At 46.7% G+C, this 52,562-nt stretch overlaps 1 protein-coding gene across 1 annotated transcript; it reads right to left on the minus strand.

Annotated features, from left to right (window-relative positions):
* Positions 1 to 6,667: 6,667 nt before the first annotated feature.
* LOC132387612 (NACHT, LRR and PYD domains-containing protein 3-like) lies at positions 6,668 to 40,157 on the minus strand. Its single transcript, XM_059959984.1, has 14 exons — positions 40,038 to 40,157; positions 23,431 to 23,523; positions 22,626 to 22,792; positions 21,534 to 21,705; positions 21,384 to 21,434; positions 17,360 to 17,452; positions 15,968 to 16,134; positions 14,885 to 15,056; positions 14,720 to 14,788; positions 9,005 to 10,742; positions 8,070 to 8,156; positions 7,744 to 7,914; positions 7,454 to 7,621; positions 6,668 to 7,289 (listed from the first exon to the last, which is right to left on the minus strand). The coding sequence occupies exons 2-14, from the start codon at positions 23,489 to 23,491 to the stop codon at positions 7,202 to 7,204; spliced, it is 3,204 nt and encodes a 1,067-aa protein (XP_059815967.1). The 5' UTR covers positions 23,492 to 23,523; positions 40,038 to 40,157; the 3' UTR covers positions 6,668 to 7,201.
* Between the last annotated feature and the right edge of the window lie 12,405 nt (positions 40,158 to 52,562).

A 52,562-nucleotide genomic window follows, 5' to 3' on the forward strand; every position in this document is an offset into this window, starting at 1 on the left:
GTGTGTATGTGTGTGTGTGTGTGTGTGTGTGTGTGTGTGTGTATGTTGCCTTGGATTTTCAGCATCTGCTGAATTAGTTGTGTAATAAAATTTGAAAAGGATGGAGACGCACACGAGCGAATTATTCAGAAATAATTCACGCGGTTCGTGTTTTCGGAGAAAATGTGAAAAGAAGAAAATCATCTCAACTCACAATCTCAGCAGGAATAAAATTCAGCAAAAACATAAACAGAAATGTGTTACGTGTTCTGCTCCTAATAGTGATGTTCTTTACACGAACGACAAAATACCCTGTAATAACGCAATACCTCACAACGGTGGTGCACCTCAAAATAAAACAGCAGCTGTCACACTATACCAGTCCAGGTTATTTCAGCTTCCGGAGTGGTAAAGGAATATCGTAAGTGGCGTGCGAGGAAGCGGAGGCGAGGCGAGAGGGCAGGAGTCCATGCCAGGAAAAAAAAAACAAGCCCTAGCATTCCGGCTCTCCCGTCCATTCCGCTCTCAAATAGACAGTAAATTAACTACACCCGTGACTCCGCGGGAGTACAGAAGCGGACCGATTCCGGGCGCCACCATTCAACTGGATTTTTTCTGTAACAGATTTGCCCCCAAGCCATCCGACTACCAACCTACTGACCTCTGCTCTGCCTATTGTCTTGTTTATATTTATTGTAATGTCTACAATGTTCTAAGTACTTTATGCAGTCCTGGGTAAGTCTGTAGTCTGGTGTAGTTTTCATGTCGGTTTCCGTATTTCAGTGTAGTTTTTGTATTGTTCATGCAGCACCATGGTCCCAAAAAACGTTGTCTCGTTTTTACTCTGTACTGTACCTGCAGTTATGGTCGAAACGACAATAGAAAGCAACTTGAACTTGATCTTGAAATCGACAAATTTATAATCACAGAGCAGGGTAATCGGATCCGAATGCAAACAGCTGGAAACAAGATCAAAGGCGAATCAGCAACACATCCCAGCAAAGAAACAGCGCCCAGACAGAGCAATGCGGAACATGCTTTTGGCATCTTAGGCTCCAGCACCGCGGGACGATAAAGCGTCTGCGGTTATGGAGCATTTGAGTCTGGCTTGGCCACGACAATAATAAAGCATCATGGAACCGGAAACAGGAATGTGTTGTGTTGAAGTGCCAACGCATCTGAGTGTTCCTCATTCATCCCCGTGCCGCTGAGAACCTGGATCAGATTCCCACATGGCGGATGGTTCTCTCCCGGCCACTGGCGAGAGTAGTGCAGCGCTCAATTCGGATGGCCCATTTAGAAAATAAATCATTTCGAAAGTGATACCTGGAGTATGCGGGAGTGTTTTCCACAACTAGAACTTTCAGCCAATTTTCCAGAGCACGGGGAAATATTTTGCAACAGTAAATGTAAATTATGGGTAAATCTCCCTGAGGTTCGCATGTACAAGTTAAAATAATTTGCATTCGAGGTTAAAATTTGCAAATCACTGGACTAGTAACTTGGGCAAACAACCAATCTGGATTGTAATCCAGATTAAACCGTGTCACGAATACAGTTAATTTAACCACTTCCGCTGTAACGACGAAAGATACATGAAACAGGGAGCAAATGAAAGGGTTGCATTGGAACCAGTTGGACACTAACATAATACCTCAATGTCCAGGCCAAGGGAGCCGTATTTTCATTATACTAAATAGTCAATCAGATATAGGTTTGAGTGGGAATCTCTTCACTGTGTTGCACTAACGGGAGCACCATATTTCATACAGTATTCCTCACAAGGGGTCCAGAGATTTCTGTTTTGCCCGATTAGTTGCGAGGGTTGAATTGTCCGCCCTCCGAACACCAATCACACTAGTTTTATCACGTGATGCCCGAACTCAGGCGCCCGATTCAATCACTGAGTGGAACAGCACGGCTTCCCCCATGTCTACACATTTCAGAAGGTCGACTGTTCCTCTGTGGCTTTACTGTACTTTCACATTCCGCAATCCCGTCTCCGAAATGGACAGGATTTCCTGAACCACTGGATCTGCCGGTCGATTCCTTGTTTTCCTGGTCACAGCCTGTAATTCAGACAGTATCCTGGTAAAACCCTCTTTCAAAAGCTGCCGCATACTCATTTGCCATAGGAGTCGAACCAGACGACTGCAGGTTGGCAAATGTGATTCCTCTGTTCAGGGAATGGGAAGAAGATAGTACTGAGAATTACAGACCACAGTCTTACTTCAGCGGTGGCTGAATTATTGGTCAGAAAGGGTTTACTAGTATTTGGGGAAACTTAGTCTGATTGAGGATAGTCAACTTGGCTTTCTGAGGATCAAGTCATGAATCACGAGCCGAACAAATTCTGTGACGATGTGACCAAGCACACTGATGAAGGTAGAACAGTGGGTGTGTTGCAGATGGACTTTAGTAAGGCGTTTGATAGGGTTCTCCATTGTAGGATCATCCATAAATTCTGGGGGCATACGAGCCGGAAAATGTGGCTGTGTGAATACAGAATTAGCTTTCACAGAGGATGGTAGTATTTGGCGAGTATTCCGCTTGGAGGTCTATGACCATTGGTGTCTTCAGGGAAGTCTGTTCCGAAACCACTCTTGCTTGCGACTTTTAAAAATGGTTTGTTTGAGGCCTTGGGGGCGGGATTGAAAGTTTTCAGACGATGCGACAGTTAACTAAGAGGTCGTTAGAGTGCAGGATTTTTATTTAGTTGGACCAGAACATTGCTGATCGGTAAGAGCATCTACGGATATGGGGAGGAGTCAGGCGAATGGGGTTGAGTGGGATCTGGGATCAGCCATGATGGAATGGCAGGGTTCACGCACTGAGTTGAATGACTTGATTCTGCTCCCATGTCTTATGGTCTGATGGTCTATTCGAGTTTGTTGGAGGCACGGTCGTTGTACAGAGAATGGTGGGTGTATGGAATGCTCCGATAGAGGCGGATACACTGGGGGCATTCACAAACTCTTATTTAGGCACATTGGTGATATAAATAGCAGGCTGTGTTGTAGCGGATGTTTAGATTTATCTTAGGGTAGATTAAAAGGTCGGTACAACGTCATCGGCCGATGCGCCTGTATTGTGCAGTGATGTTCAATGTCCTATCCTCCCGGTAACTGTCATTGAATTCAAAACTGTAACTGAAATACTACCGGAGGTTTATATGAATTACTGACTATTCCTCTCACTCGTCTTCCCACTGAAGGCAAACATGCCACATACGCTTATAACACCCTGCCAGCTTGCATACACACTGTCAGTGAACTCTGTATTTCGGCGGACAGATTACTCTGTCAAGCAATAGTGGACAATTCTGTTAACCGTCTGTCATTGATCGCATACCTTCACTTACAGTAGAACTCCAAGGACAGCCCCCGCACTTCCCTGGACTCAACTCCATCAGGCACGTCCATCACTGATCTTTATTGTCCAAATGCCACGGCAACTGGTTTAGCATTTTGTTACCCCTGTTCTCCCCCACACAACATTTATTAGCTAAGTTTTTCTTTCATTTCAGAAATATCTGCTGACCTTATTTTTTTTAATCCATTTGATGTAATTCACATGTTCTGTGTGCTCCTGTATATCAGCTCCCCGCTTTCTTCAGTGATTACGAAAGGAAAGGAGAGGCAGGCAGAACCGAAGAAGAGTGCATGAGCAGTGTCTCAAAAGGCATCACATGCCTACGTTAGCATTCGTTTCAGTAATGACTGTTCATTGCCGGCATGCATAGTCTTTCAATGCCAGATCCGAAAAGCTCGCTATAGTTCTAATTTCAAGCTCCTTTTTTTTCAATGTGCACGGGCTATTTCTAACGATCTGCCTTTCAGAGAACGCGGTGTCAGTGCAATTCAATTAAAAGCAGATGTTAGTCAAAATGTCCTTTGTTCATGAGTGGCAGACAATTGAAAACATTCAACATATTTTCTGCTCAATTCAAACCTACATTTTGAAAAATATCGCCCTGACTCTTCAAAACCCAAGCAAATTACAGGTATAAAGGGATTGTCCTTGAAAATGAAGAACTCACAGATTGCGGTATCAATTAAATTAGCAAGGTGGTTGTGTTCTGCAAGGGAATAGTCAACGTTTCGGGCCTAGACACTTCATCAGGAGTGAAGAAGGAGGGTGCAGGGGCCCTATAAAGAAGGTGGGGGGAGGGTGGAATGTGCCAGGTGAAAAACCAATCAGAGGAAAGATCAAGGGGTGGGGGAGTGGAAGCAGTGAGGGGATCGGCAGGAGAGGTGCAGAACATATCTAAAGCAAAAGCACTATGAGTAGTAGAATAAGGCAGAATCATGAGAGAGGTGATGGGCAGCTAGAAGAGGAGACAGAGTGAACATGGGATTGAGGAAGGGAATTACCGGAAGTTGGAGAGTTCGATGTTCATAACAAGGGGCTCGAGGCTACCCAGACGGTATATGAGATGTTGCTCCTCCAGCCTGAGTTTGACCTCAACATGGCAGTAGAGGAGGCCATGTATGGCCATATCCAAATGGAAATGTGAAGCAGATTGAAGTGAGTGGGAACCGGCAGATCCTGTCTCGACTAAGCGGTCCCCAATCTGCGTCGGGTCTCACTGATGTAGAGTTGGCCGCACCGGGAGAAACGGATGCAATAGATTACCTCAACAGACTCACCAGTGAAGTGTTGCCTCACCTGGGAAGACTGTTTGGGGCCCTGAATGGTGGTGAGAGAGGAGGTGCAGGGACAGCTGTAGCACTTACACTTGCAAGGATAAGTACCAGGTGGGAGATCTGTGGGGAGGGACGTGTGGACCAGGCAGTCGTGGAGGGAATGATCCTTGCGAAAAGCAGAGGGGTAGAGAGGGAAAGATGCCCTTAGTGGTGGGCTCCTGTTGAATGTGGCAGAAGTTGCGGAGGATAATATACTGGATCCGGAGGCTGGTGGGGTGGTAGATGACGACAAGGAGACTCAGACCCTGTTATAGTGACGGGAGGATGGGGTGAGGGCCAAAGTGCAGGAAATGGAGGATATGCGGGTAAGGGCATCATTGATGACGGCAGAAGGCAAACCACAATTCTTAAAGAAAGAGGACATTTGAGATCACCTGGAATGGAAAGCTTCATCCTGGAAGCAGATGCGGTGGAGACGGAGGAACTGGGAATAGGGAATAGAATTTTTGCATTTGGCAGGGTAGGAAGAGGTATAATCTAGGTAGTTATGGGAGTCAGTGGGTTTATAGAAGATGTCAGTTTTCAGTCTATCTCCAGAGATGGAGACCGAGAGATCGAGAAAGGGGAGAGAAGTGCCCAAGATGGACCGAGTGAATTTGCGGGCTGGGTGCAAGTTAAAGGCAAAGTCAATGAAATTGACAAGCTCATTATGGGTGCAGGAAGCAGCACCAATGTAGTCGTCAATGTATCGAAGGAAAAGTTGGGGAGCAGTACCAGTATAGATTTGCAGCATAAATTGTTGCACATAACCCACGAAGAGGCAGGCATAACTGGGGCCCATGCGAGTTCCCATAGATACACCCTTGGTCTGAAGAAAGTGGGAAGAGCCGAAAGAGAAGTTATTAAGTGTGAGTACCAGTTCCGCCAATCTGAGGAGAGTAGTGCTGTTGGGGAACTGGTGAGGTCTATTGTACAGAAAGTAGCGGAGGGCTTTGAGGCCTTCTTGATGGGGAATGAAGTGTATAAGGAATGGACATCCATGGTGAAAATGAATTGGTCAGGACCGGGGCACTGGAAGTTATTGAAGAGGTGGCGGACATGGGATGTATCCCGGATGTAGGTAGGGAGGGACTGAACAATGGGTGACAAAATGGAGTCAAGGGAGGCAGATACAAGTTCGATGGGACATGAGCGGGCTGAAACTATAGGCCTACCAGGACAGTCAGTCTTATGGATCTTGGGGAGGAGGTCAAAGCGAGCGGAGTGTGTGAATTATGAGTTTTTTGGCTGAGGATGGAACGTCTCCGTAGTTGATAAGGGCAGTGATGGTATGGGAAACAATGGTTTGATAATTTTTGGTGGGGTTCTGTTCCACCATTCAGGGCCCCAAACAGTCCTTCCAGGTGAGGCAACACTTCACTTGTGGGTCTGTTGGGGTCATCTATTGCATCCGGTGCTCCCGGTGCGGCCTCCCCTACATCGGCAAGACCCGATGCAGATTGGGGGACCGCTACGTCCGCCACAACAGACAGGACCTCCCGGTTGCCACTCACTTCAGCTCTCCTTCACATTCCCATTCGAATATGTCCATACATGGCCACCTCTACTGCCATGATGAGGTCAAACTTCGGTTGGAGGAACAACACCTCATCTACAGTCTGGGTAGTCTCCAGCCCCTTGGTATGTACATTGAATTCTCTAACTTGCGGTAATTCCCTCCTTATCCCTTCCACCATCCCACCTTCACTCTGTCTCCTCTTCTAGCTGCCTGTCACCTCTGTCACGATTCTGCCTTCTACTACCCATAGTGTTTTCCCCTTAGATTCCTCCTTCACCTTTTCTGCCTATCCCCACCTTGCTTCCCCTCCCCCAGCCCTTGATCTTTCCTCTCATTGGTTTTTCACCTGGCACATTCCACCCTCCCCCCACCTTCTTTATAGGGCCCGTGACCTCTCCTTCTTTAGTACTGACGGAGGGTTTCGGCTCGAAACGTTGACTGCTCCTTTCAACGGATACTGCCCGACCTGCTGAGTTTCTCCAGCTTTTTTGTACGTCAGTGATTTTATTGACTTCATCTTGACAAATGTTCAAAGCTACATTAAACAATGTGTAAGCTGCTGACGTGCGGGAATAAATAAGCTGCTCCCGACTCACTCACAGTCACACACAATTAACTGACCGGCGACAACGCGTGACAGTTTAAATAATCAGTCCCGTTTCTCACATTCACTCTGCATCGGGGAACCGATGATTATAAAATCACACTTCAGGGCCCCGTCCGAGATCGCTGCAGATCCAGGGTCATTGCCGAGGGATTTGTCTATTTAACATCATTATATTGGCCAGGATGTTCTCAGCTCAAGGTGAGGAAAAGGATTCTCTCCCAGGGACACTGGTTTCCCAGATCTAACCCAGCCCCCTGGGCTCTTCCTCTCTGTGTAATTCCCCGGCACGCCATTTGGAGCAGCTGTTGAATCCGGACACGTGCAGCTGGATAGGATGCGGAATTGCGTCACTACTGGATCGCTTTGGACGTCACAGAGTGTGAGACTGGAGCTAGTTCACCATTCAGATGTTCACAGATCAACTGTCAGTCCGGGTCTGGGTTCCTGCAGAGATCTCAGTTCCTTCCCACCAGTCTGACTGAACTGATTCCTCCACAAGCTAAAACAGATGGGAGAATAAAGATGAAATAAACAGATTACACAACAGTGTCAGTAACAGGGGACCGGGGTTAACGTTTCAACAACACTCACAGACAAATATCACCAGTAAACCCGCGGATCCGCTGATATTTTATTACATTGAACATTAACACAAATACTCACTCGATCAGCTTCAGACTCGGGAGGGCCAATATGAGGCGGCGGAGAGCGGGGACAGATCGGTCCGTGAGCGAGTTGAATCCCAGCTCCAGCTCCGTCAGTGATATGTTTGTACTGAGAGCAGAGGCAAGATCCTCGGCACCAGAATCTGTGAGACCGATATCCCTCAGCCTGGAGGTGAGGATGAAGGACACAGAGAGACAGGAGACTGTAACACAAGTACTGATCACATTAATGTTCAGTGTCAGACACCCAGTGACTGTAAACACAATCTCCCAGAGTCTGGTACTTACCCCAGTTTCTCTATTCCACACTTGGGGTTTGTCAGAGCCACAGACACCAGCTTTATTCCTGAATCTCCCAGTTCATTATAACCCAGGCCCAGCTCCGTCAGTGATGGGTTTGTTCTGAGTGCGGAGGCGAGATCCTCAGCACCACAATATGTGAGACCGACATCCCAGAGCCTGGAGATGAGAGAGACTGAGGGTGAAGGACACAGAGAGACAGGAGATGGTACAAATCCCTAGTGCTTATCAGTTATACAATTACTGATCACATTAATGTTCAATATCAGACACCCAGTGACTGTAAACACAATCTCTCACAGTCTGGTACTTACCACAGTTTCTGTATTTTACACTCCGGGTTCCTCAGAGCCGCAGACACCAGTTTCACTCCTGAATCTCCCAGTTCATTTCCCCCAAGGCTAAACACAAACAGACAAATTGATGAACAAATTGATTCAAGCCGTGGGTCTGGGGGAAATTTCTCTCACTCGGATATTTCAGGAAATATTAACCACTTCAGCAAATCACTGAACGGAGTACCCATCACTGCCCAGCTCCAGGGTATTCACTGAATATCAGTAATGTAGTCTGTCGGTGTGACCCTGTAAACTCCACATAATCTCATTCCCCGATGGCTAGAAAAATGTTCCTGATATGAGAGCGTTGGGAGTATCAGGGATGAAGGATGATAGAAAGTCCCACAGTGAAGAAAATTTGTGAAAGGGAATGTGTCGATGGGAGATGGTGGAAGAGACCCCACCTGAGGGAAAGAGGTGGGAAGAGAAAACCTGCAGGAGAAAGAGAGGAAATAGTAAACATCCCGTAGGAGGAATGAGGATGAGGATGAGAGATTCCGCAGGAGTAAGGGATATGGGTAAAAGGAGATCCCGAAGGGAAAAAATGGGAATGGGGAAGAGATCCCACGGGGGGAAAGGGGATGGGAAATACAGATCCCTCGGGAGGATACCAAAGGGAAGAGATAACTGCAGAAGATTAGAGGATGCAGAAATAGATTTTACGGGATGGGTCTTTCTGAATTGAGGACCACAATCGGGAGGAGATGCCCAATGATCTGATGAAGTCTCCAAAATCTCTTCACAAGGAAACACAGAACCCTCCCGTCTTTGGAGAATTACTGACCGATCCCCTGGGTATTTGTCAATATTCTTCACAATCTGATTTACGACTGTTTAACCCAAATTGTTTTACTTTGAAACAACACAACGGAACTGTTTCACAGTTCAGAGTGAAAGATAAATCAAGTTACCTCAACTCCTGGCACTTGTGCAGCCCGGGTCCCAGCCGCTGGATTCCTTCACACTGAATGTGACAGCCCTGCAGGTCGAGGTGTTTTATTGTATCACAGAGTCCGATGACATGAGACAGGACCGCGCAGTCAATCGGGGTCAGTGCCATTCCACTGAATGAGAGTTTGTTCACAGATCCCAGTGCGACCTGAGCCAGTCCACGATTCTGAGACTCAAACAGGTAGTGCAGTGTGTTCAGGAGGCTCCTTTTACGAGATGCAATCCTCGTGTTTCCACTCTGGCGTTTAACCTCCTCCTTCACCCAGTCAATCACCCGGCAGGTTGTTTGATGAGGAAATGGACCCAGAAACTCCTCCAGGCCCCGAGCTGTCATTGGGGAGGAGAGACCAGCCACAAAACGGAGGAATACCTCAAACCGCCCATCTGTCATGTTGTGGGTTTCAGTGAGGAATTTCAGGATATCCTTGGGATGTAGGGTCAGGAATTGTGCGACTGCAGCTACAAACTCTTGGATGGTGAGGTGTGGGAATGTGTACACCACGCTCTGGGCAGAATCCTCTCTCTCCAAAAGCTCCATCAGGAACCCGGACAGGAACTGGGAAGGCTGCAGATTGTAACTGATCAAATCTCCATATGTAAATATGATCTTCCTCTCGGACACACCTCTGAAGGCCATCTGACCAACCCTGAGTAACACATCACGGGGTTTCTCAATCTCACGGCTGTGGTTCTTCAGGATGTTGTAAATATAGTAGGAGTACAGTTGGGTGATGGTCTTGGGAACTAGCTGCGGGTCCCTGACTCTTCGTGTGAAGAAGGGGCCCAGTGCCAGAGCGAGGATCCAGCAGTAGGAGGGGTTGTAGCTCATGGTGTACAGGATCTCGTTCTCCTCCACGTGTTTGAAAACAGCTTCTGCCACCATCTGATCTTCAAAATACCTGATGAAATATTCCTTCCGTTCCTCACCAACAAATCCCAGGATTTCAGCCCAGACGCTGATCTTGGCTTTATCCAATAAATGTAACGCAGTGGGACGGGTGGTCACCAGCACTGAACACCCTGGGAGCAGCTTGCCCTGGATTAAACTGTACAAAATGTCAGACACTTCACACCACCACTCGGGATCTGGGCATTGGTGCTTGGGTTCTGTATCTCTTTGACTGTCAGCAAAATCAATTCTGTGCTCGAATTCATCCAGACCATCAAATATAAACAGCAATCCCTCTGGATTCTTCCAAACATCTCTCAGGATATTCCCAAAGTAAGGATATTGATCCTGAATTAGTTGCCTCAGGTTTTTTCTGCAGTTAATAGAGTTTAAATCCCGGAATTTGAAACTGAAGACAAACTGGAATTGTTGGTATATTTTCCCCATGGCCCAATCATAAACAATCTTTTGTACCATTGTTGTTTTCCCGATCCCCGGGACTCCAGCCACTGCTGCTGAACTCCCAGATTTGGATTTACTCCGGGAAAAGCTGCTCTGGAACAACTGATCAGTCCGGATTTTTTCCAGCTTTCTGCGGAGATGTTTCTCTCTCCACTCCTCGTGGTCTCTGCCTCTTGCCAGCAGCTCATGTTCCACCAGTCTCCGATCTCGAACAGTAGAAATGACCGTGAGCTCAGCGTATCGATCAACCAGCTGGAAAACCTTCACCTTCTCCCTCATCAGGATCGTGTTCACTCTCAGATTTTCAGTTTGTGCCCGTAGAGTCTCCTTGTGTTTCTGTTGAGCATCTTCCATGGAAACAGAGATAAAATGTTAAACGCTTCAACTCAGAACTCACTATTTAAGTAGACAAGGATTAGCTCAAAGGTTTTGCATTATTTGAACTTATCACTGGATTTTCTTACACTGAATTAAGTTTGATTAACAGACCCCAAAGTGGACGGAGAGGCATGGGCCAGATAATCATCAGATCATCACATTTCCACATTGATTGTTCAGTGAAGTTGAGTTTTCCCTGGTAGTTTACTGAGCCCCGACTAGACAAACTCCCACTACTGCCACTTCTATCATTGTTCTGTGGAAAAACTTTCAAAGCCCGGTGTTGATGTGGACTTTGGAGATAGAGAAAATGATCGTGGGCATTCTGTCAACGGAATAGGTAACGGGAATCACAGCTCCCCCTCCCCTCTCACCATCACTGATTCAAAATAAAAAGGAATACATTTGTGGATCTGTGGTGTGGTAGAAGATTAGAAACTTGGAAAACCTACAGCACAATACAAGTCCTTCGGCCCACAAAGCTGTGCCGAACACGTGCTTACCTTACAGTTTACCTGGGTTTACCCATAGCCCTCTATTTTTCTAAGCTCCATGTAGCCATCCAGAGGAGCCTTAACCAATCCTATCGTATCCTCATCCACCACCGCCGCCAGCCACCCGTTCCATGTACTCACCACTCTCTGAGCCCCTGACATCTCCTCTGTACCTGCTTCCAAGCAACATAAAACTATGTCCTCTCGTGCTAGCCATTTCAGCACTGGGAAAAAGCCTCTGACTATCCACACGATCAACAGCTTTCATCACTTTATACACCTCTATCAGGTCACCTCTCATCCTCCCTCACCCCAAGGAGAAATGGCCAGTTTCACTCAACCTATTCTCATAGGGCATGCATCCAATACAGTTAACATCCTTGTAAATCTCCACTGCACCCTTTCTATAGTTTCCATATCCTTCCCATAGTGAGGTGACCAGAACTGAGCACAGTACTCCAAGTGGTGTCTGACCAGGGTCCTATATAACTGCCACTTTACCTCTCGGCTCTTGAACTCAATCCCACGGTTGATGAAGGCCAATGCGCTGTATGCCTTCTTAACCACAGAGTCAAACTCCACAGCAGCATTGAGTGTCCTATGTCAACCAATTCCTCTATCCTGTAACGCCATCGGATTTTATCTTGTTAAGTAGACTCATGAGTTAACTTATAATATGCCTTATGAAAATATAATGACATGCACTGCATCTCCTTTGTCCACCCTGTTTGGAATGTCCTCAATGAACTCTAGCAGATCTATCAGGCAAGATTTCCCTTCATATTAACTATGTTGACTTTGACATTTTATAATTAGGCTGTAAATACCTCAATCTTAATAATAGACTCTCACACTTCCCCAACCACTGAGGTTGGGCAAACTGGTCTATAATTTCACAATCAAGAGAGAATCTGTAGATGCTGAAAACGCAGCAACACACACAAAATGCTGGAGGAACTCGGAAGGCCAGGCTGCATGTATGGAAAAAAAGTATAGTTGACGTTCCGGGCTTAAACACTTAAGTAGGTCTGGAAACAAAACGCTGGGGAGTAGAATTGAAAAGTGTGGTGGGGGGGAGGGGGGAGGTGTGGGGAGGAGAGGGGAGAGAGAATTACCAGGCGATGGGTGAAACTTGGAGGGGGAGGGTTGAAGTTGATTGGTTAAAGAGACAGAAGGCCATGAAAGAAAGAGAAAATAAAACAACTTTTTTTTTTAAATCTTATTCCTTGGCTTTTAACCAGTCACTAACTGTCTCCTAACGTTCCCTTTACATTAGGCTCCCTGATAAGATCTGGGTCTCACAATGTATCTGAAACCTGCCAGGGGTATGTGGCTTCTCTTAGTGTGTCAGGACCCAATCAGGGTTGTGTGGGGTCTCACAGTGTGTCAGGACCCTGCCAGGAGTGTGTGGGGTCTCACAGTGCGGCAGGACACTGTCAGGTACGTTTGGGGTCTCAATTCAATCTATTCAGATGTGATAGGCAACGTAGGAAAACATTGATGTTGCACACATTTAATTTAGAGAATGTGACACTGGTAGAAATGATGTTCAATAATCAGGGAGTATATCTGTTTCCTGTTCAGAAATGGGTGTGGTAATTTCACTGTTGGCCCTGTTCCTTCTGTAAACCAGATGAAGGACAATGAGGAACAAGTTTGTAGTGATTTACTGAACCCGTGTTCAGGGACACTGAGGGGTTTCTTTGACTGCATGTGGACTGGAACAGCATTAACAGAGGTGACAGAGACGTGAGTAGTTTGTAAACTTCCTGATTGGTCTATCTCTGGTACCAAATTCAAATTATCATCTTTGGGAATTGTTCCTGTAAGTGTGAGAGACTGAACCAGGGTTCTGGCTGAGATTCCCTATATTTATTTTAAGAGCTTCGAATAATCAAATAAAACATGGTCTGATGCAATATTAATAAGTTTTGCGATATTTGTCCTTCCTATGCTCTGTCCTCTGTTCAATGTGTAGTTGACTGATCCAACTCAGTCTGCGATGGTGAACCCTTACAATCTGTTTAGCCCATGCACTGCCATGGGCTCCATTTTCACAGGCATGATGGGCTTATGGATGTAGTAAGCTTCTCATCCAGATGGTCACAATTTAACTAATTGCAATATTATTTATAGATATTTTCAGTCCTTTCCACATTCCGTTCCGCAATCCAAAAACCTTCAGTTTCTCTGTCCTAATTCTCATCTCTTCACCTTCCACAGTGTCCAGCACACAAACCGGCACACATCAATTTCAGCTTCTGTGAACTGAGCTGAAGAATTTGTCTCCGATCTCACCCTCAGTAATCCTGTCTCACTGCTAGAATTCCCAGGATTATTGAGTTGGAAATTAAACTGGATACCTTTAGCAATGTTTGCACTAAGTGAGTGCAGATGTGAAGAGATCAGGGTTCATATGCTGCTTTGCTGATTAAAGTGACGTTATTATTACTATTCTATGAATAGAACTTCAATGGATGAGCAACTCGAAAAAACAAAAATAATCTAAAGAAACTGAAGTCGTTTAGAAAATGGTTAAGGATGAGGCTATCCTGGAGCGGATAGTCGCTGGCAAGAGAAGGATTTGACTTTTTGATATGAAGAAATATTATTTTTTTTGTCATTCTCCAAATTGCCCCCTTTTCCACTCAAACTCCGCTGGGGATCTGTAGTTGCAGGCCCCAGAGCAGTGTGAGCACTTTCCTCAAACTCGCCAGCTCTCTGCCTCTTTCCTCAAAATGTCCTGTGAAAACTCTCCCTCTGGCAAACACGTTTCCCTGTGTCTCACTGTGTTCTCTGTCACAGTGCCAATATTTACCTGGTCAGACCCTCGTGGCTCAACAACTGAACCGCCCGACGCAAATTACAACCGTTGGTGGAAACGGAGGTCAAATTTCAACTTGATGAACTCCGCCTCAGCCTCATCGGGGTCATTGCGTACCGTTCCGATTGCCCCACTACCGGAGGGATGTTGAGGCTTTAGAGAGGGAGCAGAAGAGGTTTACCACGATGCTCTCTGGTTTAGAGGGCATGTGCTATCATGAGAGGCAGGATAAAATTAGATTGTCATCTCTGGATCATCGGAGGCTGAGGGGAGCTCTGACAAATGTTTGCCACATTAAGAGAGGCATAAATAGAGTGAACAGAGAGAATCGTTTTCTGAATGTCTCAAATGCTATTGAAGGTGAGAGGGTGTAGAGTGAAGGGGGAAGTGTCATCGATGCCTGGAAAGCACTGACTGGAAAGGTGGTAGACGTAAATTTTTTGAAGCTTCTAAGAGATGTTTGGTTAGGTACATGGATAAAGGAAGATGGAGGCATATGGAGATGGAGTCGGAAGGGGAGATTAGAGTTTGGGTTTGATTTACTTGTTAGCTGTTTCGGCACAATATTATTTGCCTAATGGCCTATTCCTCTGTTATACTCTTGAATTTTCAACACATGTTCACTCACCTTTCAATTCACTGAGAATCTTGAGTAAACCTTGAGTGGGATTTGATCGATGGGATGGATCAGAACCTGCTTGAATTTAAACACATTAAGGGGATAATTTATGGAAAATTGTGAAGTGTAATGTTTTGCAACTCAAATTTGAATTAATTACTGATATTATCTCACCATACATCTGTATTTCCTTCAGTATTTTGTCAAACTTTGGGACACCAATCCGCATTTTGTCAAATGTTTCCCACATCACCCTCCGGGCGCGGGAGCCTTTCTCCATCACCAGGCTCAGGAGGAGTTTAGAACTGTCCGCCCGCTCTCCCTTATCAGCGAGATCAGAGATTTTCTGTGAAGAGTAACAGTGAACATATTGGGGACTGACAGATTCACACAGGGAATGAGAAGTAAATGATGTGCTCTGTAACGGGATCACACTGAGCAGTCACCCGGACGGGTGCTGATCCTGTCTGCACATGGACTGTACATTCTGAGTGCAGAGCACACGGAGGGACATTCACCTTGAACCTGGTCCACCAGTCAATGAGATCCTGGCTGGACTGTGACCGCTTCATTGACGTGGCTCCAAATCCATAAATAATTCCTCACCAGATTTGACAGTGTAACAGAAATCAGAAAATAACGATAACAGATGAGGAAAGAAGTCAGGAGACTTTTTATAACAGAGTGAGCAGTCTCGGAGAGGTTGCAGAAAAGATGATGTGATTCCTCCTTCAGACCACCAGTGTCCAACATGACAGCGGATTACCGGCTCACACCAGATTCATTTCCTTTCCCTTTTTCAGTGGAGGTTTCTTCAGTGATTACACATTACAACATGGCGGCATTCCCCGATTCACACTGTTTGCAGTTTCAGACTCTAATGGAATCATCTCCTCTCAGAACAGAACACACTCAAGCTCCTGTGGCACCCACTAATGATGTCCTGATTCTCATTGATATCCTGCTGTTAGGCTGCATGATCTTTCCAAACCCAAACCTCCTGTCATATTTCCATTTAATACTGTAAGACCGCACAACTGTCACTTGCTCAACTCAATCTGAGCAGCTACCCACCAGTCTGCAGGGTCTTTGCGCCCCTTTCTATCACTGGTTCAGATTCACATCTTTGAGATTGCATGTACAGTATTTATTTCCCAGTTGTTCTTTTCTCTGATTTAATATCTAATGAGTCAGAGGTCCGACACCCATCAGTCTTGTGATGTTGGAAAATTCAAACATGTTCTCCTTCCCACTCACCCGATGTTCCTTTCCACTGAACTGATTCTCGGCCGTTAACGCCAGGCTCACTCCATGCACCCCTCCTTCCATCGCCTGCTCCAGCCTGTCCCGGTAGAAGTCCGTCAGCTGCAGCAGCTGGGAATCATTCCAGCTTGCCAGGAGCTCAGTGATCTCTGAGCTCGGACCTGTGAAGCACAATGGTGAAAATTAAAAAACTTAATGACCACATATTCGGAGGCAACTTTATCTCTGGAACCAAAAGATGGTGCACCAGGTCACCAAACACAGTCCAAGATATATATAAAGGGTGGGAGGGAGGAATAGGTGTGGTTGGTGAAATGAGTGCAGGCTGGGTGGGGGTTCAGATCGAGCAGGGTTGTGGTGGGGCTCAGCAACATCTGTTGAAGGCTGCCCTTTCTAGTCCCCAGCAATATACCTCTCTGTTTTGGAAGGACTCTGCTTATTGCTGAGAATATAGTAACCCATCACCATCACTCTCCTGGTACTGCCAATCACCACCGCTTGGCTCTGAGTTACTTGGCTGCCTGCCTGGTCAACCCCTTCCTCCGCAAATCTCTGGAATATCTTACAAAATGCTGCAGGTACTCAGCAGGTCAGGCAGCATCTATGGAGGAGAATAAACAATCAACGTATCGAGACAAGGCCCTTCATCAGACTGGAAATGAGGGGACAGGAATTTTAGATATTGTCACATTACTTTCTATTCCTTGTAATCCTGATCTGAAACATTAACTGTTTATTCCCCTCCATTGATGCTGCCTGACCTGCCGAATTCCACCAATATTCTCTGTGTCATTGTGCTGCTCAAAATTTTCAGCATCTGCAGAATGTCTTGCGTTCTGAATACACTCTGTTTTAATGTCTGTCTCGGTTTGCTAGACGAGCAAAAAGCAGACAGTTATTGCACCCCTTCCACATGTGACTGTTCTGCCAGAAGGTCAGGCAGCATCTATCGAGGAGAATAAACAACCAACATTTAGGGTGCTTCATCAGACTGGAAATGAAGGGACAGAAATTCTAGATATTGCCACATTATTTTCTATATTTTGCGGTCCTGATCTGAAACATTAACTGTTTATTTCTTTCCATGGATGCTGAGTTCCGCCAATATTTTGTGTCTTTGTGTTGCTCAAAACTTTCAGCATCTGCAGAATGTCTTGTGCTCTGGAAAACCTCACTGTTTTATTGTGCATCACTGTCTGTTTGAAGAGCAAACAGCAGACAATAATTGAGCTCCTTCCACATGTGACTGTTCCCCCAGAGATGTTACCTCTCAGTCTCGTCTCTCTGCTCAGTTTTTACAAATATTTTGTGAATTGCTGATATTGGAATAAACTCAGACAAGGTGTCAAGGAAATATTTAAAAATTAAAATAACTTGCTAACATACCCATGTCCTTTCCTGATCTTGACATCACTGGAACTTCTCTCCTGCCCACTCCTTGAGCCAATTTGAGGACAGTTGTGGTCAGATTTTGATGGTCTGTAACAAACAAAATTAACAGTAGGGTCAGATATTAATTGAGGTGTAAAGCAGAACACTGCTTTGTTTTTCAACTGAGGCAAACATTTCCAAATATCTTGGACCTAACCACTAAAGGATTGACACAGCCAGATCCACCCAGACTGATCTCCTCATGGATTGTGCACCGTGTTGGGATTCTCCGGGGTATCTACTCACTATATGGCAGGCAAATCCCTATTAGGTAAAAATCTTGTGCCCTGGAGGGATGTTCCAATGGAATGGCGAGTGTGGTCATCCTACCACAGTTTAACATTGCCTGGCATTGACACCTATGGCAACATATCATTTGACTCTATAGAGAAACACTCTGACATCCTGAACAATGCAATCTCACCCATAGTATCATAATATCTTGTCCTGAACCACTATAATTTTTCCAGCAGGAATTTAAGATCATTAAAAACTCAGTCAAGATTTCTTTAAGCATATCACCTGGCTATTATATGACACCCTGTCAGGTGTGTGTAGTTTGACAGTGTGTCAAGACTCTGTCAGGGATGTGTGGCATCTCACAGTTGGTCAGGACCCTACCAGGGGTATGTGGAGTCTCATAGTGTGTTGGGACCCTGTTAGGGGTCTGTGCGGTCTCTCAGTGTGTCAGGACCCTGTCAGGCGTGTGTGGCATCTCACAGTGTGTCAGGACCCTGTCAAAGGTCTGTGGGGTCTCACAGTGTGTCAGGACACTGCCAGGGGTGTGTGAGGTCTCACAGTGCGTCAGGACCCTGACAGGCGTGTTTGGGATCTCAAACCGCGTCCGGAACATGTCAGGGTTGTTTGGGCTCTCACAGTGTATCTGAACACTACCAGGTTTGTGTGACATCTCACAATGTGTCAGGACCCTGTCAAGGGTCTGTGGGGTCTCTCAGTGTGTCAGGACCCGGCTGGGGTGTTTGGGATCTCAAACCGTGTCCGGAACATGTCAGGGGAGTGTGGGGTCTCACAGTGTGTCAAAACTCTACCAGGGATGTGTGGCTTCTCACAGTGTAGCGGGACCCTGTCAAGGGTCTGTACTCTCTCACAGTGTCTCATAACCCTGTCAGGGGTGTCTGGGATCTCAAAACCTGTCCGGAATGTGTGGGGTCTCACAGTGTATCAGGAAGCTGACAGGCGTGTATGGGGTCTCACAGCATGTCAGGACCCTGCTGGGGGTATGTGGAGTCTCACAATCTGTTCGAACACTGCCAGGGGTGTATGTAGTGGGTGGAGTCTCACAGTCTGTTTGAACACTGCCAGGGGCGAATGGTGTCTCACAGTTTGTCAGAATCCTGCCACAGGTGTGTGGGGTCTCACAGTGTGTCAGGTCCCTGTCAGGGGTGTGTGGGGTATCATAGTGTGTCAGGACCCTGTCAGGGGTGTGTGGGATCTCACAGTGTGTCACGATCCTGCCAGAGGTGTGTGGGGTTTCACAGTGTGTTTGGGCACTGCCAGGGGTCTTTGGGATCTCATAGTATGTCAGAACACTACCAGGGATTTGTGGCCTCTCAGTGTGTCAGGGCCCTATCAAGGGTCTGTGGTGTCTCACAGTGTGTCAGGACACTGCCAGGTGTGTGTGGGGTCTCACAGTGTGACAGGACCCTGTCTTGGGTGCTTGGGATTTCAAACCATGTCCGGAAAATGTCAGGGGTGTGTGGGGTCTCACAGTGAGTCAGGACCCTGTCAGGGTCGTGTGTGGTCTGACAGTGTGTCAAGACCCTGCCTGGGCTGTGTGGGCTCTCACAGTGTGTCAGAATACTACCAGGGCTGTGTGTCGTCTCACAGTGTGTCAGGACCCTGTCAAGGGTCTGTGGGGTCTCACAGTGTGTCATAACCCTGTCAGGGGTATCTGGGTTCTCAAACCATGTCCGGAAAGTGTGGGGTCTCAGAGTGTGTCAGGACCCTGCTAGGGGTATGTGGAGTCTCAGTGTGTCAGGTCCCATTCAGGGGTGTGTGGGTTCTCACACTGTGTCAGGACCCTACCACGGGTATGTGGAGTCTCACAGTGTGTCAGGACCCTACCACGGGTATGTGGAGTCTCACAGTGTGTAGGGACCTGTCATGGGTGTGTGTGTTCGCACTGTGTGTCGGGACACCAGGGGAGTGCGGTGTCTCACAGCATATAAGGACCCTACCAGGGGAGTGTGGGGTCTCACAGCAGATCAAGATCCTGCCAGGGTTGTGTGTGTCAGGACCCCGTCAGCCATGTGTGTGGTCTCAGCGTGTCAAAACACTGCCAGGGGTGTGTGGGGTCTCACAGTTGTCAGGATCCTGCCAGTGAGTTGGGTCCCTGTTTTAGGTGTGTGGGGTCTCACAATGTGTCAGGACCCTGTCAGGGGTGTACGGGGTTTCACAATGTGTAAGGATCCTGTCATGGGTTTTGTGGGGTTTCACAGTGTGTCAAGGCTCTGCCAGTGGTGTCTGGGGTCTCACAGTGTGTTAGGAACCTGTCAGGGCTGTGTGTGGGCTCTCCAGGCAACTTATTTGGGTGAAACATGGAGCAGATGATCGTTGAAATATTTACTGTAGAGAATGTGACAGTGGGAGAAATAATTTTCTTCAATAATCAGGGAGAGATCTGTTCTGTATTCAGAAATAGATGTTGGAACTTTACTGCTGTGACTGTTCCCTCAGCAAACAGCATGAAGAACAGTGAAGAATAAGTTTGCTGGGAAATTGTCGAGAATTGCCAAATCCTTAGTGCAGTTGAAGGGAGGGGTTTTATTGTCTGAATGTAGACGGGAAAAGCATTAACACAGGTGACAGACTCGTGAGCAGTTTGACATCTTCCTTTGGTGCCGTTTGAATATTAACATCTTTGGAATTTGTTCTTGGAAATGAGACAGGCTAAATGAGAGTTGTGGTCCAGATTCTTTATATTTTTGTTCAGGGGCTTTGAAAAATCAGTTAAGATATGGGCTCCTGTAAGATTAATAATTTTTACGATATCTGTCTTCACTATGCTGTCTCCTCTGTTAAATGTGCAGTTGAGTAATCCAACTCAGTCTGCAATTATGAAGCCTTGCAATCTCTTTCGCCCATGCACTGCCTCGGGCTCCATTTTTACAGACACAGCGTGCTTACAGATGTACAATAGTGAGTTTCTTATCCAGACGGTCACAATTTAATTAATTGCAATATTATTTATAGATATTTTCAGTCCTTTCCACCTTTCTTGCCACAATCCCACAACCCTTGGTTTCTCTGTACTAATTCCCATCTCTCACCCTTCCACAGTGTCCATCACACATCACATCAATTTCAGCTTCTGTGGACTGTGCTGAGGATTTTGTCCCCATCACACGCTCACTGACACTGTCTCCTGATGGAATTCCCAGTATTACTGAGTGGGATATTAAACTGGATAACTTTAGCAGTGTTTGCAGTAAGGAGGCGCAGATGCGAATATAGTTAATTTCATATGCTGCTTTGGGGTTGAACAGACGAGTTGGGGTGCTACCCGCTTTTCTCATTAAATTATCATTGTTATTCTGTGACGAGAACTTCAATGGACTTCCGGTTCTAAAACTGATTTCCTGCAGGATCTGAGGGAATTAAGATGAGGGCTGTATCGGGGATTGGGTGGCTGTAGGGAAATGATTTCACCTTTCAGAATAAGACATTTCCTATAATTTCAATCCTCAGATTGCCCTCTTCTCCATTCTGACTTGGGTGGAGGGATCTGTGGTTGCGAGACACAGAGAGGAGTGATCTCTTTCAGCAAAGCACCCATCTCTCTGCGTTGTTCCTCATGCTACCCTGTGAAATCTCTCCCTCCAACAAAATACTTCTCCATGTGTCTCACTGTGCGCTGTGTCACGTTGGAACATTTACCTGATCAAGTCCCAATGGTTCAACAACGACATGGCCCTACACAACATCAACCTTCAGTGGAAACAGCTGTTTCTTCACTCACCTTTCAGCTCACTGGGAATCTCCGGTATGGGTCGATGGACCAGAACACAACCTGTTCAGATTTAAAGTAATTTGACACGTTTCAATTCCTCAAATTATAAGTACGTAATGTCTGAATCTAAAATTAAATTAATCTCTGATACTCTCTCACCATGTTCCTGTACTTCTTTCAGTATTTTGTCCAACTTTGGGACACCAATCCGCATTTTCACAAAGGTTTCCCACATCACCCTCTGGGCGCGGGAGCCTTTCTCCATCACCAGGCTCAGGAGGAGTTTAGAACTGTCCGCCCGCTCTCCCTTATCAGCGAGATCAGAGATTTTCTGTGAAGAGTAACAGTGAACATATTGGGGACTGACAGATTCACACAGAGAATGAGAAGTAAATGATGTGCTCTGTAACGGGATCACACTGAGCAGTCACCCGGACGGGTGCTGATCCTGTCTGGACATGGACTGTACATTCTGAGTGCAGAGCACATGGAGGGACATTCACCGTAAACCTGGTCCACCAGTCAATGAGATCCTGGCTGGTCTGTGACCGTTTCATTGACGTGGCTCCAAATCCATAAGTAATTCCTCACCAGTTCTGACCGTGTAAAACAGAAATTAGGAAATAACGATCACAGATGAAGAAAGAAGTCAGGAGAGTTTTTATAACAGAGTGAGCAGTCTCAGAGAAGGTGCAGAAAAGATGATGTGATTCATCTCCTCAGTCCGCCAGGGTCCAACATGACAGCGGATTACCGGCTGACACCTGATGCCTTTCCTTTGCCTTTTCCAGTGGAGGTTTATTCAGTGATCACACATTACAAAATAGCAATATTCCCCAATTCACACTGTTTGCAGTTACAGATTGTAACACAATTATCTCCACTCAGAACAGAACACACTGGAGCTCCTATGGAACCCACAGATGATGCCCGGATCTCACTGACATCCTGCCGTCATGCTGCACGGTCTTCCCAAACCGAAACATCCTGTCATATTTCCATTTAATACTGCAAACCCACACAACTGTTACCTGCTCAACTCACTCTGAACATTCAGCAGTCACCCACCATTCCGCGGGGTCTTTTCACCCCTTTCTATCACTGGTTCAGATTCACATGTTTGTGATTGCAGGTACAGTATTTATTTCCCAGTTGTTCTTTTATCTAATTTAATATCTGATGAGTGAGAATTCCGACACCCATCAGTGCTGTGATGTGTGAAAATTCAAACCCATTCTCCCTCCCACTCACCCGATGTTCCTCTCCGCTGAACTGATTCTTGGTCATTAACGCCAGGCTCACTCCGTGCACCCCTCCTTCCATCGCCTGCTCCAGCCTGTCCCGGTAGAAGTCCGTCAGCTGCAGCAGCTGGGAATCGTCCCAGCTTGCCAGGAGCTCGGTGATCACTGAGCCCGGACCTGAGACGGACAATGGGGAAAATTAAAGAAATTACTGACCCCATATTGGGCAGCAGCTTTCTCTCTGGAACCTAATGATGGTTTGGCAGGTCACCAAACACAGTCCGAAATATATATGGTAGGGGGAGAGGGGTATGGAGAGGGAGTCAAGATCCGGTGGTAGGGGGAGTGAGCTGCAGATGGGAGAGAAGGAGGACAGGGGAAGGTGGGGAAGAGTGGGGGTCGAGAGAGATGGAGAGGAGAGAAGGGAGGGGTGGGTAGAGATGGATAGGAGGTAGGGGGTGGGGAGGGATGGAAAGGAGAGGTGGATGAGGGGTTGGGAGAGATGGAGAGGATAGGGGGAAGAGAGCGGGAGGGGTGGAAAGGAGAGGGGATTGGAGGGTGGGGAGAGACAGGAGGGAAGAGAGGGGTGGGGAGAGACATAGAGGGGGAGTGGAGTGGTGGGGTGAGACGGAGAAGAGAGTTGTCGTGAGAGACGGAGTAGGGGTGGGGAGAGATGGGGAGGAAATTGCATTCATTCCACTTGTGACTGTGTTCCCCCAGAGATGTTAACTCTCTCTGTCATCTCTCTGCTGCTTTCACAAAGTGAAGATACTGCATTAAACTCAGATACAGAGTCAAGGCAATTGCTGACATACTCGTGACCTCTCTTGATGTTGACATCACTGGAACTCCTCCACTACCCGTCCGTTCAGCCATGTTGAGGACAGTTGTGGTCAGATTTTGCTGTTCTGTAACAAACAAAATTAACAGTAGAGCGTCAAGCATTGATTCAATTATAAAAAAAAACACTGTTTTGCTTTAAACAGAACGATACACTTCCAAATATACGCTGAAAACTTGATACGACCCGATGTACCTGCGCTCATCCACCCACAGTCACACAATACCCATTTCCCCTATCCCCAGATTGAACATCTTTCCAGCATTTCCCGGAGTATCTACTCGCTGTATTGCAGGCAACTCCCTTTTACGAAACAATCCTGGACCTGGAGTAATGTGTCCATGGAATGGCAAGGCAGACTGAGCAGTCAACGCACAGTGCTTTGGTCCTCCTACCACTGGTGGCGCTATGGTGAGTATTGGACAATTTTTGCAGCCGTGTGGGCTGAAACATTTCTGCTGACGATACTTCTATTCCTCTCGTCACTGAATTATACAGATTTCTCAGTCACACCTGAATCTCACCGTCTCCTTGCAGTTTAACATTGCACCTATGGCAAAATATGATTTGAGTCTAAGAAACACTCTGACATCCTGAACAATGCAATCCCACCCATAGCATCGCAGAATCTTGTCCAGAACTATGACATTTTCTCCGGCAGGATTTTAAGATCATTATTAGCATCTAATCTCTGATCAAGATTTATTTACGCATTCATCTGGCTATTATCAGATAGTTACACGGCACCTTGTTGAACACAATGTAGGTCCACCATACATCAAAACCAGCAAACGCAAAATCAGATTTACAATAACTAAAACAAAATGCTGGAATTATTGAACACGACAGACAGTACGTGGATACTTCGGGTCGAAGACCGTGTAATCAAAGCTGAGCTTGTCTGTAGCAGCGATGTATCTGCTCTCTATCTGTGTTGTATTCTGTGTTGCGTATTGATGATTTTGTTATGCTCCGGAGTGGGGTGGGATCGGGTAAAAGCGAAGGGAATCAGTTCCATATTTGTGCTTTGTCCTGTGCAGTACACAGCTGGGGACAAACTGATGTATATCTTTTATTATTATTCACTCGAATACATGAACTTACACATGGGTAGACTTCAGTTTCATCGCTACAAAATTGTACGTATGCTCATTTCAAATAAAGGAACGAATACACCAACCTTCACAATCACCAACTTTTACAATCAATATTGGAGCTGAGGGCATGTCATACAAACATAACAAATCCCTGGGGGTCGCCAACAATGTCAATTTGGATTGGCTACATTCTCAACAAATGTTTCTCAATCTGACGATTATTTTAAATATAAGACCATAAGATAGAGGAGCAGAGGTAGGCCACTCGGCCCATCCAGTCTGCTCCACCATTCAATCATAGACTGATCTAATAGTTCCAGTCATCCCCACTCCCTTGCCTTTTTCACCCATACCCTTTGATGCCCTGGCAAATCAACAACCTATTTATCTCAGCCTTAAATACACCCAATGACTTGGCCTCCACAGCTGCTCGAGGCAACAAATTCAATAGATTTACCACACTTTGACTAAAGTAAGTTCTCGCATCTCTGTTCTAAATGGACGGCCTACAATCCTGAAGTTGTGCCCTCTTGTCCTACAGTCGCTTACCATGGAAATGACCTTGCCATATCTAATCTGTTCAGGCCTTTTAGCATTTGGAATTTTTCTATAAGATCTCCCCTCATTCCCCTGAACTCCAGGGAATACAGCGCAAGAGTTGCCAGGCGTTCCTCATACAGTAATCCTTTAATTCCTGGAATCATTCTCGTGAATCTTCTCTGAACCCTCTCCAATGTCAGTATATCATTTCTAATATAAGGAGCCCAAAACTGCACTTAACACTCCTACTGTGTTCTCATGAGTGTCTTATCGAGCCTCAACATCACATCCCTGCTCTTATATTCTATACCTCTAGAAATGAATGCTAACATTGCATTCGCCTTCTTCACCACCGACTCAACCTGGAGGTTAACCTTTAGAGTATCCTGCATAAGGGCTCCAAGTCTCTTTCGCATCTCTGCATTTTCAATTCTTTCCCCATAATAGTCTGCGCATTTATTTTTTCCACCTAAGTGCATGACCATACATTTTCCAACATTGTATTTCATTTACCACTTATTTGTCCATTCCCCTAAACTATCTAACTCCATCTGCCGGGTCTCTTATTCCTCAACACAACCTGCTACCTTTGCTTCATCGGCAAATTTAGCCAAAAATCCATCAATCCCATATTCCAAATCATTGACATATATCGTAAAAAGCAGCAGTCCCAACATCGACCAGGGTGGAACTCCACTGGTAACCGACAACCAGCCAGAATAGGAACACTTTATTCCCACTCTCTGTTTTCTGCCGATCAGCTTACGCGCTGAAATTTCAATGTGAACTCGGTCATACTGTGATCATGGTTCCCTAAAGTTTCTTTAAGCTTAAGCTCACTTATCACCTTCGGATCATTGCACAACACCCAGACCAGCACAGAGGATCCACTAGTGGGCTCAACAACAAGCTGTTCTTAAAAAACCATCTCTTTGACATTCTACCAATTCTCTCCCTTGAGGCCCAGTACTGACCTGGTTTCCCCAATCCACTTTCATGTTAAAATCCCCAATGATTATCCTTCTGACACACCTTTTCCATCTCCTGCTGTAATTTGTAATCACATCTTGGCTGCAGTTTGGAGGCCTGTTTACAACTGCCATGAGAGTCCTTTTACACTTTCCGTTTCTTAACTCAACCCACATAGACTCTACACCTTCCGATGGCAAGTCAGCCCTTTCTAATGATTTAATATTATTTCTTATAGACAGGGCCATATCACCTGCATATCTGCCTACTAACCTATTTTTCTGATACACCGTATATCCTTGGGCATCCTTTAGCCAAGTTTCAGAAATGGCCACAACCTCATTCTTGCCAATCTGCAGCTGAATTTCAAGAAGGTCCATTTTATTCTGTATGCTGCGTGCATTCAAATACAACACTTTGAGTCCAGTATTTACTATTTTAACTGCACAACGCCTCTATTGACATTTAAATCTTACCACTATCTGTGTTTATGCCTCATCTCCTGCCTATTGTTTCTGTCATCTGTGTTGTAGGTTATCTTCGATTTATTTCTGTTTCCGCTTCCTCAGCCCTATCACTCCGGTTCCCACCCCCGGATAAATAATTGAAACCCTGCCTAGCAGCTCTATTAACCCTGCCTACTCGGATATTTTGGCTTCAGGTGTAACCCGTTACTTTTGTACAGGTCGTCCCTCCCCCAGAAGCGACCCCAGTGATCCCCGTGATCCTGTCCCCACACCAGTCTCTCAGCCACGCATTAATATGCCTGATCATGCCATTGATGAAAACACTATTAGGAGAACACGAATAGTAAACACTAATAGGAGATTTTAGAACACCATTAGGACACAACGCTGTGCCCATTTCTATTTCTAAACTTTCAATGTACGATCACGTAGCAAAAAGTTTTCAAGTCGTTCCCGGACTCCTAAAAGAACCTCAAAAATCACCAGATCTCACTGATTCTAAAATCAAACCTCACTGAAATTTGAACACTCCTTGCAAGTATAATGGTCTCAGTGAACAAATATATAATCGTCCCTCACACCGCAACACCTGGGGGGTGATATCCTTCTGTTCAGTATAATGAGGCTATTTGGCCCATCCAGTCTGACCCAAAGTTATTCTCCTGCGTTCACCCTTAAACCCTCAATCTCCTTACAATCAAGAACATAACAGTCTCTGCTGTATCACAGTGACAGCCCCCTACACCCTGTGTGGCAACAATTTCCACAGATTAACCGTCCATTCACTGAAGAAACTCCTCTCATCTCAGTTTTAAAGGGAAGTTTCTTTATTCTGAAGGTGCAACCTCGGATTTCAGACTCTCTGACCAATAAAAATATCCTCTCCATGTACACTCTACTCATGCTGTTCAACATTCAGAGGTTTAAGTAAGTCCCACCCAGTCCCGTCGCTCTGAACACCACTGAGCACAGGCCCAGAATCATCAAACGCTCCTCATAGTTAAAGCCTGTCATTCCTGTCATCATTCTTGTGAACATTGTGAGCAACAACTTTACTGAACACATTTTCAGCAATAACAGGCAAATCGGTACCAGGGTAACTTATGGGGAAAAAAATGATTTATTTTTACTGTTCTACTAACCATCACAAACTGAGCACCTATGCTCAGGTTCATTATCAGAAGGTTAAACCATTCCAGGGTGAATGTAATTTTTTAAAAAACTGGAATTATTTGAGATGGTCAGCAGGTATGGAACGGCCGTGGGAAGAGGAACAAAGACACAATTCAGTTACACAAATTTCACAGAATGGCTTCAAACATTTTCCACTTTTAGTGCAGATCACCCGCATCCCGACTTTCTCAAATCAAAACATAACACACACAATCTAGTGCAAGATCTTAGCGGGCCATCCCAGCCCCGAACCGTCGACTGTTTACTCTTCTCCATAGATTCTGCCCAGCCTGCAGAGTTCCTCCAGAATTTTGTGTGTGTTAACTGGAGTCTCTGTATGGTTTCCGCTGCCTGACAGACAGGTGACAGTAGGGGGCAATATCCACATACAGTTTGAACACTCGACCGTGTCCATTTCTACTGTTGTATACACGGAACAGCTCACTTAATCTCAGCTTTTGGAATTGGAGCTTATCCTCTCCTCAGAATATCAGTCTTTGCTTCCCAAGGAACTTCAGAACCAAATATCTGAGCCCAGAAGAGAAACACTCGCTCAACACGTTAAAACCTCAGTGGCCCGATGCTCCTCGCCACACAAACACTACCTACCCAACGCTGCATTTTCCAAATTATTTCATATTTACACCAGCTACATTTTAAATTATTCCCTCCACATCTTCCCTCCTCCACCGGTTCACAGAGTTTTTGGTTCGATTCACATCCCGGTCCGATACACAATTCAGACCCAAATGGAAAATGTGCAGGTTTCATTTAAATCACTTTTGTGTACAAACACTAATTTCTATTCACATTCCTCTGGCTTCACTGGACGGGAACACTGAAATATCATGAAGTGAGAAACGGCAAGAGGTGGTCTTACACTACCACTGTTTCATTTACGGTGAGTGTCACTTTAGAAACGTCTGGAGGAGGCGGGACTATGAAGTCAGTGTAACAAGCTGTAACAGAGCGCTGGGACTGGCAGTGAGAGGGGAGAGAGGGGAGAGAGGGGGAGGGAGAGAGGGAGGGGAGAGAGGGGAGAGAGGGGAGAGAGGGGAGAGAGGGGAGAGAGGGGAGAGAGGGGAGAGAGGGGAGAGAGGGGAGAGAGGGGAGAGAGGGGAGAGAGGGGAGAGAGGGGAGAGAGGGGAGAGAGGGGAGAGAGAGAGAGGGAGGGGGAGGGAGAGAGATGACTGCAAGCTGCTGGCAGGTATTTTACTGAAACAACGAGTTAAGTTTGATACTTTCCAATACCCAAAGGATTGGGTTCATCAACGGCACATAATACATCGGATGTGTGACTGGTACTCGTATGATCCATACGTGGATTCTGTTGGAGTATCCTGTGGCAATCACGTTTGTTGAACTTTACCTGGATCCGGGTGTGCCATGTGGTAACCACTTGTGTGAAGCAATATTCTGTGACTGTCATCGTGTGAGAGTTCTACGTGGATTTTTGAATGACTCGGCGGATAAGATCTTCGGCAACTGTTACTTTGACTTCCCCAGCGTGGATCCCGTGGAACTGCGTGATCCACTCTCTCTACATTTTAACATGGATTTACAAATATCTCCCCTCATCCATTCCTTGAATTGCTGAACCTTTCTACTCTGCCATCTTAAGACTTTAGTAAATGCTCCAGAGCTTGAATTTTTGGGAGCCACGCACATGCTGACTTCTGTCTATTCCAGGCATGGGCAAACTACGGTCGGGGGGCCATATGCGGCTCGTTAAGCTTTTTAATCCGGCCCGCAGAACTTGATGAAATTATATTAATAAGCCTTGTTAACGTTTTTTCCCCGCAATTCTGGCGTTTTCCCAATAGATGACGCACTCTATATACATTGACCTTTGTTGAGGTGCAGCGTATTACTCCACATTTGCGCTTTACTCTTTGTTCGGCTCGACCTATTTGTGTGAACAGGCGTTCAGCGTCATGAACATCAACAAAGCCAGCCACAGATCCAAGTTAACTGACCAACACCTCAGATCCATCCTGAGAATCGCCACAACAAAACTAAATCCAGACTTTGATGCGCTGGCTAAAAAGGGAGACCAACAACACTGGTCCCACTGAAATTAAAAATAAGTTTCTTCGTTGTGTTATGTAAAAAATGCATTTGAAAATATTTTTTTCAATAAGCCTTACATGTTACATGTCATTTCTGTCAAGTGATGGACATGAGTAGTGCGCAGGTGCACGTACGTTCTCAAAATAAAAAATGCACTCCAGATCAATAACGCGCTCCGCATACTGGCGCGCTGGCATTGTTCTGTCTTTGTGCGGGTCGTTGTTGAGTTTTGGCACAGGGGACAATTGAATAAGAAGGAGCAGGACAAGTGGACCTGCATCTCCTACCATTTTTGAAATAAAGACAGGCAGGAGGAGAGTGATGATGATAATATCTTGAAGGATAACAGAATTTTCAGTGCTTTAAAATAATAACTGTTACTATTAAAAAAGCTGTATTTTATTCATTTAATTTTCAGTGTTTTAAAAGTCATTTCAATAAATAGCTAAATACCATGGACTTCAAAGACAGATATTTTGTTGTAATGCATTTGTTCATTTTCAATTGAAATTAAAGCACATGTTTTCTACATATCCCATGATATTTTATTTTCTCTTATGAGGTGTATTACCAAAACACTCCGTCCATCTGCTCCTGGTCCGGCCCCCCTGTCAAATTTTAGAACCCTTTTTGGCCCACAGGTCAAAAAGTTTGCCCACCCCTGGTCTATTCCGTTTAATTTTCTATATTCTCAAGTAGATGCTAATAAAGACAGCGGTTTTAACATTAATCTCGGACTTCAACAGAATCAAGGGCTTTGCTTCCACTGGCCATTGAGGAGAAGAGTTCAGAACACCCTCAATCAACACATGAACAATAGATGTATCCGTCTGAAATTTGAAATTCTGAAAAGGGAACAGGCGTTTGCTGTACAGATCCCGCACCTTCGCTTTGAAGCAGGTGGCCATTGTTCTATAGACCTGTTCTTAATCTTTACTAAGCCTGTGGAAAATGTCAATCGTGCAAACAGTTAACAGAGAAAAACATTTGACATAGAAAACCTGCAGCACAATACAGGTCCTTCGGTAAACAACGTTGTGCCGAATGTAAACCTATCCTAGAAATTACTAGGGTTACCCATAACCCTCGATTTTTCTAAGCTCCATGTACCAATCCAAAAGTCTCTTAAAAGATCCTATCGTATCTGCCTCCACCATCGTTGCTGGCAGCCCATTACACCACTCATCACACTCTGTGTAGAAAAAGTTACACCTGACATCTCTTCTTACCGACTCCCAAGCACCTTAAACATGTGCCCTCTTGTGGCAGCCATTTCAGTCTTGAGAAAAAGCCTCTGACTATCTGCACGATCTATGCCTCTCACCATCGTATACATCTCTATATGGTCAACTCTCATCCTCTGTCGCTCCAAGGAGAAAAGGCCAAGTTCGCTCAACCTGTTTTGATAAGGCATGTTCTCCAAACCAGGCAACATACTTGTAAATCTCCTCTGCACTCTTTCTATGATTTCCACATCCTTCCTGTAGTGGGGAGACCAGAACTGAGCACAGGGTCCTATATAGCTGCAACATTACTTCTTGGCTCCTAAATTCATTTCCACGATTGATGAAGGCCAATTCACACCGAATGCCTTCTTAACCACAGAGTCAACCTGCGCAGCAGCTTTGAGCGTCCTATGGACTTCGACCCCAAGATCCGTCTGATCCTCCACGGGGCCAAAAATCATACCATTAATACTATATTCTGCCATCATATTAGACCTACCAAAATGAACTATTTCACACTTTTCTGGATTGAACTCCATCTGGAACTTCTCAGCCCAGTTCTGCATCCTATCAATGTCCCACTGTAACCTCTGACAGGCCTCCACACTATTCACAACACCGCCAACATTTGTGTCATCAGCAAACTTACTAACCCATTCCTCCACTTACTCACCCAGGTCAATTATAAAAACTGCGAAGAGTAAGGGTCCCAGAACAGATTCCTGAAACACACCACTGGTCACCATGCAGAATATGACCCGGCTACAACCACTCTTTGCCTTCTGTGGGCAAGCCAGCTCTGGATCCACAAAGCAATGTCCCCTTGGATCCCATGCCTCCTTACTTTATCAATAAGCCTTGCATGGGGTACCTTACCAAATGCCTCGCTGAAATCCATATACACTACATCTACTGTTCTTACTTCAGAAATGTATTTAGTCACAACCTCAAAAAATTCTAACACTAGGAACAGAAAAAGCAAAGCTGCCAGAACTGGCTCAAAATAAACAAATATCTCCTTGATCGCTGATACAATTCAGAAACAACTTGTTGTTTGGAAATAAAGATCCAAAATAAATACCTGAAACTGAATTTTTCTTAAGTCAATTCCCCAAGAGTGTGAGAGCTTTCTGACAGTGTAAATACTGTGTACCGTTTCTTGCAGATAATCCCGCCCACAACCCCACACATATCACATGTAACCATGGCAACACACAGAGTGCTGGGAGAACTCAGCAGGTTAGCTAGCATTTAAGGATGGGGGTAAGCAGTCGATGTTGTGGACCGTCCCTTCATCCGGACTGGACTGGATAGGGGAGGAGGGCAGATGATTGACTGATTTGGAAGGTGCGGCTTGTTGTTCTGTGAGACTCGGTGCTCAGGGTCTGCGAGCAAGCAGCTGCCTGTCTGTCACATTCCTCAGAACAAGGAGCGGCCGTTCCGCTGAAATCAAATCCAAACCGGTTCGACAAAACACTGTCATTCAAGTGTGAAGAAAGCTTAATATTGCATTTAACCCCTTCTTCTACAGGTAAGAGCAGTAGAACCAAAGGCACAATGTAAAGAACATTACTGGGCTCTCGAATGTCGACTGTACTATTTTCCATAGATGCTGCCTGGCTTGTAGAGTTCCTCCAGCATTTTGTGTCTGTTCATATGATGACCCCACCACTCCAGGGATCAGGCTGGTGAATCTTCATTGCACTCTCTATAACAAATACTCTCTAACCTCTTTGTTCATCCTCTATGGAATTAATTTCAATCTTCTGTAGCCCTGTGTTGCCCCAAACACTCACCTCCCTCCCCTGTCACTATTTCCACCTTCCACCTCCCCCCTCACCTGGATCCACCTCTCACTCCCCAGCTCTTGCCCCATCCCCACCCCTCACCTCTTTTCTCTGACTATTTCCCATTCACTCTGTCCAGAGGGAGGGTCTCGGCCCGAAATGTTAACGGTCCATTTCCTTCCACCGATGCTGCCCGACCCACTGAGTTCCTCCGGCAGTTTGTTCTTTGAATGTCAAGCAACTGAAACTTTTTTACTAAGCTCCCAAGTGGAACCTTGGCAAATGCCTTGCTAAAATCCACGTAGGCAACATCCACTATCTTGTCTTTAATAAGAATGCTGAGACACGACCTACCAGGCACAACGCCACGCTGACCATCCTGGATCAGTCAATGTTTCTCCACATAGTCATATATCTGGTCCCTTAGAATAGCTTTCAATAACTTTCCCACTACTTACATCAGGATTCCCGGCCTCTCATTTGCTGGTTTATTTTTGGAGGTTTTCTGAAGCAGTGGAACAACATTTGCTATCTTCCAGTCTTGGGCTACCTCACGTGTCGCTACGGATGATTTAAATATCTCTGCTTGGGCCCTGCAATTTCTGCACTTGCCTCCACACCATCGTAGGGAGGACCTTGTCAAGTCATTGTCCCTAATGTGCTTTGAGACAGCAAATAACTCCTCCTCTCTAATCTGTATAGGGTCCATTTATTACATCGAGTCATTTTGCAGTATGGCCGTCCCTGTCCATATGAGAAAAGTTAAAATCACCTACCATCACAAATTATATTTCTACAACAGTCTGCAATCTCTCAGCAAATCTGCTCCGCTAAATCCCACAGACTTTTGGTGATCTGTAATACAATCTGTAATAATGTGGTTTTATCATTCTAATACCTCAGTTCTGCCCATAAAGCCTCAGCAAAGGAATTCTCCTGTCTTTCCTGACTGAGCACTGCCGGGACATTTTCCTGGAGTACCAATGCACCCCTCCCCCATTTGATTCCACATGCACATACACATTTAAAACAATGGAAATACAGAGCAGCCAGTCCTGCCCCTCCTGCAACCAAATCTCACAAATGGCTAAAATGTCATAATTCCACATGTTGATTCATGCCCTGAGCACATCTGACTTTCCTTTAATACTTCGTACATTGAAACATGAGCAGCTCAGAACATTAGTCGCATCATGGTCAGCCTGCGATTCCTGACTTTGTCTGCTGTCCTAACAACATCTGTTTGAGAAGATTTCTTCTGCTCGCACTCAGTAGAAACCACCCTGGAGAGTATTTGTAGCTGACGGAAACGATGTTGTTTCTCTTAATCCATTTGGACAGTAATTGTCTCGTTAACATGAACATGTCAGGACTCCCTACTCCCACTAAGTTCACAGCCGATCCCGACCAAAGCCGAGCCTTGCTCTAAACGTTGAATCGGTGTGCAGAATCATAGACAACACTTACCTCTGATGCTGTAACCGGCTGGCGTTCAGTGTGGTCCCAGCAAATCACAGTCCGACTTCCCCGGTAACCAACAATGGTCTTACAACGACGTTCACACTCTGTACGGAGAGTTGAGTCTGAGCTGCTGCTCCCGAGGCCACTCGGCTGTGATGTGTACGCCGCTCATTTCAGATGGACAGGGCCGGGTGAGCCGGGGTAGAGCGGGACTGCCGCAGCCTGGTCACACCAACTCTCACCGGCTCAGGACGGGTCTGACAGCAGGAGGGGGCGAGAGTAGGATCAATGTAGCAACCCTTAAGAGGTTAACCTTTCTGTCCGGATTTCCTTGTGGATCTCTCCTTTTTCTTTCATAGCAACCAGTGGGGCGGAGTTTCTCTGTTTAACTCAGCGAGTCCCGAGCTGCGAATTTGATCCAGCCCGGGTTCTGGGAAGGTCTGAGCTCCGCCCTTTATGTAAACAGGACTGCCCGGCGTAGGTTCGGACTCCCCAACCCTGGGAAACGCACACTGGTGAATGTGGCCAGGCATCAAGGGTTTATAGACTACGTAAGACTTGACTGTACCAATGACGCCCCCTCCCTGGCACTCCAAACAATGCCTCAAAGCACACAACACAAGCCAGCCAGGAAAGCCACTACCCTCACAGCTGAGCATCCAATGTCTGCAACAGCAAAGTTACTGAGGACTCTGGCCAGAAAGCATCCAGACTGAGCTCACAGAAAGAGTGTACATATGTGCGTTGTTGCCTTCACAGCTATCGTCAACACTTCACTCATCCAGGCTGCTGTTCCCCCGTGCTTTAAATCATCCACCATCATCCCTGTACCAAGGAACTCTACACATTCAGAACAAAGTGACCTGCTGCCCAGTGGAGCTGTTGCCGATCAGCATTAAGTGCTTTGAATGGCTGATAATGGCACAGATCAAAAATTCCAATCCTGGTTCACTGGACACTCACCAGTATGCTTACCGACTGAATTGCGAAGTGGCAGATGACGTTGCATCTGTCAATCCCCTTGGCCTGACATGCCTAACAAAGAGACAATTAGGTCAAAATGTTGTTTCTGGATTTCATTTCAGCATTCAACACTGCTGTCCCACAAACCTTGAACTAATTTCCACTGTTATGGTCTGGTCCAGAGCCCGCATTCCAGTTCTTGATCAGGTTCGCGGACTCTGGATCTTGTAACCATCCCCCATTTCACCCTTGAGCCCAATTAGTCACATGTGTGGAATACCTTGGCTTGTTTGGGCTCAAGGAGGTGCACCTGATGCCCATCGGCTGGCGGTATATTTAAGGGGCTCTGGGACTGAGTAGAGTTGAGGGGTTGTCCTGTTCATCCTGGCTTGGAGTATGCACCATTATAGAGGAGTTCTGCGAGTGAGTCTGGAAGTCACCCTGGATCGAGCTCCTTTCCTATCCCTTGCCTCCGTCGGGTAAGCCAGGCCAGACTGCCATTGCTCGGTGGAGGGCTCTGCCCCTTCCTATCCCTCACCTCTGATGGGTTGTGCCCCGCGACCTATCCAGGTGCCCCGTGACTTCCCCAGGCCCCTGTGTTCCTGCTTGGGAGGTCTGGGCCCTGCCCAGGAGTTATGTGGCCTACCCAGAAGACTGCCCCTTCCTATCCCTCACCTTTGATGGGTTGTGCCCCTGGACCTGCCCAGGCCCCTGTGTTTCTGCCTGGGAGGCCCGGGACCTGCCCAGGAGCTATGCAGCCCACCCAGAGAACTCCAAGATCCTGCCTGAACCCCAGAATCACTTTGAACGCCACGTCCCTCACGCACGCCACAGTCTCCACATCTTGTCTATCGTTTAGTTGTTCCCGTCCTGTCCCTAGTACTTCAGTGCCTGCATCCTGCATTTGGGTCCAGTCTCATGTCCCCTTATGACACCCACACCTCTGTCTAAACACACCACTATGCATCTGGGTGGTGGACTTTCTAACCAACTGACGACAGACAGTCAGGGTGTACAACTGGTCCTCCCTTCCCATCATCGTCAACCTGTGAGACCCTCAGCCTTGTCATGAGACCATTGCTCTACACTCTGTTCACACACAGTTGCAAATCCAAACACCAGAACAAGGCCTACCTGTCATCAAGCACGTATCCACAAAAAGCTGCTAGAACAGTACCATAATATTATCAAGGTGACACACCCTGGTCAGGGACTGTTCGTCCCACTCACAATAGCCCATCAGGGAAGAGGTGACATAACATCCACACCAGGACAATCAGCCTCAAAACAGTTATTCTCCCTAAACAGTAAACCTGATCAACACCTCCACTCTCACCAACGCACCCCTCCATACCCTCACCACTAATTTAACATTCCCTATCAGTCAACATATGTCCAGACACTGCTGTGCCTATCACTTTATGGACATACAATCAATGTATTTTTAAAGCAATCATAATGTATGGATTGTGTTTTTTTATTATTATGCTCTCTATCATTTTGTTTTTTTTTTTCCTGTCCTGCTTCAGTCCGAGAGTAACAATTATTTTGTTCTCCTATACACCTGTGTACCGGAATGATATTAAACAATCTTGAATCTTGAACCCTGGGGAAAATACCACGACCAACCACATTATCTAATCTCTCTCTTGACTTTATAAACTCCTACAATGTCACCTCCATTCTCCTCTGGAATGAAGAGCCAGCTTGGCCAACCTCTCCCTATGACTGGGCCCTCTAGTCCAGGCAACATCTTCAGCAATCTCGTCTGCACCGTCTCTAGATTGATAATATCTTTCCTACAATAGCGTGAACACAACTGTACATAATACTCTGTGCAGCCATAACAACTATTTACATGACTACAATATATTGCCCACAGTCCAAAATGTGAAGGCCAGAATGATTAAAGACTTTATTTCCAGCCTCTATACTTGCACGTCCACTTTCAGTGCACAGTACACTTGTACTCCCAGGTCACTCTGTTCCACAGCACTCCATGCCCTCCCATTCACTATACCAGTCCCACCCTGGTCTGACTGTCCAAAATGCACCATCTTTTACTTGCCCACATGGAAAACTATTTGTCATTCCTCAGCCCAACTCCATAACAGACCCAAGGTCCCTTTGAAATTCAAAGTAACCTGTCACAATATAAGCAGACTCCCGAATATCGTGTCAAACCTGCTAACCATGCTACGTACATTCATATTCAAACCAATGCCATGAATAATGAATTATAAAGGTTTCAATTGTGACACACACATTCCGATAATCACAGGCCTCCACTCGCGAGATCCAAATTCAACCATCACCATCTGCTTCCTGTCATCGAGCCCGGTCTGAATCTACCTCTTCAGTTCCCAGTGAATCCCATATCACCTAATCTTACAGATCAGCTGCCATGTGGAATCTTGTTACAGACTTTACCAAAGTTCAGATGAACAACATCACTGTCCAACTTCACCTATCCCCGTAGTTACCTCTTCAAACATTTCCAGAATACTTGAGAGGTATGATGTCCCTCTGGGTGGTGTAGTTGGTGATTTCTCCATAACCAACGTCTAACCACCCGAGACTTCAGCTTCATTGCAGACTCAGGAAGTTCTGATCCCAGCTGCAGAATTACCAACTTGTATGCTGCAAGTTCCATATCTTCAGAATCACCAGACCAATATTACAGTATAACCCACATACAGACTCCTCTGGGATGTTTTGGTGTTTGTAGAGTTCATCTATCTGGACTGAAGCGTGCACACTGTCTGTTCTATATTCTCAGTGACTCCATGCCAATATTATAACCCACACACAGACTCTCCTAGGACACTTTGGAATCAGTGATTTGCCGTGGTGTTCCTGTCATTTCCGATTCACAAACTAAGGTGGAACTGGAACCTAATGACCCTTTGCCTGGGCCAATGCTCAGGCTGGTTCACCGGTCTGCAGATTGTGAGAGGATGCGAATACACTTCAGCTTGTATCAGCAGCTAAACTGAGCACGTTTGATCAGTATATCATTGCTGTGAGGAATCTCACCCTGCACAATTGGCTGCCATGTTTCCCACAGTGTAGCAGGAACAAAGTGGTTTTAAAGAAAAATCACTAAATAGAAAACACTGAGAACTCAGTGCATCAGGACACATCTGTGAAAGGAGAAATGGTGGAAGACCCAATTTCAGAAATGGGACAGTCCAAGATCCTGCCCGATCAGCTGAGCAATTCCAGTATTTTCTCCTTACTTTACATTTCCTCCAAAAGTAGTTTTTTTTTCCTTCTACTTGAATGCACAGATATTAATTGGTTGCAAAACGTTTGGGACACCCCAAGCTGTTCAACAGATTTGTGTTAATGCCACCCCACTCCACCAATTTGTCAGTTTTCAGTTCCTTCTGACCCTGATGTAAACACATCCCACACAGTCAATGCTCACAGCATTCTTTCCTCCCACTATCACTCTGTTACATTTGCTCCTGAGGCCACTGTCTCTACCCTGAGAGGCGGTGAACACAGAGGGATAAAATGTGCATCTCTTCTTGCAGCTTTGGCTGGCTGTTACCCTGGAAATGGAGGAAGTGACTCTCCAAAAATAAATGGAAAATGAAACACTGGACCTCTAACATAATATATTGAGATTATTATGATAAAGATTAACACTGCAATATTTTTAACAGTGGAACTAAAATTGACATGGCGGGGTTTACCCTGCCACGTGCTGTACAATTACGTGCTAACCACAATTAACCAAAAAAATACACAATTCCTGGAAAACAGTGAGGTAAAGCATGAATGACAATAGGCAGTAAGTGCAGGAGTAGGCCATTCGGCCGTTCTAGCCAGCATCGCCGTTGACTGTGAAAATGGCTGATCATACATAATCACTACCCCGTTCCTGCCCTCTCCCCATATCCCTTGACCCCGCTATCTTCCACTTCGCAATGAAGACAAAAGTTAGAGGAAAGATTGCTGATAGATATCATTGAGCTGATGGGATACAGTCTGGACAAGACTGAACAAGGTGGGCAGGGAATGAGCAGAAAGAATCAGGTGGGAGAAGTGATCAAGAACAATCCCTGATGGTCCTCCAGCAAAACACAGGTACTGAATTAATAGTATATACTACTGTAGAAATGATTCTAAAATGACAACACTAGGACAAATAAGAACTGGCATCTACCCTTGCCCCTCAGCAAATTTCATCAACTCACCATAAAACGTATCCCATCCGCATACCTCACACCTTCGTACAGCTGCTCTCTTCTTTTAGCTTCCAGAAACAGCAAAGAACTGAGGACACAGCTGAACACATCATGGAAACGAGCCTCCCCATGGACTCGCTCTATACTTCCTGCAGCCTCAGTAAATCAGGCAACATAATCATCACTAATCAAATCTCACTGAGTTCTCTCAGGTCCTGTTGAATTTATTGCCAAGTGCACAAGTACGGGAAGGTACAGGTACAGAGAAACGCTAACTTGTGGCAGCATCACAGGCAAGTACATTCAGATAACACACGGAACATAAATTACACGATTCTCTGTCAGTAACAATATGTTTACGTTATCCTGCTAATAGGACTAGAACAACAGGGGCTGAGCGGCGGCTCATCTCAGACGGTTCGGTTTGAAGGTCTCACAACCCGGACCGACCCCGGCAGATTCTGTGAAGGAAGCGAGGCGAGGCCGCCAGTTCGGGGAAGTTCATCCCCTCCCCTTTCAGGATTCACCGACCACCCTGTGTTTCTCTCTCCCTCCCCACCCCCACCTTTTATTCTCCAGTTCTCTTGTTTGAATTCGGGACCTCCCCGCTCCGGACCTGTTTCAATACTCACCGAAAGGAAATTGTCCCTGGCTCCCCGCCCCAGGGGGCGAGGGTGGGAACCCCCTCCCGATCCCAATCCCACCGCCGACCAGCTTCAACAAAGAACGAAAAACAACACCGCCCTTCCCGCACTGAGCATGCGCGATTTCGCCAGCGCGTCACCAGGTAAGGGGGCGGGGCCTCGGAACCTGCCTGTCCAGGTAGAACCATTGTCTCAGATTGCTCCTGCCCCACCGAACTCATTTCTGCAAACCTTGACACCGTCTTATCCCTCCTTGTTCAATCCCTTCCCATGTATTTTCGTGACACTTCTCACAAACTTTTGGATTTTTTCAAAGATTTTAAGTTCCCTCGCCCCCACTGCTTTATTTTCACCATGGACGGTCAGTCCTCATATACCTCCATCCCCCACCAGGAAGGTCTCGAAGATCTCCGCTTCTTTTTGGATTCCAGACCTAACCTATTCCCCTCTACCACCAGTCTCCTCCGTCCAGCGGATTAGTTCTTACTCTCAATCATTTCTCCTTTGCCTCCTCCCACTTCTTCCAAACCAAGGGTGTAGCCATGGGCACACGCACGGGTCCCAGTTATGCCTGCCTTTTTGTTGGCTTTGTGGAACAGCCCATGTTCCAAGTCTATACCGGTATCCATCCCCTTCTTTTCCTTCGCTGCATTGGCGCTGCCTCCTGCACGCATGCTGAGCTCGTTGACTTCATTAACTTTGCCTCCAACTTTCACCCTGCCCTCAAATTTATCTGGTCCATTTCCGACTCCTCCCTCCCCTTTCATTATCTTTCTGTCTCCATCTTTTGAGACGGCTTATCTATTATAAGCCTACAGACTCTCACAGCTACCTGGACTATTCCTCTTCCCACCCTGTCTCTTGCAAAAATGCAATCCCCTTCTCGCATTTCCTCCGTCTCCGTCGCATCTGCTCTCAGGATGAGGCTTTTCATTCCAGGACGAAGGAGATGTCTTCCTTTTTTAAACAAAGGGGCTTCCCTTCGTCCACCATCACCTCTGCTCTGAAACGCATCTCTCCCATTTCCAACTCCCATGCCCTCACCCCATCCGCTCGCCACCCCACTCGGGATAGGGTTCCCCTTGTCCTCACCTACCACCCCACCAGCCTCCAGGTCCAACGTATAATTCTCCGTAACTTCCGCCACCACCAACGGGATCCCACTACCAAACACATCTTTCCCTCCCCCCTCTTTCTGCTTTCCGCGTAGATCGCTCCCGACGCGACTCCCTTGTCCATTCATTCCCACCGATCTCCCTCCTGGCACTTATCCTTGCATGCGGAACAACTTGGAAAGATCCGAGATGGCGGCGCGACGCAGCTTGCAGCGGCCACTCCGGAGCTGATTATCTGTTATTTGTGAAGTGGGGTGCCGTGCGCCATCATAATCGACTGAAAACGGACGTGGAAGCACGGAGAAACACCGGGAAATCCCAGGAAGTTCTTCTTCGTTGTTGCTGTTGCTGTGAGGTCCAACACTCTGTTGGGAAGAACAGGCCCCCAGTCCTCGGGGTCGCATTGGCGGGGCCGTCTTGATACACTCGGCAGAGGATGGTGCTCGGAGAAGCTGTGCCGGAGGGGATGGTCTTTGGCTCGGAGGTTCGACGGACTCGGCGCATTCGGTGTGTGCTGCGTCTGCGAGGTTGAGTCGGGTGGCGCCGTGGGGGCCAATAGCGGGGGTATTCCCTTCTGCCCACCGGCGTGGGATGGCGAGTCTGTCGGGACCCTGGGGACTTGTGGAAACTGTGTGGTGATTTCTTTTGAATTTACAGTCCTTTAACATCTTGGACTATTTTTACTGTGCCTATAGTCTGTTTTTTTTTTAATCAATTACGCTATTGTTTGCACTGTTGTAACTATATGTTGTAACTATGTGGTTTTGTGCAGGTCTTGTAGCTTTAGTTTTTGGTCTTGTTTGTCTGGTGGATTTGGAGCTCCTTTCCGGGGAACGCGCTAAGATGGTAGCGCGATGTTAATACGCAGCAGCCTCTCCGGACTCTGGATTGGGGATTGCCAAACGTTATGTGGATTTTCTGGTGTACTCTGTTTTGTCCTGTGCTTTTGTGATATCATTCTGGAGAACAGTGTCTCATTTTTTAACTCATTGCATTTGTGGTTTCTAAATGACAATAAACAATCTGAATCTGAAGTGTGTTACGAAGGTGAAGCAACTCTGAGGGGCCGAAGGGTACAAATTCCCCCCCTCCTTTTGGAGAATCGCAAGATCGCTATAATTCGGGTCTGGGACCCAGGAAATGAGAGAGAATCCACAAGGTTTGGAATGTGTCCTGGCCTCAGCGAGACAAAGCCACTGATAACGGCCATTGTCTCTGGGAGACGGAATTGTGTATTGAGTGCTGTACTATTCATTGAAGCCCTCAGGGAATGACCAGAGTGGGCTGGTTGAGGGATTGCATCATCCCAACCTGAATGACATCTGAGACCCCGTGAGTAAGGATAAAAGAGGGTCTGGGGAACAACCCCTTCAGACGCACCAGGAGAAACGCTAGGAATCCCGTGACAGCGTTTAATAGCGACAGTCGGTGGGGTTCGTGTGCGTCCTTTCCCTTGCCTGGGATTGGCGGCCTCACCACGGAAGAACGGCTTTAGCTAAAGGAGAGGCCACAACTGAACGGCCACCCCCCAACGAGACTCCCGACGGATCGAAATCATAAAGGTTGGAAAACCCGTAGCGGTAACTATTCCATTCTATTCTCTCTCCAACAAAGTGCAACACAGCGACAACCAAAAGACGGCAGCTTGTGGAACTGCAGTGAACTGTATATTTCCATTGGACAATTCGTTATCCCCGGGACAACGATAGAGCTTATTTCTTATTGATTATTAATATACCCGCACTTTTAGATTTAGTATTGACGACGTATATTATCTGTATATTTGCATTGATATTATTTTTGTGTATTTTTACTAATAAATACTGTTAAAAATAGTATCGGCAGACTTCAACAGACATCTCTATCTTTGCTGGTAAGTGACCCAGTTACGGGGTTCGTAACAAGTGCTACACCTGCCCTTACACTTCCTCCTTCACCACCATTCAGGGCCCCAGAAAGTCCTTCCAGGTGAGGCAACACTTCACCTGTGAGTCGGCTGGTGTGGTAAACTGCGTCCGGTGCTCCCGGTGTGGCCTTTTATATATTGGCGAGACCCGACGCAGACTGGGAGACCGTTTCGTCCGCCAGAAAAAGCAGGATCTCCCAGAGGCCACACATTTTAATTTCACGTCCATTCCCATTCTGATATGTCTATCCACGGCCTCCTCTACTGTCAAGATGAAGCCACACTCAGGTTGGGGGAACAACACTTTATATACCGGCTGGGTAGCCTCCAACCTGATGGCATGAACATTGACTTCCCTAACTTCCATTAATGCCCCTCCTCCCCTTCTTACCCCATCCCTGACATATTTAGTTGTTTGTTTTTTCTTCTCTCTGCCCGTCACTCTGCCTGTTCTCCATCTCCCTCTGGTGCTCCCCTCCCTCTTTCTTTCTCCTGAGGCCCCCCGTCCCACGATCCTTTCCCATCTCCAGCTCTGTATCCCTTTCGCCAATCACCTTTCCAGCTCTCAGCTTCATCCCACCCCCTCCGGTCTTCTCCTATCATTTCACATTTCCCTCTCCCCCCACTACTCTCAAATCTCTTACTCTCTTTCCTTTCAGTCAGTCCTGACGAAGGGTCTCGGCCTGGAACGTCGACAGCGCTTCTCCCTGTAGATGCTGCCTGGACTGCAGTGTTCCACCAGCATTTTGTGTGTGTTGTCAGGAGAAGGGAAGATCTGATTGGGGAAAGAGGTAAAAAGCTGGAGAACAACACACACAAAATGCTGGTGGACATCCTGACGAAGGGTCTCGGCCCGAAACGTCGACAGTGCTTCTCCCTGTAGATGCTGCCTGGCCTGCTGTGTTCCACCAGCATTTTGTGTGCTGCGGATCCGCGGCAAAACGGGATCACGTGACGGGTGGAGGGTCTCCCACGTGACCCGGTGACTCCACTCCTCGCCCCTCACACTCTGCCCGACCTCCCCACCGCATCTCCCACATTATCCCATATTTACACCGGGTACATGTTTCACATTTCCCCTCCGTATATTCCCGTCCCATCCCTCCACCTCCCTGGTTCACTGTTACGGGTTCGAATCCCATGCCGGTCCGTCTAACATTTTAGATCCAAAACAGGATTGTGCAGGTTTCATGTAAATCAGTCGATGTTTATAAATACTAATTTGTATTCACATTCCTCCTGTCTCACTGGACAGGAACACTGAAACATCAAGTGAGAAACAGCAGTAGGTGGCCATTTAGCCCCTCTAACTATCAACAAGATGGCGGCTGCTCTCCCATCTCAGACACATGTTTCTGTCCGATCCTAATTTCCTCAATCCCTTCGGTCTCACACATGAGTCAGCCTCTGTTTTACGTGGGGACGATCACCGAGTCTTCAACAACCTCTGTGGTGGGGATTTACAGACATTCACCACCCTCGGAATGGAGACATTTCCCCTCATCTCAGTCCCGGACAGAGCACTCCTTTTTTCAGAGACTGTGATCCCTGGTTCAGCCGGTAAGGATGTTGTGCATTTCAATGTGTCTCAATCCTCGATTCTCTAAATGAAAGGGTTATCACATTTGATCTTTATTCATATGATGAGCCCAGCACCCCAGGGATCAGTCTGGTGAATCGGCATTGCACTCTCTCTAACAAATACTCTCTAACTTCTTTGTTAATCTTCTGTGGAATTAACTTCCATCTTCTGCAGCCCCATGTTGCCCCAACCACTCACCTCCCACCCCTGTCACTATTTCCACCTTCCCACCTCCCCCCTCACCCGTATCCAGCTCTCACTCCCCAGCTCTTGCCCCATCCCCACCCCTCACCTCTTTTCTCTGATTATTTCCCGTCCACTCTCAGTCCAGAGGGAGGGTCTCGGCCCGAAATGTTGACGGTCCATTTCCCTCCACAGATGCTGCCCGACCCGCTGAGTTCCTCCGGCAGTTTGTTCTTTGGTCTGTATAACCCGTGTTAGTATGGGGAGCGGGATTTTACACCAAATTCCAGGCACAATCTCAATAAAACACAAATAATTGTCACTCTGCCCGGACCATTGGCCCCGCTTGCAGGGCAACAGTCTGCCGGTGTTTGCCCCCAATGTGGTGAATCCCTCTGCTCGACACCACCGTGTGCTCAGACATTTCCACAGATGAGCCCCTCCTGTCCCCACCGGGACAAAAATCCTGTCCGCCCCCTCTCTCACCATCTTCATCCTTTCAATAAAATCCCTCCCCGGGGAATCGGCATCGAACCGACGTAGCGAGTGCTCTCCTCCTGCCTCTCAGCGATACATCAGACTCCGGCCGCAGGAGACGCTTCACAAACGCCCCAACTTCCCTCGGAGGGAAATGGAAATAAATCAGAAAGCGGACATTTACTTTGAGGTTTTCTCCGCTCTGAGGAGGCGGTCGGCGCTTGAGCGGGAAAAACTCAGCGGGGTAACGCCCACTCGGCTTGTCCGCCTTCGCGACTGGTTGTAAACAGTGATTGACATCGCTTAGCACCAATAGGAATAGCGTAGCTCCTGAATCCTCTGTTGACAGCGGTGGGGAAGGGGCTGGTCACGTGATTATTAGCCCAGCCGTTAAACTGATAAAGCTCGAGCACAGCAGCGCGTGGGTGACGTAAGACACCGCGCACGTGAGGGCAAATCCCGGTGTGGGGAGCCCATGTGTGACGTCAGGCGCGTGCGGGGAGGAGCTGTGTGACGTCACCTGTGGGAGAGCGCTGGCATTTAAAAGCACCTTAATGGACTTTTCAGTGGGACAACATTAATCACGGGTTTCATCACTGAATCCAGTGTTGTGGGATGTAAAGTCCCCTGTTATGTGTCAGGCTGTGCCGTGTTGTTGGTGGAGTGGGCAGCGTGGTGTTTGTCTCGATTCGGGTCACAACACCAGAACTGCCAGCGGAGTCCACACACAGTGTATTAGTCAACAGAATACACTGTGTGTATTCTCAAGTGAGGAGTCTGTGTGGAGATGCAGCTTCCCCGGAGGTGGACGAAAGAGGACACACCAACAGGAGGAACCAGCTGCGGGAAGACATGATTTTTCAGGTCTGATGACGAGCTGAAGGTACCATAACCTTCAGACTGAATCAGAAAACCATTCTGAGGGTATTTGAAATGTGCGAAGCAAGGAGATGTGATCCTATGTCTCCATCAGACCCTCAGTGAGATGGTTCCAGTTATAATGTGCAGGGATTAAAGCACAGTGTTTGAGGTCTGATTTAATCACTGATTCTGACACAGTGAGAGGGTTAGTTTTGCTGTAAGGAAGCAACATTAATGCAAGAAGACACAGGAACTTCATCAGTTGCCAGTTGTTTAGCAGAAGTGACCAATCTCTATGCTACTTTGACAGAAACAGATATTCCCAGAGGTGAGAAAGGGGTGCAGTCTGGTTTATTTGAGGTTGGAGAGGGGTGTGGAGTTTTGAAATCAATGCCTCGCGGTGCCACCATCGTTAATTTAGCATGTCCGGAGTGGTGGATCACACAGCACGGAAACAGGCCTTTGGCCGGCCATACCTGTTCTGACCATCCACTCACTGTCTACACTGGTCCCATTCATCAGCACTTGGTTCACAGCCGACTGTATCTCGGCAGTTTCAATGCTCATCCTCTTCGTAAATGTTGTGAAGGGACCTGCCTCCACCACCACCTCGGGCAGTGAGTTCCAGATTTCAGCTACCCTGGTGACACCGGCTCCTCCGCTGTTGTGCGGGGTAGGGTTGTTTCCTTTGGGGGGTGGGGGGGGGCTCGATGTTATTGTTCCCTTTTGTCCAGAGGGGTGGGATTTGTAGATTGATGATCGGGATGCCGTTCTTGTTTTTAAGCTGGGGTTGGGGTGGGAGTTTGATTTTTCTCTCTAAACGACTTTCATGCTCTTTCTTTGTTTTTTGGCTCTCTGGAGCAGGAAAAAAAAACTCAGCGTGTGTCGGGGTGATGACTTCTCTGTCGGCTGCCTCGTTATTGTTTGGGATTCGGTCGATCAATGTATTGCCGTCAGCAAATCTAATTAGCAGACTGGAACCCTCCACTGCAGCCCCACAGTGCTCTATGTACTGATTGCAAAGCTACGAAATTGCATGTGAATAGCCTCCCCTCCTCCAACTCCACTCTTTCTGCGTCACCAGCAGACTGGGACATATCACATCTCGCTGCCTCCGCCAGGACATTAAACTGTGAACAACTGTGATCAGGGACTGATCTCTGGGGTACTCCAAACGCTACCTCCTTCCAGTCTGAAAACGACCCACTCATCCAGCCACACGCTAACGGCAGTTTATCGATCTCCAACGAAAAAGCCTAATCACCTTCTCCCGATGTTCAATACCATTGCTGACTCTGAGTTTACCACCGTCGAATGCCGGGAGGGACATAATAATCAGAAAGTCTCTAGTCACAGCCGTGTAAATAAAATGTGATCTCAGTGGGTGGGTGGCGCATGCTCAGAATGCGAAGGAGACAGACAAACTGAGCCAAGTCACAGAGTGATGAAGGGGAGGAATGATTCATTTTGATACAGAGAGGGAAGCGGAGAGTTTGATGTTGTTCCTGATGCCGGAACTGTGGCCAGTTAAAAGACGAAATCTTGTTGCTCTAAATTGTTTTTGAGATGTGACAGTGTTTTAATCAGAAGACACCATGGAAACTAAAATTATTTCAGTTGAAGTGTTGTCCTTCACCCACTGATGTGCTTTGTAAGCTTTTAACAGTGTAGAAAAGGCAAAGGATTTGTCTATGGGACTCACAAACACAACAGCTCGTTAGTTCCGCTGTATCTGTCAGTTCACCAGCGCTTGAAAGCCGCCGATCCTTAAATGTGGAGGCGGAGATGCTGGAGAAGTCAGCGCCCCACTCGCGACAAGGAGAGCCCGAACACGTGTCCATGTCCGTGATCTGATTGGATACATCGCCATGAGGTTATAGCAGTGTGACGTCATTCACCGGCTCTCATTTTGGAAGGGATTCAGTCGGGCATCGCAGATTCACCAACAGCTTCGCACTGGGAAGCGGCCGTTCACCTGCTCCGTGTGTGTGAAGAGACTCATTCAGTTAACCCACCTTGTGATGCTCCGGTGAGTTCACACTAAATAGAGGCCACATTTCTGTCCGGAGTGAGCAAAGAGTTTTACTCAATCATCCCAGCTGCTGCAACACCAGCAACTTCACATCAGGGAGGAAGTTCAAATCAGCTCCGTATTAAAAGTCTAACCATCACGGTGACTGAAGGCAGCTGCAGGTTCTTGAGGGACTGTTACTGTCAGATTCTGCAGTTCTTGCGGCTGCTCATCGCACCCAGGACTGAACCCTGGTCACTGAGCATTGGAGGAGTCTGTTGTGCTGATATTAGCCTTAAACTAGACTGGCGTTTAATATTGTGAATCTGTGAAAGATAAATCAGTTTGTATCAAATCCCGTGTCTCACTTGAGAGGCCACTCGACCCAGTTGGTCCCTGCCCATGTTTCTGTTCCATATCAGTATATGTAAATCTCTCCCTATCGTTCCCCTCTCACCTTTCCTGAGATGATGAGTTGCAACTAGTCACCACTCCGTGGGACGGGAGATTTCCCTTCAATTTCGTAGAATCACAGAAACCTACAACATATTACCGATGTTTTGGCCCACAATGTTGTACCGACCATGTAACGTACTCTAGAAAATAGTTAGAATTACCCTACCGCATTAGCCACCCATTTTCCTAAGCTCCATGTACCTTTCTAAGAGTCCCTTAAAAGACCCTATTGTATCCGCCTCTACCACCGTCGCTGGGCGGTGCACTCCACACACCACTCTGCTTAAAAAAAAATAGTTTTGATATCTCCTCTGTACCTACTTCCTAGCAGCTTAAACCGATTCCCCCTCGTGTTTGCCGTTTCAGCCCTGGGAGAAAGCCTTTGACTATCCACACGACCAATGCCTCTCATCATCTTATACACCTGCATGAATTTCCTGCATGATTGTCTCCGGGCTGAACAAGTCGATGAGCTCACTGTGGTTGTGACGTTGTTCAGGGCTCCGGACGAAGTTGGTTAAACTCCTTCTTCCCCGCTCTTTTCAACGTTTTGTGTCATTTTCACCAACTTTAAAGGACTGTGCCTCAGACAGCTGGGTTGTTGCAATTGTTACGTACCAGCAGCAATAGATCACTAACGGAGTCTGGTTTCGATGTTAAACCACTATCTTCATTAGTATTGTGACGGGGTCCTGAATTCCCCTATGAACTGTGTTTTTGAAAAAGAGAGAGGGAGATGTTCAACACGAGAGAGAGAGAGAGAGAGAGAGAGAGAGAGAGAGAGAGAGAGAGAGAGAGAGAGAGAGAGAGAGAGAGAGAGAGAGAGAGAGAGAGAGAGAGAGAGAGAGAGGGAGAGAGAGAGAGAGAGAGAGAGAGAGAGAGAGAGAGAGAGAGAAGAGAGAGAGAGAGAGAGAGAGAGAGAGAGAGAGTGAGTGAGTGAGTGCTCGGAGATGGTGTTATGCTTTCTCTGCAAGCTTGTTGACACTTTTACAAGGACACTGTCAGCTTCTGTGTTCTTCCAGAGAGAGAAGGGAGGAACTGTTTGATGGACAGCTGGGGCTCAGCACGGTGAGATAAGTAGGAGGTCCGCTGATAGACCTCCAGGCACATGGTTTTGGACACTGAATCAGCTTTGTTGTGTCCACAGAAAAAGGTGGGTTTTGGAAGATCGATCCGGAGCATCGATCAGTGGCTCTCGCAGTGTGAAAAGGCTGTGACCTGTGGGGAGTTATTCGTGTGCCCATCCCTCGCCTGGGTTAATAACTCCACCACAGAAGAACGGTCCCGTTTGTAGTGGTCACAGTCGGTGACTTCCAAAGGATTTCGGGGGACGACGGGACTATCGACGGCGTCAGCTTACCTGAAGACTCAAACCTCTCCTTCTCTCTCTCCATCACTACTCGACTCAATCCCACGAACTGAACCGAACTTCACTCATCACCGTCAGACGGTATCTATTACCCCGAGGCGTGAAGAAGCTTGGCTTTCCTATTTACACACACACACACACACACACATATAATCATTGCTATCCTGTTTGATATATCTGCATTTATATTGCTGTATCGCGTAGTTACTAATAAACAGCATTAGTTTACAGCAATACATTGTTTCCTATTTCTGCTGGTTCTTTGACCCGTCACGGGGTACGTAACAGTATCTACTCCAAATATAAAAGATTAAAGGAAGTAAACAGAAGTTAACTGTGTAATGCGTATATATAGCTCCCAAACTATCAAGCTTTGGAAACAATGCTTAAAGTCTTCAGATGGTAAAGTGGAAAAGTTCAGTAATCCACGGAATAAGCGAGTGAGAGGAGAGATTTGTAAATCCACACGAACACGTAGAGAGAAGGCAACTACGAAGAATTCCACACACATTCCACGCTGGGTAAACGAAATAACAGTCGCCGAAGATCTTATCCGTCGATTAGTTCCGAAATCCACTTAGAAATATCACCAGGTGACAGTGACAGGAATATCGTCTTCAAGTGGTTACCACAGAACACCCCGATTCCAGGTAAGGGCCAACAAAAGTGATACCACAGGATACTCCAGCAAATCCACACACATGGATGATACGAAGTGACAGTCACAGATCAGTTGTGCACTGCGTGCCGATGATCAGATCAACCCAACCTTTTGGGCATGGAAGAGTTGCAGCCTATAGCAGTCACACGCTGAAGTTCCAACAGCTTGTCTCCCTCTCCCGCTCCCTCTCAGGCTGCCGCAGCCTGTGTCTGACGTCACAGCCCTCCTCACTCAGGCCCTTAAAGCGACACTCACAGTAAACGAACCTGCGGTCTCGGAACACAATGCACCTCTAAAATCTGACAGCAGACTAGCGAGTGAATCTTCGATGGTGCAGAGTCAGAAACCGAAGATTTGCCAGATTGAGTCAGGGGCTCCAGAGAGAGATGGTGTCCAGAGGAGGACGACGAATAAGACCAGCAGGATGTGGTTAAAGGTGAAAGATTAGAAGCATTTGGAAACTGGTTGATCGAAAAAAAAAGGTGGTCAATTTCTGCAAAACACAGGAGGAAATCAACAGGTCAGGCAGTAATTTTGGAGAGGAATATCCAGCAACTGCAGAATCTCCTGTGTTTTATATCTGCATTTTACATTGGCATTAGATACACGTTGATATTGAGTATATTGTTTATGGGAGCCGCTCTCTGCGTTAAACAGCTGCAGATTTTTTCGATACCCACGGTAAAAAAAATGAGGTATGGACATTGAACCGGTGCTTGCAGAAATGTTTAATGGCACCGTGACTACCCATGGGGCCATGAGTTAAGAATTTCACCGGCGCTGAAGCGCCGATGAAATGCGCAGGCGTCCGGCTGATGACGTCACTGAGTTTCACGCATGCGCGCAGTACACTGAAGGCTTTGAAAATGTCGGTTGCAGGTAAGAGCGATTCTCCGTCTTTTTATCTTAAACACCGACTTCGGGACGATTCTTGTGAAATCCGGACACCGTGATCCGCAATCTCGGGACAGTCCTGCCCTCTTCCCCCTCTCTCAGCCCCACGATCCGTACACGGAGCCCGGGGAGCTTCCGGCTGATGAGGGAATGGGAACCGATGGATCTCTCAGACAGAGCTGAGCTCCAGCTATCTAAATGCAAGGATTAGGAACTCGGAGAAAGGGAACAAAAATCTTTTACATCACCAGTTGAGAAAATCTGCATTAGTACTTTTTTCCGCAGATGCTGCCTGGCCTGCAGAACTCCTGCAGTATTTAGTGTGTGTTGCTTCCTTTACCTCCTCTTGCTCTGGACTTTTCGACCGGTGAGAACATGTTTTGTCCCATTCTCTCTGGGTACGTAATGACATCAAACAACTTTGCCCTGGGCAACAAGTAGCTTTCACATCACAAATGTGTCAGACTCCAGTGAGACAGAGAACGGCCCTTCCCTTCATATACATTGGCATTGCATTCACTGAATTCACCACCCTCAGTCATTGGGGGAGGATTCAGGGGGAATATTTATGTAGAATACAGAAACTAGTGATGCCTGTTTGCATTTTGGTGATGCAAAAGTTGCTGGAGAATTTGCAAGTGGGAAGAAGGGGAGTGATATTTGGAAATCTGACTTTTTAAAGCAAAATTTAGCAAGCAAACCACATATGGACAATGTGCAAAAGATTTGGTGAGAAAATCCTCCATTTCCTGTTACAGGCCTGCTACATAGGTTGTGTGAGAGTGCAGATGAACTCGATCAAAGTACTTATCAACAGTGATTTGCCAGCTGTGAAAATGAATACCTCTCTATATAAAATTCACTGTGCACATATTGTCACTGGGTAAAAAATGCACAGTACAAGATTTATCTGCACACTGGTTATTACAAATTAGAGGGGAGATTATTACAAATTAGAGGGGTATAGGAGGGAAGGAGGGGAGGCCTCCAGTGTCCCT

The sequence above is a fragment of the Hypanus sabinus genome, unplaced genomic scaffold (genome assembly GCF_030144855.1).
Source record: "Hypanus sabinus isolate sHypSab1 unplaced genomic scaffold, sHypSab1.hap1 scaffold_2038, whole genome shotgun sequence".
NCBI lineage: Eukaryota > Metazoa > Chordata > Chondrichthyes > Myliobatiformes > Dasyatidae > Hypanus > Hypanus sabinus.

Bases quoted from the DNA above. Each gene is read 5' to 3' on its own strand.
- LOC132387612 (XM_059959984.1), bottom strand. From the start codon at position 23,491: ATGGCTGAACGGACGGGTAGTGGAGGAGTTCCAGTGATGTCAACATCA. The intron at 17,453-21,383 runs GTGAGTGAAGAA...TGTTTGTTACAG, and splicing joins GATTCCCAGTGAGCTGAAAG to ACCATCAAAATCTGACCACA. The intron at 15,057-15,967 runs GTGAGTGGGAAG...TACTCTTCACAG, and splicing joins TCAGTGGAAAGGAACATCGG to AAAATCTCTGATCTCGCTGA.